We start from the raw sequence: 72,089 nt of genomic DNA on the forward strand, positions 1-72,089 counted from the left end.
GTGTCACACAGACAACATGTAGCTAGTGTCACACAGACAACATGTAGCTAGTGTCACACAGACAACATGTAGCTAGTGTCACACAGACAACATGTAGCTAGTGTCACACAGACAGCATGTAGCTAGTGTCACACAGACAACATGTAGCTAGTGTCACACAGACAACATGTAGCTAGTGTCACACAGACAACATGTAGCTAGTGTCACACAGACAACATGTAGCTAGTGTCACACAGACAACATGTAGCTAGTGTCACACACAGACAACATGTAGCTAGTGTCACACAGACAACATGTAGCTAGTGTCACACAGACAACATGTAGCTAGTGTCACACAGACAACATGTAGCTAGTGTCACACAGACAACATGTAGCTAGTGTCACACAGACAACATGTAGCTAGTGTCACACAGACAACATGTACAGACAACATGTATGTAGCTAGTGTCACACAGACAACATGTAGCTAGTGTCACACAGACAACATGTAGCTAGTGTCACACAGACAACATGTAGCTAGTGTCACACAGACAACATGTAGCTAGTGTCACACAGACAACATGTAGCTAGTGTCACACAGACAACATGTAGCTAGTGTGTCACACAGACAACATGTAGCTAGTGTCACACAGACAACATGTAGCTAGTGTCACACAGACAACATGTAGCTAGTGTCACACAGACAACATGTAGCTAGTGTCACACAGACAACATGTAGCTAGTGTCACACAGACAACATGTAGCTAGTGTCACACAGACAACAGACAGCTAGTGTGTAGACAACATGTAGCTGTCACACAGACAACATGTAGCTAGTGTCACACAGACAACATGTAGCTAGTGTCACACAGACAACATGTAGCTAGTGTCACACAGACAACATGTAGCTAGTGTCACACAGACAACATGTAGCTAGTGTCACACAGACAACATGTAGCTAGTGTCACACAGACAACATGTAGCTAGTGTCACACAGACAACATGTAGCTAGTGTCACACAGACAACATGTAGCTAGTGTCACACAGACAACATGTAGCTAGTGTCACACAGACAACATGTAGCTAGTGTCACACAGACAACATGTAGCTAGTGTCACACAGACAACATGTAGCTAGTGTCACACAGACAACATGTAGCTAGTGTCACACAGACAACATGTAGCTAGTGTCACACAGACAACATGTAGCTAGTGTCACACAGACAACATGTAGCTAGTGTCACACATAACACATGTAGCTAGTGTCACACAGACAACATGTAGCTAGTGTCACACAGACAACATGTAGCTAGTGTCACACAGACAACATGTAGCTAGTGTCACACAGACAACATGTAGCTAGTGTCACACAGACAACATGTAGCTAGTGTCACACAGACAACATGTAGCTAGTGTCACACAGACAACATGTAGCTAGTGTCACACAGACAACATGTAGCTAGTGTCACACAGACAACATGTAGCTAGTGTCACACAGACAACAGCTAGCTAGTGTCACACAGACAACATGTAGCTAGTGTCACACAGACAACATGTAGCTAGTGTCACACAGACAACATGTAGCTAGTGTCACACAGACAACATGTAGCTAGTGTCACACACAGACATGTAGCTAGTGTCACAGACAACATGTAGCTAGTGTCACACAGACAACATGTAGCTAGTGTCACACAGACAACATGTAGCTAGTGTCACACAGACAACATGTAGCTAGTGTCACACAGACAACATGTAGCTAGTGTCACACAGACAACATGTAGCTAGTGTCACACAGACAACATGTAGCTAGTGTCACACAGACAACAGTGCCACACAGCTATGTGCTCACACACAGACATGTAGCTAGTGTCACACAGACAACATGTAGCTAGTGTCACACAGACAACATGTAGCTAGTGTCACACAGACATGTAGCTAGTGTCACACAGACAACATGTAGCTAGTGTCACACAGACAACATGTAGCTAGTGTCACACAGACATGTAGCTAGTGTCACACAGACAACATGTAGCTAGTGCCACACAGACATGTAGCTAGTGTCACACAGACAACATGTAGCTAGTGTCACACAGACAACATGTAGCTAGTGTCACACAGACAACATGTAGCTAGTGTCACACAGACAACATGTAGCTAGTGTCACACACAGACATGTAGCTAGTGTCACACAGACAGACATGTAGCTAGTGTCACACAGACAACATGTAGCTAGTGCCACACAGACAACATGTAGCTAGTGTGTCACACACAGACATGTAGCTAGTGTCACACAGACAACATGTAGCTAGTGTCACACAGACAACATGTAGCTAGTGTCACACACAGACAACATGTAGCTAGTGTCACACACACAGACATGTAGCTAGTGTCACACAGACAACATGTAGCTAGTGTCACACAGACAACATGTAGCTAGTGTCACACAGACAACATGTAGCTAGTGTCACACAGACAACATGTAGCTAGTGTGTCACACAGACAACATGTAGCTAGTGTCACACAGACAACATGTAGCTAGTGTCACACAGACAACATGTAGCTAGTGTCACACAGACAACATGTAGCTAATGTCACACAGACAACATGTAGCTAGTGTCACACAGACAACATGTAGCTAGTGTCACACAGACAACATGTAGCTAGTGTCACACAGACAACATGTAGCTAGTGTCACACAGACAACATGTAGCTAGTGTCACACAGACAACATGTAGCTAGTGTCACACAGACAACATGTAGCTAGTGTCACACAGACAACATGTAGCTAGTGTGTCACACAGACAACATGTAGCTAGTGTCACACAGACAACATGTAGCTAGTGTCACACAGACAACATGTAGCTAGTGTCACACAGACAACATGTAGCTAATGTGTCACACAGACAACATGTAGCTAGTGTCACACAGACAACATGTAGCTAGTGTCACACAGACAACATGTAGCTAGTGTCACACAGACAACATGTAGCTAGTGTCACACAGACAACATGTAGCTAGTGTGTCACAAACAACATGTAGCTAATGTGTCACACGGATGACATGTAGCTAGTGTCACACAGACCACATGTAGCTAGTGTCACACAGACAACATGTAGCTAATGTGTCACACAGACAACATGTAGCTAGTGTGTCACACAGACAACATGTAGCTAGTGTCACACAGACAACATGTAGCTAGTGTCACAGACAACATGTAGCTAGTGTGTCACAAACAACATGTAGCTAATGTGTCACACGGATGACATGTAGCTAGTGTCACACAGACAGCATGTAGCTAGTGTCACACAGACAACATGTAGCTAGTGTCACACAGACAGCATGTAGCTAATGTGTCACAAACAACATGTAGCTAATGTGTCACACGGATGACATGTAGCTAGTGTCACACAGACAACATGTAGCTAATGTGTCACAAACAACATGTAGCTAATGTGTCACACGGATGACATGTAGCTAATGTGTCACACAGACAGCATGTAGCTAGTGTCACACAGACAGCATGTAGCTAGTGTCACACAGACAACATGAAGCTAGTGTCACACAGACATGTAGCTAGTGTCACAAACAACATGTAGCTAATGTGTCACACAGACAACATGTAGCAAATGTGTCACACGGATGACATGTAGCTAATGTGTCACACAGACAGCATGTAGCTAGTGTCACACAGACAGCATGTAGCTAGTGTCACACAGACAACATGAAGCTAATGTGTCACACAGACAACATGGAGCTAGTGTCACACAGACAATATGTAGCTAGTGTGTCACACAGACAACAGGTAGTGTGTCACACAGACAACATGAAGCTAATGTGTCACACAGACAACATGGAGCTAGTGTCACACAGACAATATGTAGCTAGTGTGTCACACAGACAACATGTAGCTAATGTGTCACACAGACAACATGTAGCTAGTGTCACACAGACAGCATGTAGCTAGTGTCACACAGACAACATGAAGCTTATGTGTCACACAGACAACATGTAGCTAGTGTCACACAGACAACATGTAGCTAGTGTGTCACACAGACAACATGTAGCTAATGTGTCACACAGACAATTTGTAGCTAATATGTCACACAAACAACATGTAGCTTATGTCTCACACAGACAACATGTAGCTAATGTGTCACACAGACATGTAGCTAATGTGTCACACAGATGACATGTAGCTAATGTGTCACACAGACAACATGTAGCTAGTGTCACACAGACAACATGTAGCTAATGTGTCACACAGACAATTTGTAGCTAATGTGTCACACAAACAACATGTAGCTTATGTCTCACACAGACAACATGTAGCTAATGTCACACAGACAACATGTAGCTAATGTGTCACACAGATGACATGTAGCTAATGTGTCACACAGACAACATGTAGCTAGTGTCACACAGACAACATGTAGCTAATGTGTCATACAGACAACATGTAGCTAGTGTCACAGAAAACGTTTAGCTAGTGTCACACAGACAACATGTAGCTAGTGTCACACAGACAACATGTAGCTAATGTCACACAGACAACATGTAGCTAGTGTCACACAGACAACATGTAGCTAGTGCCACACAGACATGTAGCTAGTGTCACACAGACAACATGTAGCTAATGTCACACAGACATGTAGCTAGTGTCACACAGACAACATGTAGCTAGTGTCACACAGACATGTAGCTAGTGTCACACAGACAACATGTAGCTAGTGTCACACAGACAACATGTAGCTAGTGCCACACAGACATGTAGCTAGTGCCACACAGACATGTAGCTAGTGTCACACAGACAACATGTAGCTAGTGCCACACAGACATGTAGCTAGTGTCACACAGACAACATGTAGCTAGTGCCACACAGACATGTAGCTAGTAGTGCCACACAGACATGTAGCTAGTGTCACACAGACAACATGTAGCTAGTGCCACACAGACACACAGACAACATGTAGCTAGTGTCACACAGACAACATGTAGCTAATGTGTCACACAGACAACATGTAGCTAGTGTCACACAGACAACATGTAGCTAGTGCCACACAGACATGTAGCTAGTGTCACACAGACAACATGTCACACAGCTATGTAGTCACACAGACAACATGTAGCTAGTGTCACACAGACAACATGTAGCTAGTGTCACACAGACAACATGTAGCTAGTGTCACACACAGACAACATGTAGCTAGTGTCACACAGACAACATGTAGCTAGTGTCACACAGACAACATGTAGCTAGTGTCACACAGACAACATGTAGCTAAGTGTCACACAAACAACATGTAGCTAATGTGTCACACAGACAACATGTAGCTAGTGTCACACAGACAACATGTAGCTAGTGTCACACAGACAACATGTAGCTAGTGTCACACAGACAACATGTAGCTAGTGTCACACAGACAACATGTAGCTAGTGTCACACAGACAACATGTAGCTAGTGTCACACAGACAACATGTAGCTAGTGTGTCACACAGACAACATGTAGCTAGTGTCACACAGACAACATGTAGCTAGTGTGTCACACAGACAACATGTAGCTAGTGTCACACAGACAACATGTAGCTAATGTGTCACACAGACAACATGTAGCTAGTGTCACACAGACAACATGTAGCTAGTGTCACACAGACAACATGTAGCTAGTGTCACACAGACAACATGTAGCTAGTGTCACACAGACAACATGTAGCTAGTGTGTCACACAGACAACATGTAGCTAATGTGTCACACAGACATGTAGCTAGTGTCACACAGACAACATGTAGCTAGTGTCACACAGACAACATGTAGCTAATGTGTCACACAGACAACATGTAGCTAGTGTCACACAGACAACATGTAGCTAGTGTCACACAGACAACATGTAGCTAGTGTCACACAGACAACATGTAGCTAGTGTCACACAAACAACATGTAGCTAATGTGTCACACGGATGACATGTAGCTAGTGTCACACAGACAGCATGTAGCTAGTGTCACACAGACAACATGTAGCTAGTGTCACACAGACAGCATGTAGCTAATGTGTCACAAACAACATGTAGCTAATGTGTCACACGGATGACATGTAGCTAGTGTCACACAGACAACATGTAGCTAATGTGTCACAAACAACATGTAGCTAATGTGTCACACGGATGACATGTAGCTAATGTGTCACACAGACAGCATGTAGCTAGTGTCACACAGACAGCATGTAGCTAGTGTCACACAGACAACATGAAGCTAGTGTCACACAGACAACATGTAGCTAGTGTCACACAAACAACATGTAGCTAATGTGTCACACAGACAACATGTAGCAAATGTGTCACACAGGATGACATGTAGCTAATGTGTCACACAGACAGCATGTAGCTAGTGTCACACAGACACATGTAGCTAGTGTCACACAGACAACATGAAGCTAATGTGTCACACAGACAACATGGAGCTAGTGTCACACAGACAATATGTAGCTAGTGTCACACACAGACATGTAGCTAGTGTGTCACACAGACAACATGTAGCTAATGTGTCACACAGACAACATGGAGCTAGTGTCACACAGACAATATGTAGCTAGTGTCACACAGACAACATGTAGCTAATGTGTCACACAGACAACATGTAGCTAGTGTCACACAGACAGCATGTAGCTAGTGTCACACAGACAACATGAAGCTTATGTGTCACACAGACAACATGTAGCTAGTGTCACACAGACAACATGTAGCTAGTGTGTCACACAGACAACATGTAGCTAATGTGTCACACAGACAATTTGTAGCTAATATGTCACACAAACAACATGTAGCTTATGTCTCACACAGACAACATGTAGCTAATGTGTCACACAGACATGTAGCTAATGTGTCACACAGATGACATGTAGCTAATGTGTCACACAGACAACATGTAGCTAGTGTCACACAGACAACATGTAGCTAATGTGTCACACAGACAATTTGTAGCTAATGTGTCACACAAACAACATGTAGCTTATGTCTCACACAGACAACATGTAGCTAATGTGTCACACAGACATGTAGCTAATGTGTCACACAGATGACATGTAGCTAATGTGTCACACAGACAACATGTAGCTAGTGTCACACAGACAACATGTAGCTAATGTGTCATACAGACAACATGTAGCTAGTGTCACAGAAAACGTTTAGCTAGTGTCACACAGACAACATGTAGCTAGTGTCACACAGACAACATGTAGCTAATGTCACACAGACAACATGTAGCTAGTGTCACACAGACAACATGTAGCTAGTGTCACACAGACAACATGTAGCTAGTGCCACACAGACAACATGTAGCTAGTGTCACACAGACAGCATGTAGCTAGTGTCACACAGACAACATGTAGCTAGTGTCACACAGACATGTAGCTAGTGTCACACAGACAACATGTAGCTAGTGCCACACAGACATGTAGCTAGTGTCACACAGACAACATGTAGCTAGTGTCACACACACATGTAGCTAGTGTCACACAGACAACATGTAGCTAGTGTCACACAGACATGTAGCTAGTGTCACACAGACAACATGTAGCTAGTGTCACACAGACAACATGTAGCTAGTGTCACACAGACAACATGTAGCTAGTGTCACACAGACAGCATGTAGCTAGTGTCACACAGACAACATGTAGCTAGTGTCACACAGACAACATGTAGCTAGTGTCACACAGACAACATGTAGCTAGTATGTCACACAGACAACTTATAGCTAGTGTCACACAGACAACATGTAGCTAGTGTCACACAGACAACATGTAGCTAGTGTCACACAGACAACATGTAGCTAGTGTCACACAGACAACATGTAGCTAGTGTCACACAGACAACATGTAGCTAGTGTCACACAGACAACATGTAGCTAGTGCCACACAGACATGTAGCTAGTGTCACACAGACATGTAGCTAGTGTCACACAGACATGTAGCTAGTGTCACACAGACAACATGTAGCTAGTGTCACACAGACATGTAGCTAGTGTCACACAGACATGTAGCTAGTATGTCACACAGACAACATGTAGCTAGTGTCACACAGACAACATGTAGCTAGTGCCACACAGACATGTAGCTAGTGCCACACAGACATGTAGCTAGTGTCACACAGACAACATGTAGCTTATGTCACACAGACATGTAGCTAGTGTCACACAGACAACATGTAGCTAGTGTCACACAGACATGTAGCTAGTGTCACACAGACATGTAGCTAGTGTCACACAGACAACATGTAGCTAGTGCCACACAGACATGTAGCTAGTGCCACACAGACATGTAGCTAGTGTCACGCAGACAACATGTAGCTAGTGCCACACAGACATGTAGCTAGTGTCACACAGACAACATGTAGCTAGTGCCACACAGACATGTAGCTAGTGCCACACAGACATGTAGCTAGTGTCACACAGACAACATGTAGCTAGTGCCACACAGACATGTAGCTAGTGCCACACAGACATGTAGCTAGTGTCACACAGACAACATGTAGCTAATGTCACACAGACAACATGTAGCTAGTGCCACACAGACAACATGTAGCTAGTGCCACACAGACATGTAGCTAGTGTCACACAGACAACATGTAGCTAATGTCACACAGACAACATGTAGCTAGTGTCACACAGACAACATGTAGCTAGTGTCACACAGACAACATGTAGCTAATGTGTCACAAACAACAAGTAGCTAATGTGTCACACAGACAACATGTAGCTAGTGTCACACAGACAACATGTAGCTAGTGTCACACAGACAACATGTAGCTAGTGTCACACAGACAACATGTAGCTAGTGTCACACAGACAACATGTAGCTAGTGTCACACAGACAACATGTAGCTAGTGTCACACAGACAACATGTAGCTAGTGTGTCACACAGACAACATGTAGCTAGTGTCACACAGACAACATGTAGCTAGTGTGTCACACAGACAACATGTAGCTAGTGTCACACAGACAACATGTAGCTAATGTGTCACACAGACAACATGTAGCTAGTGTCACACAGACAACATGTAGCTAGTGTCACACAGACAACATGTAGCTAGTGTCACACAGACAACATGTAGCTAGTGTCACACAGACAACATGTAGCTAGTGTGTCACAAACAACATGTAGCTAATGTGTCACACGGATGACATGTAGCTAGTGTCACACAGACCACATGTAGCTAGTGTCACACAGACAACATGTAGCTAATGTGTCACACAGACAACATGTAGCTAGTGTGTCACACAGACAACATGTAGCTAGTGTCACACAGACAACATGTAGCTAGTGTCACAGACAACATGTAGCTAGTGTGTCACAAACAACATGTAGCTAATGTGTCACACGGATGACATGTAGCTAGTGTCACACAGACAGCATGTAGCTAGTGTCACACAGACAACATGTAGCTAGTGTCACACAGACAGCATGTAGCTAATGTGTCACAAACAACATGTAGCTAATGTGTCACACGGATGACATGTAGCTAGTGTCACACAGACAACATGTAGCTAATGTGTCACAAACAACATGTAGCTAATGTGTCACACGGATGACATGTAGCTAATGTGTCACACAGACAGCATGTAGCTAGTGTCACACAGACAGCATGTAGCTAGTGTCACACAGACAACATGAAGCTAGTGTCACACAGACATGTAGCTAGTGTCACAAACAACATGTAGCTAATGTGTCACACAGACAACATGTAGCAAATGTGTCACACGGATGACATGTAACTAATGTGTCACACAGACAGCATGTAGCTAGTGTCACACAGACAGCATGTAGCTAGTGTCACACAGACAACATGAAGCTAATGTGTCACACAGACAACATGGAGCTAGTGTCACACAGACAATATGTAGCTAGTGTGTCACACAGACATGTAGCTAGTGTGTCACACAGACAACATGAAGCTAATGTGTCACACAGACAACATGGAGCTAGTGTCACACAGACAATATGTAGCTAGTGTGTCACACAGACAACATGTAGCTAATGTGTCACACAGACAACATGTAGCTAGTGTCACACAGACAGCATGTAGCTAGTGTCACACAGACAACATGAAGCTTATGTGTCACACAGACAACATGTAGCTAGTGTCACACAGACAGCATGTAGCTAGTGTGTCACACAGACAACATGTAGCTAATGTGTCACAGACAATTTGTAGCTAATGTGTCACACAAACAACATGTAGCTTATGTCTCACACAGACAACATGTAGCTAATGTGTCACACAGACATGTAGCTAATGTGTCACACAGATGACATGTAGCTAATGTGTCACACAGACAACATGTAGCTAGTGTCACACAGACAACATGTAGCTAATGTGTCATACAGACAACATGTAGCTAGTGTCACAGAAAACGTTTAGCTAGTGTCACACAGACAACATGTAGCTAGTGTGTCACAGACAACATGTAGCTAGTGTCACACAGACAACATGTAGCTAGTGTCACACAGACAACATGTAGCTAGTGTCACACAGACAACATGTAGCTAGTGTGTCACACAGACAGCTTGTAGCTAGTGTCACACAGACAACATGTAGCTAGTGTCACACAGACAACATGTAGCTAGTGTCACACAGACAACATGTAGCTAGTGTGTCACAGACAACATGTAGCTAGTGTCACACAGACAACTTGTAGATAGTGTCACACAGACAACATGTAGCTAGTGTCACATAGACAACATGTAGCTAGTGTCACACAGGCAACATGTAGCTAGTGTGTCACAGACAACATGTAGCTAGTGTCACACAGACAACATGTAGCTAGTGTGTCACAGACAACATGTAGCTAGTGTGTCACACAGACAACATGTAGCTAGTGTCACACAGACAACATGTAGCTAGTGTGTCAAACAGACAACATGTAGCTAATGTGTCATGGAGACAACATGTAGCTAATGTGTCACGCTGACAACATGTAGCTAATGTGTCACACAGTACATGAAGCTAATGTGTCACACAGACAACATGTAGCTAGTGTGTCACAGTTTGCATGTAGCTAATGTGTCACACAGACAACATGTAGCTAGTGTGTCACACTGTCAACATATAGCTAGTGTGTCACACAGACAACATGTAGCTAGTGTGTCACACGGACAACATGTAGCTAGTGTCACACAGACAGCATGTAGCTAATGTGTCACACAGACAGCATGTAGCTAATGTGTCACACAGACATGTAGCTAATGTGTCACACAGACAACATGTAGCTAATGTGTCACACGGATGACATGTAGCTAATGTGTCACACAGACAGCATGTAGCTAGTGTGTCACACAGACAACATGTAGCTAGTGTCACACAGACCACATGTAGCTAGTGTTTCAAACAGACAACATGCAGCTAATGTGTCACACAGACAACATGTAGCTAATGTGTCACACAGACAACATGTAGCTAGTGTCACAGACAACATGTAGCTAGTGTGTCACAAACAACATGTAGCTAATGTGTCACACGGATGACATGTAGCTAGTGTCACACAGACAGCATGTAGCTAGTGTCACACAGACAACATGTAGCTAGTGTCACACAGACAGCATGTAGCTAATGTGTCACAAACAACATGTAGCTAATGTGTCACACGGATGACATGTAGCTAGTGTCACACAGACAACATGTAGCTAATGTGTCACAAACAACATGTAGCTAATGTGTCACACGGATGACATGTAGCTAATGTGTCACACAGACAGCATGTAGCTAGTGTCACACAGACAGCATGTAGCTAGTGTCACACAGACAACATGAAGCTATTGTCACACAGACATGTAGCTAGTGTCACAAACAACATGTAGCTAATGTGTCACACAGACAACATGTAGCAAATGTGTCACACGGATGACATGTAGCTAATGTGTCACACAGACAGCATGTAGCTAGTGTCACACAGACAGCATGTAGCTAGTGTCACACAGACAACATGAAGCTAATGTGTCACACAGACAACATGGAGCTAGTGTCACACAGACAATATGTAGCTAGTGTGTCACACAGACATGTAGCTAGTGTGTCACACAGACAACATGAAGCTAATGTGTCACACAGACAACATGTAGCTAGTGTCACACAGACAATATGTAGCTAGTGTGTCACACAGACAACATGTAACTAATGTGTCACACAGACAACATGTAGCTAGTGTCACACAGACAGCATGTAGCTAGTGTCACACAGACAACATGAAGCTAATGTGTCACACAGACAACATGTAGCTAGTGTCACACAGACAGCATGTAGCTAGTGTGTCACACAGACAACATGTAGCTAATGTGTCACACAGACATGTAGCTAGTGTGTCACACAGACAACATGAAGCTAATGTGTCACACAGACAACATGTAGCTAGTGTCACACAGACAATATGTAGCTAGTGTGTCACACAGACAACATGTAACTAATGTGTCACACAGACAACATGTAGCTAGTGTCACACAGACAGCATGTAGCTAGTGTCACACAGACAACATGAAGCTAATGTGTCACTCAGACAACATGTAGCTAGTGTCACACAGACAGCATGTAGCTAGTGTCACACAGACAGCATGTAGCTAGTGTCACACAGACAACATGAAGCTATTGTCACACAGACATGTAGCTAGTGTCACAAACAACATGTAGCTAATGTGTCACACAGACAACATGTAGCAAATGTGTCACACGGATGACATGTAGCTAATGTGTCACACAGACAGCATGTAGCTAGTGTCACACAGACAGCATGTAGCTAGTGTCACACAGACAATATGTAGCTAGTGTGTCACACAGACATGTAGCTAGTGTGTCACACAGACAACATGAAGCTAATGTGTCACACAGACAACATGTAGCTAGTGTCACACAGACAATATGTAGCTAGTGTGTCACACAGACAACATGTAACTAATGTGTCACACAGACAACATGTAGCTAGTGTCACACAGACAGCATGTAGCTAGTGTCACACAGACAACATGAAGCTAATGTGTCACACAGACAACATGTAGCTAGTGTCACACAGACAACATGTAGCTAGTGTCACACAGACAGCATGTAGCTAGTGTGTCACACAGACAATTTGTAGCTAATGTGTCACACAGACAACATGTAGCTAATGTGTCACACAGACAACATGTAGCTAATGTGTCACACAAACAACATGTAGCTTATGTCTCACACAGACAACATGTAGCTAATGTGTCACACAGACATGTAGCTAATGTGTCACACAGATGACATGTAGCTAATGTGTCACACAGACAACATGTAGCTAGTGTCACACAGACAACATGTAGCTAATGTGTCATACAGACAACATGTAGCTAGTGTCACAGAAAACGTTTAGCTAGTGTCACACAGACAACATGTAGCTAGTGTGTCACAGACAACATGTAGCTAGTGTCACAGACAACATGTAGCTAGTGTCACAGATTGCGTGTAGCTAATGTGTCACACAGACAACATGTAGCTAGTGGGTCACACTGACAACATATAGCTAGTGTGTCACACAGACAACATGTAGCTAGTGTGTCACACAGACAACATGTAGCTAGTGTCACAGACAGCATGTAGCTAATGTGTCACACAGACAGCATGTAGCTAGTGTGTCACACAGACATGTAGCTAATGTGTCACACAGACAACATGTAGCTAATGTGTCACACGGATGACATGTAGCTAATGTGTCACACAGACAGCATGTAGCCAGTGTCACACAGACAGCATGTAGCTAGTGTCACACAGACAACATGAAGCTAATGTGTCACACAGACAACATGTAGCTAGTGTCACACAGACAACATGTAGCTAGTGTCACACAGACAACATGTAGCTAGTGTCACACAGACAACATGTAGCTAGTGTGTCACACAGACAGCTTGTAGCTAGTGTCACACAGACAACATGTAGCTAGTGTCACACAGACAACATGTAGCTAGTGTCACACAGACAACATGTAGCTAGTGTGTCACAGACAACATGTAGCTAGTGTCACACAGACAACTTGTAGATAGTGTCACACAGACAACATGTAGCTAGTGTCACATAGACAACATGTAGCTAGTGTCACACAGGCAACATGTAGCTAGTGTGTCACAGACAACATGTAGCTAGTGTCACACAGACAACATGTAGCTAGTGTGTCACACAGACAACATGTAGCTAGTGTCACACAGACAACATGTAGCTAGTGTGTCAAACAGACAACATGTAGCTAATGTGTCATGGAGACAACATGTAGCTAATGTGTCACGCTGACAACATGTAGCTAATGTGTCACACAGTACATGAAGCTAATGTGTCACACAGACAACATGTAGCTAGTGTGTCACAGATTGCATGTAGCTAATGTGTCACACAGACAACATGTAGCTAGTGTGTCACACTGACAACATATAGCTAGTGTGTCACACAGACAACATGTAGCTAGTGTGTCACACAGACAACATGTAGCTAGTGTCACACAGACAGCATGTAGCTAATGTGTCACACAGACAGCATGTAGCTAATGTGTCACACAGACATGTAGCTAATGTGTCACACAGACAACATGTAGCTAATGTGTCACACGGATGACATGTAGCTAATGTGTCACACAGACAGCATGTAGCTAGTGTGTCACACAGACAACATGTAGCTAGTGTCACACAGACCACATGTAGCTAGTGTTTCAAACAGACAACATGTAGCTAGTGTCACACAGACAACATGTAGCTAGTGTTTCAAACAGACAACATGCAGCTAATGTGTCACACAGACAACATGTAGCTAATGTGTCACACAGACAACATGTAGCTAGTGTCACACAGACCACATGTAGCTAGTGTGTCATGGAGACAACATGTAGCTAATGTGTTACGCTGACAACATGTAGCTAATGTGTCACACAGAGAACATGAAGCTAATGTGTCACACAGACAACATGTAGCTAGTGTGTCACACAGACAACATGTAGCTAGTGCCACACAGACAACATGTAGCTAGTGTCACACAGACAACATGTAGCTAGTGTCACACAGACAACATGTAGCTAATGTGTCATGGAGACAACATGTAGCTAATGTGTTACGCTGACAACATGTAGCTAGTGTGTCACAGATTGCATGAAGCTAATGTGTCACACAGACAACATGTAGCTAGTGTCACACAGACAACATGTAGCTAATGTGTCATGGAGACAACATGTAGCTAATGTGTTACGCTGACAACATGTAGCTAGTGTGTCACAGATTGCATGTAGCTAATGTGTCACACAGACAACATGTAGCTAGTGTGTCACACAGACAGCATGTAGCTAATGTGTCACACTGACAAGATATAGATAGTGTGTCACACAGACAACATGTAGCTAGTGTCACACAGACAGCATGTAGCTAATGTGTCACACTGACAAGATATAGATAGTGTGGCACACAGACAACATGTAGCTAGTGTCACACAGTCAGCATGTAGCTAATGTGTCACACAGATATGTAGCTAGTGTGTCACACAGAGAACATGTAGCTAGTGTGTCAAACAGACAAGATATAGCTAATGTGTCACACAGACAACATGTAGCTTATGTGTCAAACAGACAACATGTATCTAGTGTGTCACACAGACAGCATGTAGCTAATGTGTCAAACAGACAACATGTAGCTAATGTGTCACACAGACAGCATGTAACTAGTGTGTCAGAACAGGAGTGACCAATTTGAAGATCCAACACGGAACAGAGGTGACCATTTGGACAATCCCACACTGAACAGAGGAGATGAATTGGACGATCCAACATGGAACAGGGGAGACCAATTAGACGATAAAACACGCAAAAGGGGAGACCAATTGGCTCATCCAACACGGAACAGGGGTGACCAATGTTTACGATCCAAGGTTTGCTTCATTCTATCTGGCACAACACCAGTGCTTTTGCTGTTTTGTGTGATTATTATTCTTTTCTATTTTGATAAGCATTTATAGGTGTACAACACCCCGATACACACATGCAGTGAATGCTTTCTGGGATATTTTGTCAATCCGTCTGGTGGAAAGAAAATATAAAAATTGGTGGAAAACCGGTATATCACTTAGAATTATTTGAAAAAGGTATCATCTTTATAAATGATTTTATGGACGACGACAGAATCTATAATTTTAATGAATTTCAAGAAAAATTCGACATGACAATAGATTTCTTAAAATAACAGGGCTTGCGCTTATCAATTAATAATTTCATTAAAAACACAACCCGAAAAGATTGCAATGTCCTTTTCTTCCTTACAACTGTCTGAAACTTGGAGAGGAACAAGGCAGTAAGCATTGGCGGATCCAGATGGGGGCTCAGGGGGTTCAAACCCCCCCTTTTGAAAATGAGGTAAGACCACATTGAAGATTTTTTTTGCGTAGGCGGAGCCAAATTTGTGGTTCAGGGGGTTCGAACCCCGTGAACCACCCCCCACCCACCCCTTTCAAAATTCCTGGATCCGCCCATGCAGTAGTATTTTTATCATCTAGTGGAGGGTGTTATCAGTGCAATAAAGCAAGCTGATAAACTTGGTATCCAAAACTATGCAAATTACGTCAATCCACGAACTACTTTCTCAAAACTCCATACATGCCATGCGAATCCTAAACCGTTAACATTTCATTGATGACATCGTCGCGAGTTTACATTGCGTGGGCGAGTTTGTAAACAAACATGGCTGCCCCCATTATCAAAATTGGTGATTCTGTAAGAATTGATGACAGTTATTCTGGAGTCGTTACTGCAGTAATTGACTTTGGAAAACATGAAGGCACGGATTATGAGGCATGAGTGACAGGCTTTTGTCTAAGAAAGGTACCAACCAAGGATTTCGATCTATCGATCACATCAAAGAAGACGATGAATCGATTCAGTCAGGTATCAGAAACTGATAGTGGTGAGGGGATTACCCGCAGTGAAAATAGGAACACTATCAAGTAAACCCTGCCAGATTGTGTTGTTCTTGTTAGACAGAACGATCTTATTTTAAGCATGAGTTATGTTTGCACTGTATATGCGACTGGTCACAACCATATGCCGCCGTCGTGAACGACCTTCACCTTGGTGTACGTTTTAAGTATTCTTACGCGAAAGCTCGATACTCTTCATATATAAAATCACGTACGATTTGCTTCTATTTTAGAGTACTTTTAAGAATGACATTATATGATAAAGAGATTATTTACCGCGTGTGTTTCCGTATCATTAATATCACATATTAGGAATAAAAATTGAATTATGCGAGCCTTTGGCGAGATACGGAAACACACTCGGTTAATAATCTCTATATATCTATCAATCTTTATTGAACTCAAGTTTTTCCAAGTCTTCTGGTCAAGGCAAATGCGAAAAAGAGTTTGATAAAGAATATACAGAATCTGAACGTGATCTGATGTAGAAGAAGTAGGACACCCAAGTACGTATTGGTCAATAAATTACATGAAATAAATCCTTATATCGGTTACACTTACTTCGGTTGTCAGTCCAGATTTGAAGAGGTCATCATACGACGATGTCGTATTGGCCACACAAGATATACTCATGAGTACCTATTGAAAGGTGAGGATCCCCCGTTTTGTATCCCTTGTGATGAAAGAATCAGAGTCAAGCATGTCCTTCTTGACTGTGTTGAATATTCCATTGCAAGAGATAACTATACTGTATATTTCAAATCACGAACAATGAGGTATCGTTTTAAAAATATAAGTTCTCATTTAATTATTGCATTTTTAAAGGAATTAGATTTGTTAAATGATTTGTAAATAGATATATTTAACTTAATAACTCAGATTGCTAGTGGCTGTACCCTCAAGGGGGGTAAAAAGTACTGTAAAATTATTGTCCTCCTGAGAGGGTACGTAAGTCCCAAAACGTTTAAAGTACAATTAAACTTACGAACATTTTAAAGCGTAGTATTTTTGTGATTATAATTTTGGCTAAGGTTTCCTACAATTACCAGCATCTGAAGGGATGATGTAAATCCAACTAGGGTCCATGCAGGTAGCGAAGGTACTGTAAGTCCCCGTGGTCCCTGGTATGGTGATCAGCCTTCAGTTGGTGATCTATAGCCCGGTTATATATTGCATTGTTGTTTATAGTCATATATTTTTATGATAGCGTTCTAGTTTTAAATATGAGCTGTGATATTCTAGTAGTTTTACTGTCCTTCGATGACAGGTTTCTATTATCCCATTTATTTTTTATTGATATGAATTACATTGTTCTCGTCACGATATGGCGGAGATAATGCCGATCTGACGTTAAATCTTAACTCACTCACTCAACGTTGGCAGATGGGTGACGGACTGCTGGGTGTTCATTGAGGGTAGGTTTTACCTGTACAGTAACGATGGTGTTTACAGACTAGTAGGTGAACATCGAGGGTAGGTTTTACCTGTGCAGTAACGATGGTGTTTACAGACTAGTAGGTGAACATCGAGGGTAGGTTTTACCTGTGCAGTAACGATGGTGTTTACAGACTAGTAGGTGAACATCGAGGGTAGGTTTTACCTGTGCAGTAACGATGGTGTTTACAGACTAGTAGGTGAACATTGAGGGTAGGTTTTACCTGTGCAGTAACGATGGTGTTTACAGACTAGTAGGTGAACATTGAGGGTAGGTTTTACTTGTGCAGTAACGATGGTGTTTACAGACTAGTAGGTGAACATCGAGGGTAGGTTTTACCTGTGCAGTAACGATGGTGTTTACAGACTCGTAGGTGAACATCGAGGGTAGGTTTTACCTGTGCAGTAACGGTGGTGTTTACAGACTAGTAGGTGAACATTGAGGGTAGGTTTTACCTGTGCAGTAACGATGGTGTTTACAGACTAGTAGGTGAACATTGAGGGTAGGTTTTACCTGTGCAGTAACGATGGTGTTTACAGACTAGTAGGTGAACATTTAGCACGAATTGCGTTCAGCAACTCCGATCGTTTGCAGTCGGTACCGTGATGGTGATGGGTGGGATCTGTGGCGATCTCAAACCGAGACATGTGATTCTTCATGGCAACCTGAATGTTCTAAGATACAGGGATGAAGTTTTGCGACCAGTTCTGTTGCCATTTATCCAGCAACAACCACGTGGTATTGTCTACCAACACGACAACGCAAGGCCTCATACAGCAGGACTGACAAACGACTTTCTGCATAACCCTAACATCGTTGTCTTGCCGTTACCAGCATGTTCTGGCGAAACAAATCCGATAGACGCGTGTGGAACTACCTAGATTGACATATCAGAAGACTACCAGCGCCACCTGTCACCGCTCAATAACTGGAGTGAGTTAAGATTTTAGTGAGTGAGTGAGTGAGTTTAGTTTTACGCCACACTGAGCAATATTTCAGCTCTATGGCGGCGGTCTGTAAATAATCGAGTCTGGACCAGACAATCCAGTCATCAACAGCATGAGCATCGATCTGCGCAATTGGGAACCGATGACATGTGTCAACCAAGTCAGAGAAACTGACCACCCGATCCCGTTAGTCGCCTCTTACGACAAGCATAGTCGCCTTTTATGGCAAGCACATGGGTTGTTGAAGACCTTCACGGGTCAGTTAAGATTTTAAGCCACATGAGACAATATTTCATATTTTATCTCTGGGTATATGTGCATGCCCCCTGTGTGCTGTTGGACTGGCGTTGGTCTGATAAGTCCCTAACGTTCTTAGTAGTCAGAGCATGGGTCATCTTTATCACCGGGTATGTGTGCATGCCCCCTGTGTGTTGTTTGACTGGCGTTGGTCTGATAAGTCCCTAACGTTCTTAGAGTAGGGGTCACATGAGGGGCTTATGTATTTGATGACCAAATATGGTTATTTAAAGTAATATACCAACCGACCATATCATTTGTCACAGAAACAAATATTGATTGATGGACACTGTTTATTGATATGGTGATAAGATTTTAGTCTCTGTAATTTTCATGTCATGTGATGCCCTTATGCGTGTCATGAACTGATGAGGTTGAGGTAGGTCACCTGTCAAAAATACGCTAACCCCCAACCCCCAACCCCAACCCCACCCCTATACAACATTTATGTATACTTTTCTTTTCAAGTTTGGTCAAACATACTGTATTCTTTTTAATGAACACTGGCTTGTTTTTAATTGGTACAAATTCTACAGTCACATTAAGGCTGAACTATTGAAAACATGACTTCTATCTCTCTGAACTGACCGTCGAACAGACATTCTATTTACACATTGAGAGTCTTCGTTGAATCTTTATGCTAAATGATCTGTTGAATCCTTTTTTATTTTGCTGAATCCTTACATGGGATATGAAGAAGCGTAAAATTATTGTCCTCCTGAGAGGGTACTTGAGTCCCAAAACTTCAAAGTCAATTTAAACTTACCAGGATTTTTAAACGTAGTATTGTTGTTATTTAATTTTGGCTAACATTTTTTCCACTCGTCACCAGCTGAAGGGATGGTGTAAATCCAACTAGGGCCCATGCAGGTAGCAAAGGTACTGTAAGTCCCCATGGTCCTTGGTTTGGTGATCTACCTTCAGTTGTCGGCGATCTATAGCCAGTTTTTATATTGTATTGTCACGTTCTAATATACTCACTTTGTGTCCAGACATTGCGGCTTCTCAGTGAGGTGTGTTTTCTCCTGTAGCCCCAAGTTTGGAGTGGCTCTCTACGTCTACACCGTGCAAAAGCAGAAAGCCTCAGATATCTCATTCAAGCTGGAGAAGTTGGTTTTGCGATGGAAAACTCAACAACAATTCCTGGACTGTCGGATATGGGGAAACTTAGATGGAACCATGATGGTTCTTTGGCCATTGCTATGTATCCTCACCTAATCAGTTATTTGGATGATAAGGAACAAGTGGTGAATAAAGTCAACCATACGTGGAAGGGACCTAACTTCTTGCCTGTATGGACCAACACATCAATTATGATCTATGAGGCTACACGGAAGTGTAAAGTTGTGCGCATAAGGTTTCTGAAACTATAATAATATAGGTAGAACGCTTGATATATATTCACAATGTACACTGCTGTAATAAGAAAGCTTGACATTTATGATATTATTAATATACTCTTTTAACAAAAAGTGAAACTTGACATAGGAACAATGAGAATTTTAGGAGAATATTTGACACAAACCAACGCATGCTGAATCCCAACAACGGGGAAATGGTTGCCGACGACAAAACATTTAAACAATAAAGAGTAGAACAAAAACGTAACGTTACACTCACGTTGGTAGTGAATTGCTAAAACGCACCTTTCATTAAATGCACGTGCATCATGAAATTGTGTATCATCCGAGCTGTAATATATGATTGTATATGTTAAAAGGCCACATCAACGATACTCCAAATGCATTGCTTTAAGCCAATATAGCCCAGACAGACAGAGGATCAACGACACAACGCCATCGGCCGTTTACAAGGCGGTGGCAAGGCAAACAGATGGTCTCAAACCTATGGACCCAGTACAACAATACTGGGACTGTTAATGGCAGACACAAGTCAGGTCGAACAAAAGTTACCACCGCCGCCCAAGATCGCTACGTCCGGTTTAGACGTCTTCGTTCACTCACCACGGGCGCAACATCCACAACAACCCAAATCTCTGGACCGCGCCAAATCTCCAACCAGACAGCGCGCAATCGGTTACGGGAAGCCGGATGTTTTGCAACAAGATAAGTTCGACATAACGTCTTGCAACAGCTTCACTGGCCTGAACGTCTACGTTGGTGCAGGCAATGAGTGAGATGGCCGCGGGCAAGATGGAGGACAATTTTGTTCTGAGACTCGGTTTCGTCTCAGACGTGCTGATGGACGTTCACGTGTATACAGACGTCGGGACGAACGTAAAGCCGATTACTGTGTACAGCAGGTCGATAGCTTTGGTGGTGTCATGGTGTGGGCAGGTATCCATCATAATGGCCGGACAGCTCTTTGTGCACGTGGCAGGTGCATTGAATGGGATTCACTATAGAGAAGATTTTGCAACGTCACGTCGCTTCCTTCATCAACGTCAACGGTAGATCTTTCCAGCTTGACATTGCTCAACCTCACGTTGCACGCGTTTGCCAGGACTTCCTCCAGCAAAACAACGTGCAGGTGTTCCCATGGCCTTCTCGATCACCCGATTTGTCTCCATTTGAACATCTATGGGTCACACTTGATCGACGCTTGCGCGTACTCCACTACCTCTACAAGAACTGCACGCAGCACGTCAGCAAGAGTTTCAAAACATTCCTCAAGACAGCATTCGGCATCGCCTTTCTTCCATTGGCCACTGCTGCAAAGCTGTTATCGATGCTCATGGTGGTCACACCAGATACTGAGATTTCACTCTAACTTTAATAGTCCTCTGTGGTTTTGCCGAACACTTTCTGGATAATCATGTCTTAGAAATTTGTAAAGTGATGATTTTACTGTAATTGAGCAATGATGTCATGTTTGAAACAGTTATGCACTCAGTAAATAAACTCCAAAACAGCATATCAATTTTCTTTTTTTTAAAGAATATATTTCATCAACATTTTGCATATCAGTGGGCATATTTGTTTTGTAATAGCTTGTTTCTCAGTGACCTGAAATACTGCATAATAATGTACTTTGAAATCCTAACGGTACATGAATCAACATTTGTCAGTACATTCTTCACTGACAAGACCACAATTGTTATATAGTAATTTTTATGCTTGTGGTGTGAATGGTTTGGAGTGAAGACATTAGGTTGCCTACGTTGTAGGTGTCTGGTATGAGAGACCATTTGTTTATATTCATATGCATAAAGAAACAGACCCGCAACGAGGGGCGGAAGTGGTGCCCATGCCTACTTTTTGTCGAAATGTTTTACCCCAAAGTTTGACAAATCAATCAGAAAGTGCAGCACTTCACATATATGTCTCGGTAAACTTCAAATGACATTTGCTTTCGTTTTTTAGGTGACTGAGTGAGTAACATCGGTGGTATTTCAGCCATGTCGTAAATAAAACAAGTGATACATCTGTAATATGTAAAGTTAAATTATATTTTAAATTTTTTTCTAAAGGACAGTCAAAACAAGAAAGAACGAGACGTAAATTTAGTATGTCAAGTTGAAACACTTTTAGGAACTTCCTATAGATTGCCAACAACTGAATGTAGATCACCATATTAGGGACAAGTGGGACTTACAGTACATGTGCTAGGACCAGATGATGGTGTTGTGTGCATAATTGAGCTATACGATAAAAAACTTTTACACTACGATTCAAATCATGGACAATGAAAATACTGTAAATGAAAAGGGACTGACGTACCCTGTCCGGGGGACAATCATTTTACAGTACTTTTAACTCCCTTGGAAAGGTATATCTCTTCAGTCGTTAGCGATTGTATTCCAGTCTAACAACACATATTCTACGATTACAAACACGTAGTATAAAATAAATCCTTGGATGAAATAGAACTTATATACCTGCTCGGGGAAAAACCTTTTTACGCAACTTCAACACCTTTTGAAGTTATTGCCACGAACAGTCAAAGTTTTAAATTCATTCTATATTCCCCAAAAATATCTCTATTACCAAAAAACAATAATTACATGAACATGTACATTGTTAGAAAGATCATTCGTTGTTTTTACACTGAACTAGTGTGCGCCACATATGTCTGGTAAGCACAAATGTATTGGGACTTACGTACCCAAACAGGAGGACAGTAGTTTAACAATACCTCAAACCTTGAACACAACCGATAACAATCTCAGCTGTTCATTTAATCTAACAATTATAAACACCATCTATGTACAAACATTTGTCACAATAAGTCTATTTCTGTTTTAGAAAAAGGAATTCGTAAACGATAATTAACAAGGTTAAAAACACCCTGATCTGTGTTCACATTGAAATGAAATATTAAATTTGACCACTTTCTAAATGACATTGTGCATTCATAGCGTTAGGCCGTGGTAGCCGTGCCAAGTTACATTTACCAGAGGGGTGCACAAAGTCCGTAGCCTAGACTACGAGTTATCCGACTTCCATTTTTGTGGAAGCCACAGTGGTTGAGCCGGTTAGGTTCAATAAGCTCAATAGTAAATGATCTGACCCAATACAAGTTGTAAATGATAATAATCTGCACTGAATTTACAGAGACTGTCCAACACCTTGTCAGTGGATGCCCTTCCTTTGCATAAAGAGCATATCTTAAACGACATGATGGCATGGCTCGTTGCTTTTATTACCGACATGCCTGTGGCTTTGACTCCGAGGTCCATCCATGGTACGACCCTGAACATGTCCAGGGCGTCATGGAAAATGTCCTTTTTGATAAAGCCAATGGATTTATTTATATCATTGAATTTTCTGTCCCTTTTGTCAGCAACGTGATTGGCAAGATTCAGGAAAAGCATGATAAATATACGGACCTCGCCTTTGAAATATCTCGCTTGCATCCCAAGTACACTGTCGTCAGGTTCCTCTTTGTTCTCGGTGCGCCTGGTTTGGTACCTCCTGATCTCTTGGCGCAGATCAGGAGAGTGCCCGGGTTCTCCACCGGGAGTACAGCCCTTCTGACACTCTGGGTAATGCAGAAGGCTGCAATGTTGAGAACCTTCATATTCTCCGGAAAGTTCTTGGTGGGTTCGACTAGGCAACGTTTCCTTGGAGAAGTCCCTTCACTGGCTAGGCTGCGTGTAGAGGGGCAAGGGCCCTGAGCTGATGATGAGCCTTACCAGCCTGACTGTGCCAGGATCACCCGAACCCTCTCTGCTGCATTTCCATCTTTAATCTGAAAAACATAATAATAATGAGAGTATTTATATAGCTCTTCCACTTCCACCACACAAAGGCAATGCTCAAAGCGCTGACAAGTCACAGTTCATGTGTAAAAGACAAATACATGGATTTATGAAACATATTGTTGAATGATGTGTGTTTTTGACGAGTGGCAGAGTTGGTACTGGTTTTAGATCAAGAGGCAGAGAGTTCCAAAGGGTAGCAGCTGCATACTGAATGACTTGATTTGAGTTTACAAGTAGGCATGGACAGGAGAAACTGATCATAGGTAAGTTCTTGGGTATTGTTTTCGAGCAACACTTGAACTTTCGTCCACATATCAAATATGTCAAGAATAATTGCTTAAACCTGATTCCAACTTGAAGTTTCAAGTTTATATGTGGACGATGATTAGACAACTACGCCCTTATTCTGAATCGATATTTCTAAATGCGTCCTAAGTACACAGTGGGTCTCACACCACCCACACAGTACACAGTCTCACACCACCCACACAGTACACAGTCTCACACCACCCACACAGTACACAGTCTCACACCACCCACACAGTACACAGTGGTTCTCACACCACCCACACAGTACACAGTCTTACACCACCCACACAGTACACAGTGAGTCTCACACCACCCACACAGTACACAGTCTCACACCACCCACACAGTACACAGTCTCACACCACCCACACAGTACACAGTGGTTCTCACACCACCCACACAGTACACAGTCTTACACCACCCACACAGTACACAGTGAGTCTCACACCACCCACACAGTACACAGTGAGTCTCACACCACCCACACAGTACACAGTTAGTCTCACACCACCCACACAGTACACAGTGGTTCTCACACCACCGACACAGTACACAGTCTCACACCACCCACACAGTACACAGTCTCACACCACCCACACAGTACACAGTCTCACACCACCCACACAGTACACAGTGGTTCTCACACCACCCACACAGTACACAGTCTTACACCACCCACACAGTACACAGTGAGTCTCACACCACCCACACAGTACACAGTCTCACACCACCCACACAGTACACAGTCTCACACCACCCACACAGTACACAGTGGTTCTCACACCACCCACACAGTACACAGTCTTACACCACCCACACAGTACACAGTGAGTCTCACACCACCCACACAGTACACAGTGAGTCTCACACCACCCACACAGTACACAGTTAGTCTCACACCACCCACACAGTACACAGTGGTTCTCACACCACCGACACAGTACACAGTCTTACACCACCCACACAGTACACAGTGAGTCTCACACCACCCACACAGTACAAAGTAAGTCTCACGTACCCCATACAGTACACAGTCTCACACAACCCACACAGTACACAGTCTCACCTATTATATCGATCGAAGTTCATGTTGTCAATCACAGGATGTCAAACTGTAAAAGCTAAATTTAGGAAGGGTTACTTTTTTCCTGCATAGACACGCGGTCTCGATGAAGAGTTATCTAAATCAAATTGAACCATGTATATTTAATACTTCTTCCATAAAATATGTATTTGGAATTAAATCATACATAATATTGAATGGCAAAACATATGTCGAAAGGCGAAAACTGAAGCTAGTAGTTATATAGTTTTGTGAACAACATATTCCCTGTTTCAGCCTCGACTGACCCGAGCCCGAGCACCACGGTTCCACCAACGCCAGTGACGACACAAGACTCTGATCTACCAGCAGGCAGCCTTATATCTTATTGCCCTAATAAATACCAAACAACATTTGTACTGACATTATCAACTTGTAAAGTTCAACAAACATCATCACTCTCCACACGTACACAACTATTGCTACAACTTCTGGTTCTAACAGAAAGTTCTGTATTAAACACACCATCCATAATTCCAGAAACCACAAGTTGACATTCCCGCCATGTTGTATTGTTGTCAGCCATGATGGAATTGTTTAAATGATGTAGCAATGTCCGAGTCACGTATCAACATGATGAAGACATTGTAGATGTGTGACAAAGATGTCTGATGTACACAGTTTACTTTGTGTTGCAGCGACTCCATCACCAGCCACAGACCGCGACCTCTACTCCGCCAGCGAGGACGGTGACCTGGAGAGAGTGAAGCGGATCCTGGCAGCGGGTCACGTGGGCATCAACACGAGAGGAGGAGGATACAGCAGCTATACACCGGTGATGGCGGCAGCACTGAGGGGACACAGAGATGTGGTGTAGCTCCTGGTGGGTAGAGGGGCTGATATGTCACTAATGGACAGGCGCGGTAGGAACGTCCTTCACTGGGCCTGTTTGGGTGGAGACCTGGAGATCGTGAAGCTGATCCTGTCCCTGAACGTGGTGGACATCAACGCCAGGGGCAACAGCGGCCGACTACGCGAGACGCTTTGGACATCAGCGAGTGGTGGATCTCCTGGTGTCACGTGGTGGACACTGAAGTCGGTGTCGGTGTGGACAGCGACGGAGCACGTGCCGTTACTGACACTGACGAGGTGTGTGCCGTCCACGTTGTCGTGTGTCACAATTTACGTGATTTCCTTTTACTTTGTGAATATAAATAAAACTTGTTGAAAGTATTTTCAGACATTTTGTCATTCGTTGTGTTTGGAACCTCGCGTGATCAGGTAAGAATATTGTGAAGTGAGTGTAAACATAAACGGTGAGTGATTGGACGTACACGTCGCCCGTCTTTAGATTATTCTGTGTTAATTTTGTTCCGAGAATATCGCGAATTGTTAAACAGACAACAACAAACTGTTTGTTTACATGTCGCTGCACTCTGTGACCTCAGACTGAGCCGAGATTCACCCAGATGACGTAAATAGAGGAAACATCTCTAGCACCACGAACTGCTCAAACTGAAAAGTAGCATGCCATAACGACGTCATCCAACCTCAAATCACAAAAGCCTCACACCCGTCTGGGAGGTCATCAAATCACATAAGTGTTGTGTACCGAATGAAATAAACGGAACAGTCACTGGAAGATTGATGATACGGTTAAACCTGATTGTGCAAGGTGGATGTTCACCATTGATGTTAGTGACTGTTTCAGTATTGGACAGTTCTGTAAATATGAACTGAGAGGTGCCTATTTCACAGACTGTTCTACCACCAGTGGTTACATCACTGAATTGGCTCGATTGTTTACAAACTGCCGCCATATTGCTTGAATATTGCAGAATGCGGCGTTAAGCAACATCCAAACAACATACTACTTACCATCTTAAATTGTGGCTCTACTAGATTCGATCCCATATATTCCACAAATGTGGCGAACCCCTCATTGAGCCATAAGTCGTCCCACCATTTCGGTGTCACCAGGTTCCCGAACCACTGAAAGAGAGTGAATACAGTTATACGCAACCTTTAGCAATATTCCAGCAATTTCAGGCAGGTGCTCCCTTCAATGCTCCTTGTGATGGTCCATGGACCACTACCACCACCTGCAGGTGGACCAGTGTTACTGTCCTCCTTATGATGGTCCATGGTCCACTACCACCACCTGCAGGTGGACCAGTGTTACTTTCACAGAACTTCAACACTCCAACATTAAAGGTGTTAGAAGAACTCCCAACCTGCCTAGTTGTTCTTACCAAGTTCAAACCAGTTATGTTCTACCCACACAAATCACTCCTGGTGTATGCAAACGTGTGGAATCCATATTTATTATGCCTATTCATTTTATATGTCAGCAAACTCCGTCAAGTAATTCCTGTGTGCCTACGTGAGGTTTGCTTTATCAAGCTTATGATCCAATTAAGTTGTGTGTTACATTAATGACAAGAGGCAAGGAAATGGTAACATCACTTCAACACGAAGCATAACCGGAATATAATGATTCATTGAATCTTCCGTGTACTGCCGCAGTCAGCCCAGCGACACCAGGTTGGTCTATCGGTATTCTTATGTTGGGCCTTGTAAACCAGAGGCTAATACCACGGACTACATTCGACATTGGCCAACTTTTGATGTTACATTAATGTCAAGGCAATTGCATAACTAAAATCAAAAGAAAATGTTCTCATTTGAGGAGCACTGTACACAGCCCACCCGTTAAACTGGCACATCGGGAATGGAAACACGGCCAATTGTATCTTGTTGTCATATGACTACTGACATGACTGTATCGTGTTCTCATGTGAATACTGACATGACTGCATCGTGTTGTCATGTGACTACTGACATGACTGTGTTGAGTTGTCATATGACTACTGACATGACTGTGTTGAGTTGTCATGTGACTACTATTGTTGTTTTAATGAATTCCTCCTCTACAAGGTGCACTGTGTGACAGCGTCATGGAGACACGTATCTGACGCTTGTAGAGTCAGTCATGCTTGACAACGGATCAAGACTGTGTATCCCACTACATGTTACCCTCCTGCTTGACAACGGTTCAAGACTGTGTATCCCACTACATGTTACCCTCCTGCTTGACAATGGTTCAAGACTGTGTAGACCACTACATGTTACCTGCTTGACAACGGTTCAAGACTGTGTATCCCACTACATGTTACCCTCCTGCTTGACAACGGTTCAAGACTGTGTAGACCACTACATGTTACCTGCTTGACAACGGTTCAAGACTGTGTATCCCACTACATGTTACCCTCCTGCTTGACAACGGTTCAAGACTGTGTATACCACTACATGTTACCCTCCTGCTTGACAATGGTTCAAGACTGTGTATACCACTACATGTTACCCTCCTGCTTGACAACGGTTCAAGACTGTGTGTCCCACTACATGTTACCCTCCTGCTTGACAACGGTTCAAGACCGTGTATACCACTACATGTTACCCTCCTGCTTGACAACGGATCAAGACTGTGTATCCCACTACATGTTACCCTCCTGCTTGACAACGGTTCAAGACTGTGTATCCCACTACATGTTACCCTCCTGCTTGACAACGGTTCAAGACCGTGTATACCACTACATGTTACCCTCCTGCTTGACAACGGATCAAGACTGTGTATCCCACTACATGTTACCCTCCTGCTTGACAACGGTTCAAGACTGTGTGTCCCACTACATGTTACCCTCCTGCTTGACAATGGTTCAAGACTGTGTAGACCACTACATGTTACCTGCTTGACAACGGTTCAAGACTGTGTATCCCACTACATGTTACCCTCCTGCTTGACAACGGATCAAGACTGTGTATCCCACTACATGTTACCCTCCTGCTTGACAACGGTTCAAGACTGTGTATCCCACTACATGTTACCCTCCTGCTTGACAACGGTTCAAGACTGTGTGTCCCACTACATGTTACCCTCCTGCTTGACAACGGTTCAAGACTGTGTATCCCACTACATGTTACCCTCCTGCTTGACAACGGTTCAAGACTGTGTGTCCCACTACATGTTACCCTCCTGCTTGACAATGGTTCAAGACTGTGTAGACCACTACATGTTACCTGCTTGACAACGGTTCAAGACTGTGTATCCCACTACATGTTACCCTCCTGCTTGACAACGGTTCAAGACTGTGTATCCCACTACATGTTACCCTCCTGCTTGACAACGGTTCAAGACTGTGTATCCCACTACATGTTACCCTCCTGCTTGACAACGGTTCAAGACTGTGTATACCACTACATGTTACCTGCTTGACAACGGTTCAAGACTGTGTGTCCCACTACATGTTACCTGCTTGACAACGGTTCAAGACTGTGTGTCCCACTACATGTTACCTGCTTGACAGCGGTTCAAGACTGTGTGTCCCACTACATGTTACCTGCTTGACAACGGTTCGAGACTGTGTGTCCCACTACATGTTACCTGCTTGACAGCGGTTCAAGACTGTGTGTCCCACTACATGTTACCTGCTTGACAGCGGTTCAAGACTGTGTGTCCCACTACATGTTACCTGCTTGACAGCGGTTCAAGACTGTGTGTCCCACTACATGTTACCTGCTTGACAACGGTTCGAGACTGTGTGTCCCACTACATGTTACCTGCTTGACAGCGGTTCAAGACTGTGTGTCCCACTACATGTTACCTGCTTGACAGCGGTTCAAGACTGTGTGTCCCACTACATGTTACCTGCTTGACAATGGTTCAAGACTGTGTGTCCCACTACATGTTACCTGCTTGACAGCGGTTCAAGACTGTGTGTCCCACTACATGTTACCTGCTTGACAACGGTTCGAGACTGTGTATACCACTACATGTTACCCTCCTGCTTGACAACGGATCAAGACTGTGTGTCCCACCACATGTTACCCTCCTGCTTGACAACGGTTCAAGACTGTGTGTCCCACCACATGTTACCCTCCTGCTTGACAACGGATCAAGACTGTGTATACCACTACATGTTACCTGCTTGACAATGGTTCAAGACTGTGTGTCCCACTACATGTTACCCTCCTGCTTGACAACGGTTCAAGACTGTGTAGACCACTACATGTTACCCTCCTGCTTGACAACGGTTCAAGACTGTGTATCCCACTACATGTTACCCTCCTGCTTGACAATGGTTCAAGACTGTGTAGACCACTACATGTTACCTGCTTGACAGCGGTTCAAGACTGTGTGTCCCACTACATGTTACCTGCTTGACAACGGTTCGAGACTGTGTATACCACTACATGTTACCCTCCTGCTTGACAACGGATCAAGACTGTGTGTCCCACCACATGTTACCCTCCTGCTTGACAACGGTTCAAGACTGTGTGTCCCACCACATGTTACCCTCCTGCTTGACAACGGTTCAAGACTGTGTATCCCACTACATGTTACCCTCCTGCTTGACAACGGTTCAAAACTGTATACCACCACATGTTACCCTCCTGCTTGACAACGGTTCAAGACTGTGCATTCCACTACATGTTACCCTCCTGCTTGACAACGGTTCAAGACTGTGCATTCCACTACATGTTACCCTTCTGCTTGACAACAGTTCAAGACTGTGTATACCACTACATATTACCTGCTTGACAACGGTTCAAGACCGTGTATACCACTACATGTTACCTGCTTGATAACGGTTCAAGAATGTGTATACCACTACATGTTACCTGCTTGACAACGGTTCAAGACTGTGTATACCACTACATGTTACCTGCTTGACAACGGTTCAAGACTGTGTATACCACTACATGTTACCTGCTTGACAGCGGTTCAAGACTGTGTATACCACTACATGTTACCTGCTTGACAGCGGTTCAAGACTGTGTATACCACTACATGTTACCCTCCTGCTTGACAACGGTTCAAGACCGTGTATACCACTACATGTTACACTCCTGCTTGATAACGGTTCAAGACTGTGTATACCACTACATGTTACCTGCTTGACAACGGTTCAAGACTGTGTATACCACTACATGTTACACTCCTGCTTGATAACGGTTCAAGACTGTGTATACCACTACATGTTACCTGCTTGACAACGGTTCAAGACTGTGTATCCCACTACATGTTACCCTCCTGCTTGACAACGGTTCAAAACTGTATACCACCACATGTTACCCTCCTGCTTGACAACGGTTCAAGACTGTGCATTCCACTACATGTTACCCTCCTGCTTGACAACGGTTCAAGACTGTGCATTCCACTACATGTTACCCTTCTGCTTGACAACAGTTCAAGACTGTGTATACCACTACATATTACCTGCTTGACAACGGTTCAAGACCGTGTATACCACTACATGTTACCTGCTTGATAACGGTTCAAGAATGTGTATACCACTACATGTTACCTGCTTGACAACGGTTCAAGACTGTGTATACCACTACATGTTACCTGCTTGACAACGGTTCAAGACTGTGTATACCACTACATGTTACCTGCTTGACAGCGGTTCAAGACTGTGTATACCACTACATGTTACCTGCTTGACAGCGGTTCAAGACTGTGTATACCACTACATGTTACCCTCCTGCTTGACAACGGTTCAAGACCGTGTATACCACTACATGTTACACTCCTGCTTGATAACGGTTCAAGACTGTGTATACCACTACATGTTACCTGCTTGACAACGGTTCAAGACTGTGTATACCACTACATGTTACACTCCTGCTTGATAACGGTTCAAGACTGTGTATACCACTACATGTTACCTGCTTGACAACGGTTCAAGACTGTGTATCCCACTACATGTTACACTCCTGCTTGATAACGGTTCAAGACTGTGTATACCACTACATGTTACCTGCTTGACAACGGTTCAAGACTGTGTATACCACTACATGTTACCTGCTTGACAATGGTTCAAGACTGTGTATCCCACTACATGTTACACTCCTGCTTGATAACGGTTCAAGACTGTGTATACCACTACATGTTACCTGCTTGACAACGGTTCAAGACTGTGTATACCACTACATGTTACTCTCCTGCTTGACAACGGTTCAAGACTGTGTATACCACTACATGTTACCTGCTTGACAACGGTTCAAGACTGTGTATACCACTACATGTTACCTGCTTGACAGCGGTTCAAGACTGTGTATACCACTACATGTTACCTGCTTGACAGCGGTTCAAGACTGTGTATACCACTACATGTTACCTGCTTGACAACGGTTCAAGACTGTGTATACCACTACATGTTACCTGCTTGACAACGGTTCAAGACTGTGTATACCACTACATGTTACCCTCCTGCTTGACAAGGAATCACACATAACCCTAATCTAAACAGGTATGATACAACCCCCCTATCTAAACAAGTCATCACATATCCTATGTGCCTAAACAATTCATCATATATTCCACTGAACCTAAACAATTAATCGTATATTCCCCAGAACGTAAACAATTCATCATATATTCCCCTGTAATTAAACAAATCATCATATGCTCCCCTGTAAGTAAACAATTCATCATATATTTCCCTTTACCTAAATAATTCATCAAATATTCCCCTGTACCTAAATAATTCATCCTATATCCCATGTACCTAAATAATTCATCATATATTCCCATGTACCTAAACAATTCATCCTATATTCCTCTGTACCTAAACAATTCATCATATATTCCCCTGTACCTAAATAATTCATCAATTTTTGCATCAGTTCAGAAGAAGGTACTGTATGTACAACCAAGTCGATACTTTTAGATAAAGGAGACGCTGAGCGCGATGGTGACCACGTAGCATGGTCCCGACGTCGGATCTCCTGGCTCTCAGTCCAATCTCTCTCAACCTGTTCCGTACATTTTGACCGGATATCCTCTTAAGTCCAGGCACCCTGGCTGCTGTGCTCTCACCCGTGGCAGTACGATCAGCTTTTGTCTATGGTGAAATGGGCGTACTGCCATTGATTACTATTAGATTGGTACGCATTGTGAAATATTGGATTAAGATTATCACCAGTGACGGAAACCGATATATAAACATTATATATAGGGCTCTAGTCGACAATGCTCGACAGAATCCAGCATATACGACATGGGTTACTCTCATTAGAGATTTGTTGTTTCACTATGGATATAGTTTTATCTGGTTACAACAGAAATTGACTGAAGTTGAAGTATTAACCTTCAACTTAGCCAAATTTGTTTATCATATATTTCAGGTAAAGCAAAACTATAATCTGAATTATCCATGAATGTTTATTTCCTTCCTAGTGCTTTTTTCTGTCACGAAGGTCTTTGCAAGTGGGTTGGGTTGGGTTGGGGGAGGGGGGAGGCAAATGTTGGCAATCGCTTTTGAAAGTATGTGTGATGTATTTGTCATGTTGGCCGTTGGCCTATCAAAGAAATAAACAAACAAACATATGTAGTACCCGGATGTACCGATCTGTACGAGGACGGTCATTTGTTATACCCGTTTGGTTGTAACGAGCTGCAAGCCGTAATATCGTGCTCAGACTAACATTCAGACGCCTGGAAACAGAAGATTAGTAATCTCCAGCGCGGATTCTTTCAATGGCGATGTTCCGTGTCGCAGCGTCAAGACGTAGCGTATGTACAATATAGAACAAGTTTTATGGATAACAACTTCTTTATTTCGTGAGTGCGACGTTTCGGTACAGATTCCTGTACCGTTGTCAAGCAAGAGTGATGACAACGGTACAAGAATCTGTCGCACTCACGAAATAAAGAAGTTGTTATCCATAAAACTTGTTCTATATTGTACGTCTCAACTTCTAAAATGCCACTCAAACAAGTAGCGTATGTAGTCATTTGATCTTGAAACTCCTTCAAAACGAATGCCAATTTCCGAAAGTAATCTGAATTTTTATGGCCAGACAGTGCATGCTCTTTGCTGCACAATTTCAACTGGAAGGTGATTTCTGTTGCGTTGTGACGATGCCTTTTTAATCCTTGTAGGAATTCTCATCAAAATCAACATTTTCAGGTCACGTCGATTTTTAACTTTTGCAATTGTGTAAAATCATGTTATCAACACTTTTGTTTCATATTTTGACGATTGTTTGACCACAATAGGTAATTAATAGATATTAGAAAATACAAATCGCCTATTGTTTCTTTTTTGGGATAGTATATATTCCTAAACCTAAACATCACATATCCCCCTGAAACGTTTTTGAAAGGACTGAAACAATAGCCAGGAATGGTGCAAGGTCTCTGGTTCATGTTGTTGTGTTGAAGCTAGATCACAGACGATGGACAGTTTGCCTTGATGCGTGTTCCAGACATGATCGCGATCCCCGACTTTGCAATGGGCGCCATGGAAAACTGGGGGATGATCACGTACCGTGAAAGTCTGCTGCTGTACAAGGAGGCTGTCACCAACAACTATGCTAAACAACAGGTCTTGGTGGCAATTGCCCATGAACTGGCACATCAGGTATAGAAGATGTCGCCAGGTGAACACTTGATTACTTACTGTTCATTTTGTTCCAGGTAAACACTTGATTACTTACTGTTAATTTTGTCCCAGGTAAAACTCTGCTGTTGATTTATATATATCTGTCTAAATGTTGCAAGTGGTTTGGCCAGGTATAAACTCAGGTTGATGATGCTCATTTAGATGTGGGTGTCAGTCGTCTAACACTGGTCCACCTGCAAGTGGTGGTAGTGGTCCATGGACCATCACAAGGAGGACAGTAACACTGGTCCACCTGCAGGTGGTGGTAGTGGACCATTGACCATCACAAGGAGGACAGTAACACTGGTCCACCTGCAGGTGGTGGTAGTGGTCCATTGACCATCACAAGGAGCATTGAAGGGAGCACCTGCCTGAAATTGCTGGAATATTGCTAAAGGTTGCGTATAACTGTATTCACTCTCTTTCAGTGGTTCGGGAACCTGGTGACACCGAAATGGTGGGACGACTTATGGCTCAATGAGGGGTTCGCCACATTTGTGGAATATATGGGATCGGATCTAGTAGAGCCTCAATTTAAGATGGTAAGTAGTATGTTGTTTGGATGTTGCTTAACGCCGCATTCTGCAATATTCAAGCAATATGGCGGCAGTTTGTAAACAATCGAGCCAATTCAGTGATGTAACCACTGGTGGTAGAACAGTCTGTGACATAGGCACCTCTCAGTTCATATTTACAGAACTGTCCAATACTAACATCAATGGTGAACATCCACCTTGCACAATCAGGTTTAACCGTATCATCAATCTTCCAGTGACTGTTCCGTTTATTTCATTCGGTACACAACACTTATGTGATTTGATGACCTCCCAGACGGGTGTGAGGCTTTTGTGGTTTGAGGTTGGATGACGTCATTATGGCATGCTACTTTTCAGTTTGAGCAGTTCGTGGTGCAAGAGATGTTTCCTCTATTTACGTCATCTGGGTGAATCTCGGCTCAGTCTGAGGTCACAGAGTGCAGCGACATGTAAACAAACAGTTTGTTGTTGTCTGTTTAACAATTCGCGATATTCTCGGAACAAAATTAACACAGAATAATCTAAAGACGGGCGGCGTGTACGTCCAATCACTCACCGTTTATGATTACACTCACTTCACAATATTCTTACCTGATCACGCGAGGTTCCAAACACAACAAATGACAAAATGTCTGAAAATACTTTCAACAAGTTTTATTTATATTCACAAAGTAAAAGGAAATCACGTAAATTGTGACACACGACAACGTGGACGGCACACACCTCGTCAGTGTCAGTAACGGCACGTGCTCCGTCGCTGTCCACACCGACACCGACTTCAGTGTCCACCACGTGACACCAGGAGATCCACCACTCGCTGATGTCCAAAGCGTCTCGCGTAATCGGCCGCTGTTGCCCCTGGCGTTGATGTCCACCACGTTCAGGGACAGGATCAGCTTCACGATCTCCAGGTCTCCACCCAAACAGGCCCAGTGAAGGACGTTCCTACCGCGCCTGTCCATTAGTGACATATCAGCCCCTCTACCCACCAGGAGCTACACCACATCTCTGTGTCCCCTCAGTGCTGCCGCCATCACCGGTGTATAGCTGCTGTATCCTCCTCCTCTCGTGTTGATGTCCACGTGACCCGCTGCCAGGATCCGCTTCACTCTCTCCAGGTCACCGTCCTCGCTGGCGGAGTAGAGGTCGCGGTCTGTGGCTGGTGATGGAGTCGCTGCAACACAAAGTAAACTGTGTACATCAGACATCTTTGTCACACATCTACAATGTCTTCATCATGTTGATACGTGACTCGGACATTGCTACATCATTTAAACAATTCCATCATGGCTGACAACAATACAACATGGCGGGAATGTCAACTTGTGGTTTCTGGAATTATGGATGGTGTGTTTAATACAGAACTTTCTGTTAGAACCAGAAGTTGTAGCAATAGTTGTGTAGGTGTGGAGAGTGATGATGTTTGTTGAACTTTACAAGTTGATAATGTCAGTACAAATGTTGTTTGGTATTTATTAGGGCAATAAGATATAAGGCTGCCTGCTGGTAGATCAGAGTCTTGTGTCGTCACTGGCGTTGGTGGAACCGTGGTGCTCGGGCTCGGGTCAGTCGAGGCTGAAACAGGGAATATGTTGTTCACAAAACTATATAACTACTAGCTTCAGTTTTCGCCTTTCGACATATGTTTTGCCATTCAATATTATGTATGATTTAATTCCAAATACATATTTTATGGAAGAAGTATTAAATATATATGGTTCAATTTGATTTAGATAACTCCTCATCGAGACCGTGTGTCTATGCAGGAAAAAAGTAACCCTTCCTAAATTTAGCTTTTACAGTTTGAAATCCTGTGATTGACAACATGAACGTCGATCGATATAATAGGTGAGACTGTGTACTGTGTGGGTTGTGTGAGACTGTACTGTGTGGGTGGTGTGAGACTATGTACTGTTTAGTGTACGTGAGACTGTGTACTGTGTGGGGTACGTGAGATCCACTGTGTACTGTGTGGGTGGTGAGAGACTGTGTACTGTGCGGGATATGTGAGACTGTACTGTGTAGGTGGTGCGAGACTGTGTACTGTATGGGGTACGTGAGATCCACTGTGTACTGTGTGGGTGGTGAAAGACAGTGTACTGTGTGGGATATGTGAGACTGTACTGTGTAGGTGGTGTGAGACTGTGTACTGTATGGGGTACGTGAGATCCACTGTGTACTGTGTGGGTGGTGAAAGACAGTGTACTGTGTGGGATATGTGAGACTGTACTGTGTAGGTGGTGTGAGACTGTGTACTGTATGGGGTACGTGAGATCCACTGTGTACTGTGTGGGTGGTGAAAGACAGTGTACTGTGTGGGATATGTGAGACTGTACTGTGTAGGTGGTGTGAGACTGTGTACTGTATGGGGTACGTGAGATCCACTGTGTACTGTGTGGGTGGTGAAAGACAGTGTACTGTGTGGGATATGTGAGACTGTACTGTGTAGGTGGTGTGAGACTGTGTACTGTTTAGTGTACGTGAGACTGTGTACTGTGTGGGTGGTGAAAGACTAAACTGTGTAGGTGGTGTGAGACTGTGTACTGTATGGGGTACGTGAGATCCACTGTGTACTGTGTGGGTGGTGAGAGACTGTGTACTGTATGGGGTACGTGAGACCCACTGTGTACTGTGTGGGTGGTGTGAGACTGTGTACTGTATGGGGTACGTGAGACCCACTGTGTACTGTGCGGGTGATGTGAGACTGTGTACTGTATGGGGTACGTGAGACTTACTTTGTACTGTCTGGGATATGTGAGACTCACCACTGTGTGTACTGAGTGTGTACTGTGTGGTGTGAGACTCACTGTGTACTGTGTGGGTGGTGTGAGACCCACTGTGTGGGTGTGTGTGAGAACCACTGTGTGTGTGGGTGGTGTGAGACTGTGTACTGTATGGGGTACGTGAGACTTACTTTGTACTGTGTGGGTGGTGTGAGACTGTGTACTGTGTGGGTGGTGTGAGACTTTGTACTGTGTGGGTGGTGTGAGACTCACTGTGTACTGTGTGGGGTACGTGAGACTTACTTTGTACTGTGTGGGTGGTGTGAGTGGTGTGAGACTGTGTACTGTATGGGGTACGTGAGACTTACTTTGTACTGTGTGGGTGGTGTGAGAACCACTGTGTGGGTGGTGTGAGACTGTGTACTGTGTGGGTGGTGTGAGACTGTGTACTGTGTGGGTGGTGTGAGACTGTGTACTGTGTGGGTGGTGTGAGACTTTGTACTGTGTGGGTGGTGTGAGACTCACTGTGTACTGTGTGGGGTACGTGAGACTTACTTTGTACTGTGTGGGTGGTGTGAGTGGTGTGAGACTGTGTACTGTATGGGGTACGTGAGACTTACTTTGTACTGTGTGGGTGGTGTGAGAACCACTGTGTGGGTGGTGTGAGACTGTGTACTGTGTGGGTGGTGTGAGACTGTGTACTGTGTGGGTGGTGTGAGACTGTGTACTGTGTGGGTGGTGTGAGACTGTGTACTGTGTGGGTGGTGTGAGACCCACTGTGTACTTAGGACGCATTTAGAAATATCGATTCAGAATAAGGGCGTAGTTGTCTAATCATCGTCCACATATAAACTTGAAACTTCAAGTTGGAATCAGGTTTAAGTATCTTTTATTCTTGACATATTTGATATGTGGACGAAAGTTCAAGTGTTGCTCGAAAACAATACCCAAGAACTTACCTATGATCAGTTTCTCCTGTCCATGCCTACTTGTAAACTCAAATCAAGTCATTCAGTATGCAGCTGCTACCCTTTGGAACTCTCTGCCTCTTGATCTAAAACCAGTACCAACTCTGCCACTCGTCAAAAACACACATCATTCAACAATATGTTTCATAAATCCATGTATTTGTCTTTTACACATGAACTGTGACTTGTCAGCGCTTTGAGCATTGCCTTTGTGTGGTGGAAGTGGAAGAGCTATATAAATACTCTCATTATTATTATGTTTTTCAGATTAAAGATGGAAATGCAACAGAGAGGGTTCGGGTGATCCTGGCACAGTCAGGCTGGTACGGCTCATCATCAGCTCAGGGCCCTTGCCCCCTCTACACGCAGCCTAGCCAGTGAAGAGGACTTCTCCAAGGAAACGTTGCCTAGTCGAACCCACCAAGAACTTTCCGGAGAATATGAAGGCTCCCAAACATTGCAGCCTTCTGCATTACCCAGAGTGTCAGAAGGGCTGTACTCCCGGTGGAGAACCCGGGCACTCTCCTGATCTGCGCCAAGAGATCAGGAGGTACCAAACCAGGCGCACCGAGAACAAAGAGGAACCTGACGACAGTGTACTTGGGATGCAAGCGAGATATTTCAAAGGCGAGGTCCGTATATTTATCATGCTTTTCCTGAATCTTGCCAATCACGTTGCTGTCAAAAGGGACAGAAAATTCAATGATATAAATAAATCCATTGGCTTTATCAAAAAGGACATTTTCCATGACGCCCTGGACATGTTCAGGGTCGTACCATGGATGGACCTCGGAGTCAAAGCCACAGGCATGTCGGAGACATAGTAGTAAAAGCAACGAGCCATGCCATCATGTCGTTTAAGATATGCTGTTTATGCAAAGGAAGGGCATCCACTGACAAGGTGTTGGACAGTCTCTGTAAATTCAGTGCAGATTTACAACTTGTATTGGGTCAGATCATTTACTATTGAGCTTATTGAACCTAACCGGCTCAACCACTGTGGCTTCCACAAAAATGGAAGTCGGATAACTCGTAGTCTAGGCTACGGACTTTGTGCACCCCTCTGGTAAATGTAACTTGGCACGGCTACCACGGCCTAACGCTATGAATGCACAATGTCATTTAGAAAGTGGTCAAATTTAATATTTCATTTCAATGTGAACACAGATCAGGATGTTTTTAACCTTGTTAATTATCGTTTACGAATTCCTTTTTCTAAAACAGAAATAGACTTATTGCGACAAATGTTTGTACATAGATGGTGTTTATAATTGTTAGATTAAATGAACAGCTGAGATTGTTATCGGCTGTGTTCAAGGTTTGAGGTATTGTAAAACTACTGTCCTCCTGTTTGGGTACGTAAGTCCCAATACATTTGTGCTTACCAGACATATGTGGCGCACACTAGTTCAGTGTAAAAACAACGAATGATCTTTTTAACAATGTACATGTTCATGTAATTATTGTTTTTTGGTAATAGAGATATTTTTGGGGAATATAGAATGAATTTAAAACTTTGACTGTTCGTGGCAATAACTTCAAAAGGTGTTGAAGTTGCGTAAAAAGGTTTTTCCCCGAGCAGGTATATAAGTTCTATTTCATCCAAGGATTTATTTTATACTACGTGTTTGTAATCGTAGAATATGTGTTGTTAGACTGGAATACAATCGCTAACGACTGAAGAGATATACCTTTCCAAGGGAGTTAAAAGTACTGTAAAATGATTGTCCCCCGGACAGGGTACGTCAGTCCCTTTTCATTTACAGTATTTTTCATTGTCCATGATTTGAATCGTAGTGTAAAAGTTTTTTTATCGTATAGCTCAATTATGCACACAACACCATCATCTGGTCCTAGCACATGTACTGTAAGTCCCACTTGTCCCTAATATGGTGATCTACATTCAGTTGTTGGCAATCTATAGGAAGTTCCTAAAAGTGTTTCAACTTGACATACTAAATTTACGTCTCGTTCTTTCTTGTTTTGACTGTCCTTTAGAAAAAAATTTAAAATATAATTTAACTTTACATATTACAGATGTATCACTTGTTTTATTTACGACATGGCTGAAATACCACCGATGTTACTCACTCAGTCACCTAAAAAACGAAAGCAAATGTCATTTGAAGTTAACCGAGACATATATGTGAAGTGCTGCACTTTCTGATTGATTTGTCAAACTTTGGGGTAAAACATTTCGACAAAAAGTAGGCATGGGCACCACTTCCGCTCCCCTCGTTGCGGGTCTGTTTCTTTATGCATATGAATATAAACAAATGGTCTCTCATACCAGACACCTACAACGTAGGCAACCTAATGTCTTCACTCCAAACCATTCACACCACAAGCATAAAAATTACTATATAACAATTGTGGTCTTGTCAGTGAAGAATGTACTGACAAATGTTGATTCATGTACCGTTAGGATTTCAAAGTACATTATTATGCAGTATTTCAGGTCACTGAGAAACAAGCTATTACAAACCAAATATGCCCACTGATATGCAAAATGTTGATGAAATATATTCTTTAAAAAAAAGAAATTGATATGCTGTTTTGGAGTTTATTTACTGAGTGCATAACTGTTTCAAACATGACATCATTGCTCAATTACAGTAAAATCATCACTTTACAAATTTCTAAGACATGATTATCCAGAAAGTGTTCGGTAAAACCACAGAGGACTATTAAAGTTAGAGTGAAATGTTAGTATCTGGTGTGACCACCATGAGCATCGATAACAGCTTTGCAGCAGTGGCCAATGGAAGAAAGGCGATGCCGAATGCTGTCTTGAGGAATGTTTTGAAACTCTTGCTGACGTGCTGCGTGCAGTTCTTGTAGAGGTAGTGGAGTACGCGCAAGCGTCGATCAAGTGTGACCCATAGATGTTCAAATGGAGACAAATCGGGTGATCGAGAAGGCCATGGGAACACCTGCACGTTGTTTTGCTGGAGGAAGTCCTGGCAAACACGTGCAACGTGAGGTTGAGCAATGTCAAGCTGGAAAGATCTACCGTTGACGTTGATGAAGGAAGCGACGTGACGTTGCAAAATCTTCTCTATAGTGAATCCCATTCAATGCACCTGCCACGTGCACAAAGAGCTGTCCGGCCATTATGATGGATACCTGCCCACACCATGACACCACCAAAGCTATCGACCTGCTGTACACAGTAATCGGCTTTACGTTCGTCCCGACGTCTGTATACACGTGAACGTCCATCAGCACGTCTGAGACGAAACCGAGTCTCAGAACAAAATTGTCCTCCATCTTGCCCGCAGCCATCTCACTCATTGCCTGCACCAATGTAGACGTTCAGGCCAGTGAAGCTGTTGCAAGACGTTATGTCGAACTTATCTTGTTGCAAAACATCCGGCTTCCCGTTTCCGATTGCGTGCTGTCTGGTTGGAGATTTGGCGCGGTCCAGGGATTTGGGTTGTTGTGGATGTTGCGCCCGTGGTGAGTGAACGAAGACGTCTAAACCGGACGTAGCGATCTTGGGCGGCGGTGGTAACTTTTGTTCGACCTGACTTGTGTCTGCCATTAACAGTCCCAGTATTGTTGTACTGGGTCCATAGGTTTGAGACCATCTGTTTGCCTTGCCACCGCCTTGTAAACGGCCGATGGCGTTGTGTCGTTGATCCTCTGTCTGTCTGGGCTATATTGGCTTAAAGCAATGCATTTGGAGTATCGTTGATGTGGCCTTTTAACATCTACAATCATATATTACAGCTAGGATGATACACAATTTCATGATGCACGTGCATTTCATGAAAGGTGCGTTTTAGCAATTCACTACCAACGTGAGTGTAACGTTACGTTTTTGTTCTACTCTTTATTGTTTAAACGTTTTGTCGTCGGCAACCATTTCCCCGTTGTTGGGATTCAGCATGCGTTGGTTTGTGTCAAATATTCTCCTAAAATTCTCATTGTTCCTATGTCAAGTTTCACTTTTTGTTAAAAGAGTATATTAATAATATCATAAATGTCAAGCTTTCTTATTACAGCAGTGTACATTGTGAATATATATCAAGCGTTCTACCTATATTATTATAGTTTCAGAAACCTTATGCGCACAACTTTACACTTCCGTGTAGCCTCATAGATCATAATTGATGTGTTGGTCCATACAGGCAAGAAGTTAGGTCCCTTCCACGTATGGTTGACTTTATTCACCACTTGTTCCTTATCATCCAAATAACTGATTAGGTGAGGATACATAGCAATGGCCAAAGAACCATCATGATTCCATCGAAGTTTCCCCATATACGACAATCCAGGAATTGTTGTTGAGTTTTCCATCGCAAAACCAACTTCTCCAGCTTGAATGAGATATCTGAGGCTTTCTGCTTTTGCACGGTGTAGACGTAGAGAGCCACTCCAAACTTGGGGCTACAGGAGAAAACACACCTCACTGAGAAGCCGCAATGTCTGGACACAAAGTGAGTATATTAGAACGTGACAATACAATATAAAAACTGGCTATAGATCGCCGACAACTGAAGGTAGATCACCAAACCAAGGACCATGGGGACTTACAGTACCTTTGCTACCTGCATGGGCCCTAGTTGGATTTACACCATCCCTTCAGCTGGTGACGAGTGGAAAAAATGTTAGCCAAAATTAAATAACAACAATACTACGCTTTAAAAATCCTGGTAAGTTTGAATTGACTTTGAAGTTTTGGGACTTTAGTACCCTCTCAGGAGGACAATAATTTTACGCTACTTCATATCCCATGTAAGGATTCAGCAAAATAAAAAAGGATTCAACAGATCATTTAGCATAAAGATTCAACGAAGACTCTCAATGTGTAAATAGAATGTCTGTTCGACGGTCAGTTCAGAGAGATAGAAGTCATGTTTTCAATAGTTCAGCCTTAATGTGACTGTAGAATTTGTACCAATTAAAAACAAGCCAGTGTTCATTAAAAAGAATACAGTATGTTTGACCAAACTTGAAAAGAAAAGTATACATAAATGTTGTATAGGGGTGGGGTTAGGGTTGGGGGTTAGCGTATTTTTGACAGGTGACCTACCTCAACCTCATCAGTTCATGACACGCATAAGGGCATCACATGACATGAAAATTACAGAGACTAAAATCTTATCACCATATCAATAAACAGTGTCCATCAATCAATATTTGTTTCTGTGACAAATGATATGGTCGGTTGGTATATTACTTTAAATAACCATATTTGGTCATCAAATACATAAGCCCCTCATGTGACCCCTACTCTAAGAACGTTAGGGACTTATCAGACCAACGCCAGTCAAACAACACACAGGGGGCATGCACACATACCCGGTGATAAAGATGACCCATGCTCTGACTACTAAGAACGTTAGGGACTTATCAGACCAACGCCAGTCCAACAACACACAGGGGGCATGCACATATACCCAGAGATAAAATATGAAATATTGTCTCATGTGGCTTAAAATCTTAACTGACCCGTGAAGGTCTTCAACAACCCATGTGCTTGCCATAAAAGGCGACTATGCTTGTCGTAAGAGGCGACTAACGGGATCGGGTGGTCAGTTTCTCTGACTTGGTTGACACATGTCATCGGTTCCCAATTGCGCAGATCGATGCTCATGCTGTTGATGACTGGATTGTCTGGTCCAGACTCGATTATTTACAGACAGCCGCCATATAGCTGAAATATTGCTCAGTGTGGCGTAAAACTAAACTCACTCACTCACTCACTAAAATCTTAACTCACTCCAGTTATTGAGCGGTGACAGGTGGCGCTGGTAGTCTTCTGATATGTCCATCTAGGTAGTTCCACACGCGTCTATCGGATTTGTTTCGCCAGAACATGCTGGTCACGGCAAGACAACGATGTTAGGGTTATGCAGAAAGTCGTTTGTCAGTCTTGCTGTATGAGGCCTTGCGTTGTCGTGTTGGTAGACAATACCACGTGGTTGTTGCTGGATAAATGGCAACAGAACTGGTCGTAAAACTTCATCCCTGTATCTTAAAACATTCAGGTTGCCATGAAGAATCACATGTCTCGGTTTGAGATCGCCACAGATCCCACCCATCACCATCACGGTACCGGCTGCAAACGATCGGAGTTGCTGAACGCAATTCGTGCTAAATGTTCACCTACTAGTCTGTAAACACCATCGTTACTGCACAGGTAAAACCTACCCTCAATGTTCACCTACTAGTCTGTAAACACCATCGTTACTGCACAGGTAAAACCTACCCTCGATGTTCACCTACTAGTCTGTAAACACCATCGTTACTGCACAAGTAAAACCCACCCTCAATGTTCACCTACTAGTCTGTAAACACCATCGTTACTGCACAGGTAAAACCTACCCTCGATGTTCACCTACTAGTCTGTAAACACCATCGTTACTGCACAGATAAAACCTACCCTCGATGTTCACCTACTAGTCTGTAAACACCATCGTTACTGCACAGGTAAAACCTACCCTCAATGTTCACCTACTAGTCTGTAAACACCATCGTTACTGCACAGGTAAAACCTACCTCGATGTTCACCTACTAGTCTGTAAACACCATCGTTACTGCACAGGTAAAACTACCCTCGATGTTCACCTACTACTAGTCTGTAAACACCATCGTTACTGCACAGGTAAAACCTACCCTCGATGTTCACCTACTAGTCTGTAAACACCATCGTTACTGCACAGGTAAAACCTACCCTCGATGTTCACCTACTAGTCTGTAAACACCATCGTTACTGCACAGGTAAAACCTACCCTCAATGTTCACCTACTAGTCTGTAAACACCATCGTTACTGCACAGGTAAAACCTACCCTCAATGTTCACCTACTAGTCTGTAAACACCATCGTTACTGCACAGTTACTGCACAAAACCTACCCTCAATGTTCACCTACTAGTCTGTAAACACCATCGTTACTGCACAGGTAAAACCTACCCTCAATGTTCACCTACTAGTCTGTAAACACCATCGTTACTGCACAGGTAAAACCTACCCTCGATGTTCACCTACTAGTCTGTAAACACCATCGTTACTGCACAGGTAAAACCTACCCTCAATGTTCACCTAATAGTCTGTAAACACCATCGTTACTGCACAGGTAAAACCTACCCTCAATGAACACCCAGCAGTCCGTCACCCATCTGCCAACGTTGAGTGAGTGAGTTAAGATTTAACGTCAGATCTGCATTATCTCCACCATATCGTGACGAGAACAATGTAATTCATATCAATGAAAAATAAATGGGATAATAGAAACCTGTCATCGAAGGACAGTAAAACTACTAGAATATCACAGCTCATATTTAAAACTAGAACGCTATCATAAAAATATATGACTATAGACAACAATGCAATATATAACCGGGCTATAGATCACCAACTAAAGGCTGATCACCATACCAGGGAGCATGGGGACTTACAGTACCTTCGCTACCTGCATGGACCCTAGTTGGATTTACATCATCCCTTCAGATGCTGGTAATTGTAGGAAACCTTAGCCAAAATTAAAATCACAAAAATACTACGCTTTAAAATGTTCGTAAGTTTAATTGTACTTTGAAAGTTTTGGGACTTACGTACCCTCTCAGGAGGACAATAATTTTACAGTACTTTAACCCCCCTTGAGGGTACAGCCACTAGCAATCTGAGTTATTAAGTTAAACTTCTAATCATAAAATTTATCTATTTACAAATCATTTAACAAATCTAATTCCTTTAAAAATGCAATAATTAAATGAGAACTTATATTATTAAAAAGATCCCTCATTGTTCGTGATTTGAAATATACAGTTAGTTATCTGTTGTATACAGGCCGGAATAGGCCAAAAATGACGTCATCATCGAACACCTGGCTGACCTCATTTCACAGGGGTGTCCATGACCTTGTACTGAGCTGACCTTGGGATAAACCACTTTCCCAGGGGTATTTTTAGACTCAAGTGGGCAATATAAGGCCCCCGAACAGTCCCCATGTCATTCAGACTTCAGTCGCCAGAGAGAACACACACATGCTTTTGACTCTATTGGTTCTGGTAGCCGTTTACCTCGAAGATAGAAAATGGAAGCCGCTCACCGTGATATCCTGAGGAGGAATCGTTGTGGTCTAGTGCAAGCTATACAGTGTGTAGAAGAGGTGGTGGACAAACTGGTACAGTTTGAAGTCCTTACCATCCTCATGAAGGCAGAGATTATCGAAAAACCACGGATGTCCTTCGATCGGGTCAGAGAATTGTTAGATATGTTACCTAGACGGGGACCCCAAGCTTACTCTCTCTTCTGCAAAGCGTTGATGGAGTGTAGGGAGACACAAGCCATGGCATTGTTGGGGCTAGAGACTGACAAGCAGATGACAGAACTACGGGATCCCCGTTGTCATTTACATCTGGGGGACAACATCTTTGTGACGGCCAAGACATGGGATGGTGTACTGAACATTCATGTGAGGAAGTACGAAGTGTACCCGAGTGGCAAGGCCTACCCAACCAAGCGAGGCATCGTGCTTACCTTGAAACACTGGTTAGAAATACCAAGTGTATTCATACAGTTGATGGAAGCTGTCGGGGAAGGAAGAAATCAAGCCTATGTTCACATAGGGGTTAACGTGTATGCCAGTTTGGATCCAAATGGTAGCGTGGATCTACGACAGTGGGAGAAAAATGAACAACTGGGAGTGGTACCTACGGCTAAGGGTATCATGTTGTCCCCAGACCAGTGGAAGAAATTGAGAGACTGTTATGATGTAATGCCAGACTTTGTGCCAGAACTAAAGGACATGGTTCCCTGTATGGCACAAGAAGATCACCAGAATCAAATGGGGTACCTCCAGTGTTCCTTCTGCAACCCTAATGACTATGAATGTTGGAGTAACTGACTATTCTTCTATGGTTACAAGTCACCATTCAGCAACTTTTATCCAGCTGTGTTTACTTTGGATGGTGTTACATTTAATTGTATGGAACAGTGTTACATGTACTCTAAAGCATTGTACTTTGGAGATTTGGACAGGGCAACATGTATTTTCTAAGAGACTTTGCCAGCAAAGCAAAAGCATCTTGGGAGATGTGTGAAAGGCTTCACCCAGAAAGCGTGGGACACTGTCTGTCTTAATGTGATGACTAAGGCTGTAATGGCTAAATTTTCCCAGAACAATGATTTGAAACACGTATTGATTCAATCCTACCCTAAGCCGTTAGCTGAAGCTAGCCCCTTTGATAAAAGATGGGGAATAGGAATTGATGTATCCCATCCTGATATTGACAAACCCTGGAAATGGCCGGGGGAAAACAAGTTGGGAAAAACGTTAATGCACGTCCGTGAAAAGTTGATGTTTTGAATATTGTCTTTTGTGAATAAAATATTGCATTGTACTTTTGTCTTGGGTTTTGCTTAAATAGCATGATGCATGTGAGTCATGTACAGTTGTGTTTAAGATGGCACCTTGGGAAGACTATTTGAATAGGATCTATTATGATCCAGAACATCCTGGTAGTTATGCTGGACCCAAGAAATTGTACGATGCCGTGAAAGCAGAGGGTCAGTTTAAAATTGGTTTACATCGAATCAAGAAATGGCTCAAAGGTCAGGAGAACTATACTATGACTCATCAAGTCAGAAGAACGTTTCCAAGAGGGCACTATGTGGTAGAAGGTTTAGACAGTCATTGGCAGTCCGATCTCATGGACATGGTTTCACTAGCAAAGTACAATGATGGGGTCAAATACCTCTTAGTCATCATAGATCTATTTTCACGTTATTTGTGGGTACTTCCACTCATGTCTACAAAGGGTCAAGAAGTAGTGAAAGCATTGACCAACTTATGGAAAACCAACACCCGAAAACCTAAACTTTTTCAATCTGACATGGGTTCAGAATTTAAGAATCGGTGGGTAAAAGCCTTTTGAAAAACACAAGATAACCCAACTATTTACACTGAATGAAACCAAGGCTCCTTATGCTGAGAGAGTGATTAAAACCATTAAAATGAGACTGTACCGATACATGTTGAAACACTTTAAATACAGATATGTGGATATCTTACCAGATGTAGTCAAGAGTTACAACCATACCAAACACAGAATGTTAGGACAGTCTCCTGCGAGTGTGACTGAGAAAAATGAAAATGAAGTGAGACTCTCTCAGTATTTGATTAAACCCCCAAAAATGAAACAGAGTAAAAAAGAAGTTCACCTTCAAGGTGGGTGATAAAGTCAGAGTGAGTCACCTAAAGAGAACGTTTGACAGAGAGTATCAAGAGAAATGGTCTGGCGAAATCTTTACAGTAAGAAGAAGATACTGGTCACAAGACAATGACATGTACAAGCTGAAAGATTGGGGTGGCGATCCCATCGAAGGTGCTTTTTATTCATCAGAGCTACAAGCAGTGGTTGAAGACCCTGATCATGAGTATAGTCTTTTTCTCTCAAATCATCATTATTTACATTGTAGTCATTACGTGTATTGTCAATTTGTCCTTAGACCGGGGAAACTCCAATCTCTGGACCGCACTTCTCAGTTCGAGTTTGGGATATCTCCTTCCCAACCCCAAGATTAAATCTAAACATGGATAAGTATTTGACAGTACGAAGTACGGATAGTAAGGAGACCTTTTATCCTGATAATAAACCCTATCAGTTTAATGTCAACTTGAATAAACCCCTTCACTTGGACAACCATTGGCTCGTAGGACTGACTGACATTACCTTATGTAACTGGACTGCTAAAGAGAAATCAGAATATTAGGATATCTACATCTGTTCATCACTCTGTGACACCTCCCATGTGGGTGATTCGGAGTTACCTGTGTTGAGACATGTTTGTTTGATTGGAAACAAAAGAGAACTGACATTCGTTTTTCCTCAGTGCCATTATGTACCCGTCAAATGAAAGATGTACAGAATGTAGACCTCTATATAAAGGACAGGAACGGTGATTTAGCTTCATTTATCACGGGACCAGTGATAGTGACACTTCATCTGAAACCACTGTGTTAGAGTCAGTATTCATTCTGAATAAGAAAATGAACAGAAGATACTGGAGACCCTATTTGGACGATCCTAAGAAATGGACCGAAATATTACTATTTGAACGCTAAAGGATATCCCAATCCCTTTAATAACGTGGATGATTATGTGATCTATTATGAGAAACAAGGGGTTAAGATAGACCTACCCCCCTTCTACAGACAAGTTTGCTCTCACGTCTCCCACCCAGCAAGTGGTTCAACAGTCTAAGGCACGTATGAAGAAAACACATCAACAAGGTATAGGGGTCACAAGGAAAACAAAGAAGAAAAACACGAAAACCAAACAGAAGAAGATGAGGAGAAAAAAACCAAATAATAATAAAAATAATAGATGTCCAGATAACCTGGACAAACTGACGAAAAGAAGAAAATAAACTCATCCATATATAAGTGGTACTCTAACACAAAATCTGCCAGTCTAGCAGAAGCTGTTGTACAGTGCACACGCTTTTCTACCAGGCTCCATTTTGTGATCATCATCATGTCTTGCAATAACCTATCAGCCCCTTTTAAATCGAGCTCTATCAGTGAGCTGGATGTGTTTACCTGACCTTCCTTCATGACTGGGATAGATAAAATGTATAATTTTGGAAATGAGACCGACTTCTCAAATCACCACCGATAGCAGCCCTGTTGAATTCAACATTAGTGGTCAGAATATGGATTATACAGACTTGAAACGAACCACCCTGCATGTCACAGCGAAAAATTATGCACACAGATGGCACATCTCTGGTACAGAAGGAACATGTTGCTCCAGCGAACCTATGGCTACAATCCTTGTGGTCTCAAGTAGACATCACCCTAAATGGAAAACTGGTGACCTCAGCCACCCATCTCTATCCATATAAAAGCTATTTGAAACTTCTTATGAGAACAGGCACCACAGGGGAAGAAGCTTACTGTACCAGTCAACTTTTCTACAGGGACGTTGAGGATGTCAACAGTACTGATTCATATAGTGGGACCAATGGAGGACTGCTTTCAAGAGGTTCTCATACAGAGCTCAGCAAGTCAGTTGACATGTGTGGACCTCTCTACGAAGATGTCATGGAATGTGACAAGTTTCTCATCAATGGAGTCAATATGCAAATTAAACTCTATCCGAGTAAACCTGAGTTTACTATCATCAGTGGTGTGAGCAATAAGAAATTCAAGATTATACTGGAAGATGTCTATCTCCGACTTTGTAAGATACGACCCACCGCTTCTATCATCACAGGACATGCTCACATCTTGGCCACAGAAAATGAAGTGTACCCCTACATCAAAACAGATCTCCGAGTAGCCTCCATCCCTCAAGGACAACTCAGTTTTACTTGGGACCAAATATTTCAGAACTGTTGTCCAAACAAAGTGGTGATATGTCTCCTATCCTCAAAGGCACTGAATGGTGACTATGAGCAGAACCCCTTCTTCTTTCAACTTTTTGACCTAACCACTGTAGGACTGTATGTCAATGGAGAATCTCTTCCAGCACAACCTCTTAAAATCACAGATGGACACATTGTACCGGCCTTCCAAGGTCTCTTTGACCCCAGACACCCTTCTTCAACCCCCAACATGACGAGAGATATGTTCAATAAAGGGTATGCCCTGTTCCAGTTCACCCTGGAACCCTACTATGGACGAGAATTTCTGGATCAGATAAAATGTGGGAACATATGTCTACAAATTCAGTTCAGTAAACCCCTTCCTGAAACAGTGAGCTGTCTCGTGTATGCTGAAGAACCACAGCTGTTGAAGGTGGATCAGGCCCGCAACATTCTGATAGAATCATCATCATGAATATTCACACTAAATGTAGAGAATATATATAGCTGTATGTCCATCACTATATGTTTCCCCTTAAGGGATCTCGATGTAACCTGTTACCTGTCCAGTTATTAGCATGGTGATATTGTACTTTAAAAATAAACATAAAAAACACTGAAATTGCGCTAGCCCACAGAAGTCCCCTATCGGAGAAGGACGGTTGGGAGGTATGGCACTGTGTTCTGTTATGAAAACAACAAGATATACAATTTCATTTGTTTAATAGCTCCGTTCATATTAGTAGAACTATAGGTTAGGAGCAAACCATAGTCCACTTTACAAACACACATACATAAATTCATAAAGAAATACATTTAAATGTCTGTTTAGGCTTCTTGTTTTTCCTCTGTTGAACTGGTATTCCCGGAGGTTTAGACCTCAGTGTCATTTCTGGTGCTTTGGAAATCATGTCCCCTTCCAGCCGTTGTCTGTTGCCAATTAGTCCTTGAGGCACACTGATGTCTTTTAAGGCCTGATAGAATTCAGTCAGTCCCTTGGGTTGAAAACGTTTATACAGATACTGGGAGTCCTTGAGTAAGTCTGCAATATGACTCCCTTGAATGACTTGACCCTGGTAGATGAGTACACCTTTCCGATTCCAAGACAGTCTTTGGTCGGGATCATTTTGTATGTGTCTCAATAAAGCAGCACCTCTCTGTCTGTAAGGTTTAGGGAGCACGCTCAGAATCAAGTCTGCATCCATGGGTTCTGATTCATCATCAATGGTGGTAGGATGATTCAAATGACTGTCATTGACATCTGATGACGTATCCATTTTCCCACCACTCAGTGGACTCGCATGATTTTTCAAGAGTCGTTTGTATTTATCCATTGGAACGAGTACCTGTTTTTGTATATGCTCCATTACAAAGTCTTCAATAAAGGCCCAACAACCTTCAACACTAAACTAATGACAGCTACACTGTTTGACAGTAATTGTTTTTTCTGTACTTTAGATCCTGTTTTATTACCAAGGAAACGTAACACTTTTCTGTGTTTTCTCAGTGCGTTCAAATTATGCTTTGACAGAGGAACATCTGAATGTAACAGATTATAAATAATCTCTGTCAATGTTTTTAACTGTTCATCAGTGACACTTTGCAACAGCAACTTCTTTTGAACAGGGGATGTACTCTCATGCAAAAAGCGCAAGAAATATCCGTTCTGTCTGACTGTCTTTGACATAATGGTGTTTCTTTCAATGTTCACCACAATTTATACACAACAGTCTTGATCACTGGTGACTCACTGAATGAACATAGCAAACAAAGTCTGCGGTATTTATACTTTTGGTACATACACAATGGGATCTTCCCCTGGAAAAATTCTGGTTCTGAGTCTCAGTTTATCTTCTGCACGTGGAGACATATCCAACACCAGATAGCCATAAGGCTGCTTCATAGCATCTGTGTATGCTTCCACGAGAACCCCTGCACGTGCAGGAAATAACTGTTTTCCAAGGGTCATCATCTGTGAGATATCGCGCACATTCTTGAACAACACCAAGTACCACGTGTTCAGGGCTATAGTTCGTGCTGACTTGCCTTGACCATACAAGTTCTGAGTAATAAATATAACACTAAGGCATCTATGATGACAACCTTGTGTAAATAACAGTTCCATGTCTTTAGAACTTAACACTTGATGTAAAAGATCGTCCAGGATAATGAGTCCATGTTGACCATCAGAGGAAAACTGTTCAATGTCTGATTCTGTGGGTAATCCCTGTTGAAACACGAGGTTTGGCACTGTTCTTTCCATGTCGTCAAACAGGGATTGGTAGACACCATAACAGTACAAGATTTTCTTGGGTGGGTCCTTCACATACATACCCTTGATGTTCTTTAAAATGTATACACCCAATGAGTCTTTCCTGCCCCTGTTGGTCCAGATACGCAAATACTGGAGCAGGGTTCGAAGGGTGTTAAACTTTGTGTTTCCCACCAAGGTTTAGTCGGATCAACCACACTTTCTGGACTCCATGTAATAGCTGACTTGGGTGTAGTGGTTTGAACTTCAGTCATGTGCTCTCTCTTCTTCTTTAGCCAGTGCCTCTTCCCTGGAGTATCTAATTTGTGAACTTTGGATAGATGTAAGGGAAGTCTTAGTAAATGTCGAGCAGAACAACCAGGTACGGGACAGTCTTTCCTTAACCTACCCATCTTACTGAATGCATTTCACGTATGAAACTATTCCTATTTATAGTGTGATTCCCTATGGCTCCCTATGGCTGCCTGTGGCTCCCTATGGCTCCCAAATGGCTCCCAAATGGCTCCCTATGGCTCCCAAATGGCTTCCTGTGGCTCCCAAATGGCTCCCTGTGGCTCCCAAATGGCTCCCTGTGGCTGCCAAGTGGCTCCCTATGGCTCCCAAATGGCTCCCTGTGGCTGCCAAGTGGCTCCCTATGGCTCCGTATGGCTGCCTATGTGGCTGCCTGTGGCTCCCTATGGCTCCCAAATGGCTCCCTACGTGGCTGCCTGTGACTCCCAAATGGCTCCCTGTGGCTGCCAAGTGGCTCCCTATGGCTCCCAAATGGCTCCCTGTGGCTGCCAAGTTGCTCCCAAATGGCTCCCTGTGGCTGCCTATGTGGCTGCCTGTGGCTCTCTATGTGGCTCCCTGTGTGACTAGATATACATGGCCTCATGCGGCCATGACTAAACAGGAATGAGTTACTCTGACCTCAAAACCCATAAGGACAGTATCCCAGGCTGAATGGCTCCCTGTGGCTATGTGGCTGCAAGTGGCTGCCTATGGCTCCCAAATGGCTCCCTGTGGCTCCCTATGGCTCCCAAATGGCTCCCAAATGGCTCCCCTGTGGCTGCCAAGTGGCTCCCAAATGGCTCCCTGTGGCTGCCTGTGGCTGCCTATGTGGCTGCCTGTGGCTCTCTATGTGGCTCCCTGTGTGACTAGATATACATGGCCTTCATGCGGCCATGACTAAACAGGAATGAGTTACTCAGCTGACCTCAAAACCCATAAGGTACAGTATCTAAATTAGGCTGAATGTGGCTCCCTGTGGCTCCCTATGTGGCTGCCTGTGGCTCCCTACGTGGCTGCCTGTGGCTCCCTATGGCTCCCAAATGGCTCCCTGTGGCTGCCAAGTGGCTCCCTATGGCTCCCAAATGGCTCCCTATGGCTCCCTGTGGCTGCCAAGTGGCTCCCTATGGCTCCCTATGTGGCTGCCTGTGGCTGCCTATGTGGCTGCCTGTGGCTCTCTATGTGGCTCCCTGTGTGACTAGATATACATGGCCTTCATGCGGCCATGACTAAACAGGAATGAGTTACTCAGCTGACCTCAAAACCCATAAGGTACAGTATCTAAATTAGGCTGAATGACCCGTTTTGTGTATACCATTCTATACGTTTTGGTTTCTTTTCTGTTGTATATCTTTGCCGAATATTTGTCTCTGGTAATTTTCGAAGGGTTGGTAATGTCCACAGATTGATTTCTGTTGTGAGAACGCACCATGGCTTTGACAGAATCAAAGTTGATTAATTGTGAGTTGGTATAATTTAGTGTAAACCCTCTGACTTTGCAACATTCTTTGCCAGATTGTGTTTTGTAGGCATAATTTTTGGGTCCCCCTGAACAAAACATCACAATGGGGTCTCCTTCCAATTCATCGGTGAGTTCCCCCAAATAATCCCCCAAGGGTGGATTGACATCACCAGGCCTAGAGACAAAGAGGACAGAGTCAGTGTCATAATACAAGACACGTTCTTGTAGCATGTCCAACACACTGTACAGTTTAAGTCTTGCATAACAGGTGGTAAAAGTGGCAATGAAGATGTTAGTAGTCTCACTCTGAGGGATAAATTCAGTGTCATGGGTCCACTGAAATTGGGCTACATTGTCATTGAGAATATGAAAATCGTGTAGGGTCTTTTTTTTTGGGATCTGTCAAAATTGATAAAATTCCTCCAGTTTAGATGCAAATACAAATTTTGTCTGTCTCATATTGGGTCTTTGAGCATATTTACCCCAGAATGAATTCAACATTAGTTTTGACAAGGCTCTCAAACCAGGATTTTTCTCAATGTTGTCATAGTCTAACTGAATGCCTTCATTCTCCAAATATTTGTGAATGTATTGTTGTTTATCTGCTTCTGACTGACACCATGCAGGCCAACCTGAAGATTCTTGCTTGATTTTCAGGAAGGTGTTGATGTAACTGGCAAACAAACCACCCGATTGGGTCGTTTTGTCATACTGGGTGGTTTCTGCCCAGTGATAAACTTCATACACCTTTTGAACTTCATAGCCTTTCTCCAGAGCTTTGATTAACTCTGGAATGCACCACGTTCCACTGAAACCACGTTCTACATCAGTGTGCTGACATGGTGTTTGTTGCTCTGAACTGGCACAAATTTGACACAATGCAAATTTGAGTTTCCCATTCAATCTAAAGGGCAAGACTGGATGATACAGTCCACGTGGGGGTAAGATCTTGACTTTGGCAATTCCAAAGTACTGCTCTAGAGATTTGAAATCTCTGGTAATGATTTGAGGGTGCCCAACGGGATACTGACCATACTTGTTGACCTGTGGATACAAGGATGTAAAATCCATGTACAAAATGTTTTCCTTCTCTTCAGTTTCATAAAACAACTTGGAAGCATTAGTCCGACCACCGAAAAATGAATCTCTGGGATCTTATCGTTCCTGGAGATCTATGGTGGCCACATAGGTTTTCAATTCAGGTTTGGTTTTCAGTTGTTGCCTGAACTCATGTTCCCAGAGGGTCACTAACTCGTAACCCTTCTGCCTGATGGTTGCATTTCTCTTCATGGTCAAAGCATACAACTCACTGACAGACTGCTTGGTGTGAGGCAGTACTGTTTTGTCCCGGTCATGAGGATAGCATGTAGGACAACCATGATAGAGACACCCGTCAAACTGGTAGATAATGTTGCTGTCACGACAGTACCCATCCACCTTATACTTGGTCCCTGGGATCCGATATTCACCTTCATTCAACGCGTGTTGAATGTGTTTGTGTTGGGAGTGAATCAACCATTCCAGCCAATGTATGGAGATCAGACTGTATTGGTCTTTGGTGTATCCATCTCTGGGGACCTTGGCAATGGGACTGGGAAGGGTCTCTTTCTCATGAATGACAACCCCTGCTTCTTGTATTGCTTGAAGGGTTAGCCAGGACCCGGGTTTGACTTCCACCCAGTGTTGATTTTTATGCTCTTTGATGGGAGCCATGGAGTGACTGTTCCTTGCCAAAGAAGTTTGACATGAGAGTATGCTGTCAAGAACTTGTGTTTGAATACCCCATGACACACACTGGCAATGGTAATGTAATCTGTCGGATCGATGCCAGGTTCTTTCTTTTGAGCGATTTGCTGAGTTTTAGGGTCCTTGACAAGATATGTCTTTGTTGTAACAGACAATAATAATTGTCGGAAAGTCATGAGAGCTTCCCTCAAGATTTGGACGTCTGACCGACAATACTCCTCCATTTCTTGAGTAAAGTGAAAGATTTGTCCTTTTGTTTGGCATACCAAGTTAGGAAATGACTTCTGTCTTGTGTAGACATGTTGTTGATCCCATAGAATGAAGCATCAGGATAAGGCCCTACATACTGTTGGTTGACAGAGGTGTTGAAATAATGAGGCAAATAACCACAAGGATTTTATAAAATCCATACACGTCACGGGCACACAGGATTTTGTGAGGACCCTTCCCTTGAATCAGGGATCGTTTGTGCATAAATTTATATGTGCTTTAAGAAATCATAATGATTCTGACTAGCTGCGTATTGTTATATGTTTTTATCGTTGTCATTGTAAGTAAGAGAAGAAGCCAGAAATGCCGATAATTACCGTTGTTGTTTTGTGTGATTTTGCATCAGTCATGACGTCACGCTGCACAGAAACTTTGACAATTTCGTTTATAAACATATCACATTACTGTATTGTATTTATTATCAATTTGCTATTTCTTGCTACAAGGCCCTTTCCATGCATATTTTTAAAGTATTGAGCATATGCATGGTACGAACAGACGAATGGAAGTTTGAAAATTTGAGAAAATGCTAAACAGTGTAAAGTCTGAATTTTTCTTTGGTTACATTTCAAACAAATGCTGTCATTCGAACACAGTTCACCCAGGATCTTTCCTTTCATTTCATCTCGACAGTTATTATTGATGACAAAGATCAGTTGTAATTTGATTCTAAAATGTATAAAGAGTACAGTAATGCATTTGTCGCAGCTGAGTTTGAAATATACATGATGCAATAGGAGTCTCACTACCGCCTTCGCGAAACGTCATTTTGTAGACACATTCCAATATGGCGTTCATGTTGGTGTATTTTCGAAAACATCCCAACCAATTCTAAGTTCATTAGCAATGTTTCAGAATTATCATTAGTGATTTCATGAAAAAATGGTACCAGAGATCATAAATATGCTATTTTTGAAATTTAACACTTAGAGTAATTATCCGACTTTTACATTTCAATACATGCACCAAATAAGGCTGTGAATAGCCATTTCGTAATAAGTAAAAAATGGCAACATTATTTTCTTATGAACCCTATTTGGAGAGGCCATGTTCCGTATACCTAGTTTTGTTTAAGATAACAGTTGATGGTATCACGAAACAGGCAATGTCCCGCAAAATTCGAAACTGTGAAGTGTATTTGAATGCCTGATATATTTGGAATTTTATTGCACTTCAAAGTGAGGGTTGAACCCGTACGGTTTTACCTTATAAGATCTTATAAGATTCTTATAAGAATCTTATAAGATTCTTATAAGAAGATGAATTCTTATAAGATTCTTATAAGAAATAATTAGGAATAAGAAACTTATAAGAAATTATAATGGTGTTTCTTATACGAATCTTATATATTTCTTAGTGACAAAAATTTCTTATAAGAACTTTTCATCTTTTTCTTATTTTGTATGAGAAACTTATAAGAAGTTAAAATGTTCATTTTTTTACAAAATTTATTCTCTGATATGAGTGATATCTACAATAAACATAACATACATGAAACATAACATCATTGATAAAATTTGTTCTTCCAAATCTACATATTTTCTACAATTTTCAAGGGTTTGGCAGTTACATTCAAAATACATACTTTACAAATTATTTCAATCACAAATAGAGTTTATTGCCATAAAAAAACAAAAAATGGAATTTATGGAGTATTGAAAATAAAAGACACAGTTTTTCCATTGTACAACTAAAAAAAAGAGAGGTTTACTATGCTGAAATTACAAAATATTTTGGAAGATATTTTAAACAAATTGTTAAAGGTCTCATGCAATGCAAAACACAACTTTGCAGATTCTGATACCTTTTGGTATGGACTTACAGTTACCAATCATCAAAAATGCAAATTCAACTTATAAAGTTGAAAAAAAATGTGATGAAAAATACCCCGCAAAATCGGAGTTCAAACGATTCACTAATTTCACCCCAGCGCTGGGGTAAAAAGTGGTTTCAATAGCTATGCTGCGCTGCGTGCAAAGTGATTAGATTTGCATGGCTTGAACCAGGATGCCTGGAACATTGGTTTATTCACTAGATGGTCACTCAGCAAGTAATGCTTTCAAGGATTATCACTCTAGTCAAAGTTAGAGAACAAAAGATGTTTCTTGTGATTACAAGCATCTTGGATCTGCAGTAATAAAAATACACTGGTTCCATACTTTTTCACATCATGCTTTTGGGGGGTTGGTTGGCAGATTTACAAACCATTAGTTTTCAAGAAAGTAAAGTATTAGAAATACTAGTATCATCGTTAAAAAATGCTCAGCTTCAAAACTGCAATGTTTCAATTCATGTACTAGTATATGGAAACATAGAAAACAACATGTTGATTGTGATAAGCAGCATCTGTCACAGACAAAACTCAATGTCTGCTAATGACAATATGCACTTATCAGGTTATACACCATAAATGTTCTGTCTCTGTCACATTATGTAATTACAAGGACAGGCAGATGTGATACTTGTACACGACATGTTATGATGTTTGCTGATTGCAAACAAACTGCATCCATTTGTCTCGGATGAACAGATCGGACGGAAACCGGTGCAAACTCAGATTATCAGTTTCAAGTCCTACTTTGTACTTGGACAAACGTTACAGTTTCCAGCAACGCAATAGTCACCATCTCAGTTTTTGTTGATTGAATCAAATGCAAATGCAGAAAAAATCAGCATGTATTTAAAGAACCCAACATTTCTATATACACACACCTGCACGTATCGGCAAATGAACCAGCTAATGAAAATCTCTGTTACACCTGGGGGCGAGCCCATCTGTATCCCAGTTGCTTCGTTTCGATGGTACTCTATTGGTAGTAAACCCAACTACCAAATATTGTTGCACTTTTGATTTGCGATTATATGCTTATAATTTTGTTTATTCAGAAATGTATAATAAGTCATGAATAAATGATAATTGTGATTTAATTATATTTGCTTTTTTGGCTGCATGTAACCTTTAAAAATATTCTAAAAACAGGAAAAATACATTTACATCTCAAAGTACAACAAAATGATTCTAACTGATCGTAACAACAACCTCAATCTTTTTCCAAAACATTTGGTACATTACAGAGAAAAACAGCATCAGAATCGTGAACTTTGATAAAGACACACTTCCGTTTCAAAGCATTCAGATCCACAGCAGTTATTTTCTTGTCATTAGTGGACCTCACTTCCCTAATGTATTTGACTTCCATGAAGTTATCACTCACTTCCAAGCACCTAATCATGGCAAAGTTTCTTGTCACACAGACACAACTGCTGAATTCCTGACACTGACACACGGGAGAAACTTGCAGGAAAGTTTCTATTATGCCATACATATGTGATGAATCACTTGCATATAGCACAGTACAACTATTTCTTAAAAGTACACGCTTGTATGCCTCTGAGAAGTAAACATCTCCATCGACTTTGACCCTTTTAAAAGTCACTAGCTTTTCAAAAGGACCAGAAACTCTTTCCTTCACAGCATGATCATACTCTGGTGACAACTGGTTTAGGAATTTTGTTGCTCCAATGAGATAAACCCCAGCATCCAACATAGTACCTTTGTATTTTGATTTGTTTTTCAACCTACAGTAGAGATCATATGCCACACTGTTCTTTTCTATGGCAGGAATCAACTCAGGCATTTTCTGCATGACTGCAACAGCATGAGCTATCTGTTTATCAATATGCTGAGTTCCATTAAATAGCTTCAATAAAAAACCATTTGCATCTTCAAAGGGAAAGCATGAAAAGCACCACAGAGGACCTAAATTCAGAACATTATCAGGCAAGTGCAGAAGCTGGTGTACATTAAGAGTCATTACTGATTCCCCATACATCACTGGAAACATTGCAACAAATCTAGCTAACAGTATCTCGCTGTGGCGGATATCTGAAGGTTTGATGGAATCCTGCAATAGTAAGAAAATACTTTCTGATAAAAACCAAAAATGTCTGTAGTACTCTGGCATAAGAATATCATGCATGACTGTTGGAGCATAATATAACATCCAGTATTTCCATTCGGATGCCTTCCAGTAATCAGAGTCCATCAAAGATCTTGGCAATCTTGACATGTAGTTGGGAGGTTTTATTTGGAGCAGTCGTCGGTTAACTTTATCAATCAAACCAGCAACACTAAATACTTGAGCATTATGCTTACTTGCAAACCACAGTGAATGCATAAGTTTAGAGACGCCAAGAAGTACACCGTGCATATAATCAATGCCAGTTCCATGTACAAAACTGAAAAATGTGAGGTAAGAAAACCATGAGGGCCCTTTGATGCCATTTACTGGCACCTTCAATCGGACAGCATCAAGAGCATCCCTAGTCACTGAGTTGTCTGATCTAGCTGGTCCATCCAAACATTCCATGTTTGGAGGGAAGACTCTTGTATGGCCTTTTCCTACTTTCACAACCTTTCCTGTTTGAAGACACTTCACACATGACGACTGTCCATTGTACTGATTCATGGCACAAACACATGCTCTAGCAGGAAGATCACAGGTACTTGCTATCAATATAGCTTTACACTCCACTGCTCCATCTGGTGTGCTAGCCACAAATCCTTTTTCCAAATCTTTTAATGTTTTCATAAAAGGTGTTAGAAATCCTGTCATAGATGGTTTTTTAGCTCCATACCAAATCCCAGCTAAAACCATATTTTCCGGCATTCTCCTCTCTGCATAAGGTAGTCCATTTATCATTAGGTAAATTGGCCATAAGCTGGTTTTGGAACTTCTAAACGGTTTAGCACCATCTGTATTAAAAGTCAATGTCAAATCATACACTGACTTCAGGATCCCGTCGGCAACTAATTTCTTGTATTGTAAACCATCACAGATATCTTCAACTGCCTCTTCATTCCTCTTGCTACTTCTTGATTTATGTAATAAACTGGTGATGAACCTGGCGCTTGAACATTGATTGTAGTTGAGATTCTATCGGAATTTCAATGAAGCCAGACACACTTCCTTCTTCATTTAGTTTCTTCAACATAGTGGATTCTGGCAGGTGTCCATTTCTTTGGATGTTTCAATACCAAGCAAACAAAATGAACAGTACTTGTGGTAAATCAGTGGATGGTCAACATTGTGAAAATATTTCTTAAAAGCATATAGCGTAGTTGGCAGACAGTGTCCTGCTGTACAGTGCAAAGCAAGCAGATGCAACAACTCAGTTATCCCATCCGATGTAAGAGAATGCCGCGGTTGCAAAGGCCAGAATCAGTAGTATGCTGACAGATAAGGTTATCTGTGAACCCTTGTAAATATAGCTATTGAAATCAGACTCTATATTAAAATCCTCATCTTCACTGTTTTGGCAATCCTCTTCTGACAGTTCATCATCAACGAAACCAAATTCATCGCTTGAACATGTTGAATGAAAGTCATCCTCCAGAATAATGATTTCTTGCATGTCATCATCATCACTGAAAAAACAAAGATCAGGATATAAAAGAGACTTTCAATTGAAACTATGATATTTGTAATAGCTGTAATATATTGAGGATTTTTGTGTCTTCAGTGTATATCTCTTTTTCTCATCAATTGATGGCATAGGGACGACATGTTTATCAGTGGCGCAGGCTTTAGCCCATCACAAAAGGAGAGGTAAGATAGTTCACTCAAAAAACCCAAAGTATTCTTCTTATAAAATGTTTCAGTGTTGGAAATTGTGGTGTTTTCAAATCGGTCCACTTCATCAATTTCTTGCAACATCATTATTGTTGCTGCATCACCTAGCAATGACCGACGAGGATAGTGATGTCATACCATTGTAAAGATGACATCATAATTCTTTTGATATTTTTAACAGTGAACAGAGTGAATATTAAATCTGTTATTGCATAAATAGGAAACTGAAGTGCCCCAATAAATCCCATTTTTTAGTGAGCAAGTATACCCAGAGGTACAGATAAGCCGCGATTCGTAAATTAAGCAAACATTAATGTGAAAACCCAATTCCTATTAAGTCTATTGCATACAAGCACGCTTGAAGTTTTATAAATACTCAATAAATGTGATCTTACATGCGTACACACAAAATGTTCAATCGTGAGCTTTGCGCATCGGTGGATAGATAAAATAACTGAAGTATACGGAGAGGTTCTATTGTAGGACATGAACTTGACAACTTGCAGTCTTTCTTATCGTTTCTCATATTACACATCAAAGGTTAATCACAAACACTAACATTTAAACTATATTATATTTTAAAAATTAATGGAAAATGGCAAAATACCCAAATGAGTTTGAGTGAGGTGAGTACACTACAAGTTATTTGGTTACTCAAAGGAAAATTAGGATACCCAACTGAGATGAACACAAGGGAGTACATAACTCAATGACCCAAAAGTTATCTGTAGCTCTGTATGCCTTTAAGAAATACCAACTTATCTAGACTGAATAAGGACTGAAATAAAAGATCTAATTAAGAAATTATTTTTTTTCAAAATAAGTTGACTACTTCAACTTAGTACTTCCCTTTTTTCTCAATATCAGATTTCTCGAATTTCTTTGGACAAGTTGAAGATTGAAATAAAGTTTGAATTCAGACCTGCTGTACTTCATTTCCTGAAAATCCTGAATCTTGCTTGCAATTTCATCTAGCACATGTGACTGTTGTCCTGATGTTGAATCATGCTGCAACGGAGTTGCTCCTCCAATACCACCTTCACCTTCACTTGTTGCATGGTAGCTAGGCCGATTCATATCATCATCTGCAGACTGATACTGAGATGACTCTCCCTCATCTTCAAATAACACTGATTCAGTCCCTGTTTGCTGGCTCTTTGTGTTATCAACAACATCAGAAGAGCTAGGCAAATGAGAAATAACCTTGTTGTAACTTTCCATGAATGCTCTTTTAGAACTTGGTGGGACACCCTCTTTTCCAGTGTGCTCCTTGATATATCTTTTGTAAGATGTACTGACTCTTTTTCTTGGTAGGTCTGCCATCTCAAGTGATGTTTCTGAAACTATCAATATAATTCAACCTTTGAGAATAATCTGCAGCATACATTAAATGATATGTTAGAAGAATAAACTGTAAATCAACAATATTCTTTTCAATTTGATTTTGATGGTTTTTTCCATAATTATTTTTATCACTATCAGACATTACCTGAAGGAGTGATGCAAGAAATTACTGCTTTGTGCCAATATGCATGCTAGATTTTATCTAAGTGTTGAGAAAACAAACTGATTTAATCAATTCTGAAAGTTGTTAGTGAAATGATTTTGGATTTTCGTTATGTTTCATGTTTGTTGTCACCAGGTATTGAACCCTAATCAGTAATTAATCATTTATGACAAACAAAATTGCGTGTGAACTCGCGTGTGTAAATGACATCACGAATTTAGGGTACTATCTAACTGTGGGTACTAATATATTACTATGAGAACGAACTTTACGAAAGTTGTAATATTCAAAGTGAAAATCAAATCAGAATGTAGAAATTAAGTACTGTGATCTTGTTTCCATACCATTACTAAATCGTAAAGTAAACATGTACGATAATAAACCGTTAATGGACGATTTAGATCTATCTGACTGGTCTTTTTTTCATTTAAAAATTGCATGTCCGTCGTGATGTTTTCGCTAAAATGACATCAATATATATATTATAATGAATAAACGTTTAAAACGGATTATTGCTGCAATAAAATAAGTTATTTCCACAGCCTCTTACCTTTTAAGGGCTATTTTTCTCTTGAAATCCCAAGTTGACCATTTACCAACTTGAATCGGTCCCTTTCAGCTCCATTGGTGTGCTTCCGCTTTCACACGCATGCTAAAATGGGAATTCCAAAATGGTTTCGAATCGAATGCAACAGTTGATTTCTAAATTTAATCGCATAAAACGGGTTCGGAAATACTAAATTAAATATCGATTTTTAAAAATGAAATAATTATGAAAAAGATAAATGAATAATGAAACAATCCATCATTGCAGCTTGGTATAAAAAACATGAACCATAAGGCTTACTGGTTCCGATTCCTGAACATTACCGATTCTATATGTGGAAGTAACCAATGCTTCCAGTTGGCGGCAATTTTCATTTCTCCATTGTCAACGACTCAGCGATTTTGTCACAGCATTTACCATTCTTGATTCCTGTAATTTTCATTTCTCCTTTGTCAACGACTCAGCGATTTTGTTACTTCATTTACCATTCTTGATTCCTGATTTGGGGCAGCAATTTGAAGTGAAAATGGCAAAGAAGTTCGATCGTCGTGCTGTTAGAACCTACCACTTCGATGAAAGTAAGTATCGAGGATAAAACATCTGGAGGTTTGTTAGAATTAATGACCAAAGACGTATCTTTGATATGACGAAAGTACTTTATGAAGACGATTCTGAGTATCTGTTCCGTGACGTCAACTAACTAATATGTAACACTTATGGTCGAAATTTAAAATCTAACAATTTAGTAGGTGGCGATGATTCACTTAACGTTTTACCCTGCCGTCTCGGCACTGCAGTCCTGGGTATTTTAAATATATCCAGGACGATTTCATTGACATAATTGTTTAAAACCTTTATAAAATTAGACTTACAGCGACTGTGAGTCTTGATTCACCGGCCCCACCGTAAAATGCCAATCCACGAGTCTCGGCGATTTCACATTAGTCACTGAGAAGTTCATCTTCAAACAATTGTTAAATCTGTCTAATGAATTGTTTTTGAATTAATATTTCTCAACACAGTTATTTAAGGTGGATCACTGTGTTTAGTATAATCAGTGTTACTCAGATTTGATATTTGTGATTGACTTAATCACATTATAAGACACTCACTGTAATTTATTACAAACACTATTATAATACTATAGTGATAACATATTGGACTTAATTAAATTATATATATATTTGACAGACATTATAGTAGTATTTCTACTGTTATTACAGTAATGTCATTGGATTTTACTTGTTTAGATGTGTCAGTAACATATAATATTACTACTGATTTTTTAAATAAAACCTGTTATTTCAATTCATTAAAGTCAAGTGGGCTGTTGTGAGATACTTCGATGGCCAGTTGAGTGGAGTTCTCAAGGGAACAGAGGTGGAGGATGAAGAGACAGGGTTGACTCTTCAAGAGGGCTACCTACAGGAAGGAGACCATTGCATGGCCAAGTGGTTGGACAAGAAAATGTACAAGGCCAAGATTCTCTTTCTAGGATGTAAGTATAAAAAAAAAACCTTAATGATTTAAGTGAGAGTCAGTTCGTAACCCTGACTTAAGCATTTAGAGTATTTCCATTTTGAGGTTTGATTACTGAAATTTGATTGTAATGGTAGTAATTTAGGATCAGCTTTTCCTGGGTCTCATTTCAATCGGCGGCTGTGGTAGGTTTATAAATTAGATGCATTGTGTTTGGACTAAGTGAAAATGTAACGTCTCGCTAAAAAAAGATTGGATCGCTGATACAGATTTTCAACGATGTGTTACATATCATGGTATCTTGGAATGATACAATAAATAGTAGCTTCTAAGCGGACAGCTGTGTTACCATATCATTACTATTCAACAAGTTAACGATTAGGTAACATTTAACGAGTGAAAGCAAGTTTGATACTAAATTGTTCACATTAGTATACTAAAAATGGTATTTCATGAAAGTGTCAATTTAGTATCCTGTTTATTACGTGTCAAAGAGAATCAAGTGAATTCACTGACAGCTTGTTGACGCTAAGATTTTTATAACTCAACCTATGATAAAGTATCAAGGCATTCTAATGGCAGTACTAACATTGTGACGTCACAGCTGTGAAACCTTTTGACATCATATGTGCAGTGGTATTACCATAGTGCAATATTTCCCTATAAATGTTTAACACAGCAGTATCTTCATTTAGTAATAAGATTGAATGCATAACACAATTTCACCAATTATAATTTACCAACGTTTATGTGTTGCAATAGTATGTAGCATTGTAGTTTATAATTAATCCTTGATTAGTTGTAAAACTTTACAATTTTTTGGAGAAAACTGTAAATCACAGTAGTGAAAATAATTATTGATCATTTTTTGTAAGATACAGTATTATGATTATCATTGTTTCAGTATGTAATCAAAAATTACATCTCGTGATACAAACCATAGCAATAAGGCTGGGTCTAGTCTTAGCCTAGGCCGTGCCCAGTAGAAGATGAGTTCATTCAAGTCCAAGTGTTTATATCAATTGAAATTTGTTTTCTATGACATCGTACCTGCATTGGAGTTTGTTTTGTCCTTTCAGCTGACAAGGAAGAAGCTGCAAAGCAGGCAACTCTACTGAAAGTAGCCTATCCTGATAAGAAGCAGGAAAAGAAAGCTGATGCTGAATCAGAACCCAAAAAAAGGAAACTGGCCAACCCTGACAAAGCTACAGAACCTACAAAGGTATGCAATACTTTAAAAGGACACAATTCTCAAAAGATGAAGGATAAAGGATTTGTTAATTGTAGATTTCAATTTAGTTCAAACATACCATTACTAAGACATGTTACTTTACACGTCTGTCATATGCAGTGAAGGTCTCATCTTGCCGGTGTCTAGCATGCTCAGAAATAACCCAATGCCAACATTGCAGGCTTGGCTTTTGGGAGGGATAGATTAAGATAATATTGGCTGGTAACAAAGTATATGAAAAATCAGCTTGACAAAACCCAAATAGGTATCTCACTTCATGAAGTCTAATTTGGATCTATGGGACTAGACATTAAAGATTTTAACTAGAGTGTGTGCATATAAAACCAAAGTAACTACAAGCAAAAACTTGATATATTACAATCAATATTGATTAATTCTACTCAAAAACTACTTATGTCAACTTTCCCTTGGGCAATTAACCAGTGATTGTGAATCTTTATGATGTTTACAAATATTACGTTACATATATATGTTAGAAATTAATGTAATTTACTGACAATTACTTAAAAGTTCTTTATGGGCAAGTGTATAAAAATCTATCAGGGCCTGTGGCAAGTAAACATTGAAAACAAAGTAATTTGAATCCTTGTCATAAAACAAATTAAAACTGTTTTTACTCATCACAAATATAATTGACTGCAAGACCGTTTCAAAGTAAAGAAGTTTTGATGATATGAAGAGATATTGTGATGTTTGTATGAAATAATTCAAGTATTTTTTATTGTTAAAATTATATTGACTTTATTAGCTTTTAAAGATATACTGAAATTTTTAAAATCATATTTCAGAAAGAACCCAAGACTACAAAGGCAGCTGAGAAGAAGGCCCAGATTAGAGCCCAGGAGAAGATGGTGGAGGAGCTCCTGGCGGTGCAGTACGGCCATGGAGACAGTGATGAGGTGGAGGAGCTGAAGCGGAGCCTTGAGGAGAAAGATAATGTCATCAAGGAGAAGGAAGAAATCATAAAGGAGAAGGAGCTGTTACTAAAGGAAAAGGAGCAGTTACTAAAGGACAAGGATGAAGAACTCTTTGCCATGAAAGCCAACCTTGCCAGACTTGAACAGCCAAAGACAATTCCATGCCCATGCAATGGTGCTATGGCATCCTCTCTGAGGTCAGAAGGTGTTCAAAACTTTATTAGTCAACTGGCAGAATTATGTCCAGTCATAGAAGCCGCAGAAACACTGCCGCAGCCAACCAAATCATTATATATTCCTCGACCTTCTGCTTTCTCCCCTCCACCGAAATCCAGGCTTATGAGTCCACCAGCCCCACCACCGCCTTCCCCATCACTGTCACCTGTGTCACCCCAGGCAACCACTCCGTCATCACTATCATGTGGCGCTGACCTTGTTGACCTTGGCGGAGGGGTAATGGTGAAGAAAATAGTCCTAGACGCCTGCCTTTCTTCTGCCAAGGGATCGACCTCCAAGCTGGTCAGAAATTTGCTCCATGCATTTTTTTCTGACCAGGAGCTTGGGGAATCATCGGCAGAAGGGAAGGGGACGAAGGCTGCTTTGCCAACAATGATAGTGGCAGCAATAAAGGGTAATTCTATGAAAGACCTTGCAAAATTTAGCCCAAAAAAGTGTAAAACCATATGGAAATATAGAATTGAACATCTCTATAATAATTATAATCAGTTAATCAAAGAGCCCGAAGACAACAGAGAGAGAGTTGGTTCAAATCATCAACTGCCAGTGTGCGGACTCACGGAAAAAGAACAGGAACCGTGTGATCACTACTGACCTCTGACTGATACAGGTTGCAGGGCACCAGATAAAGGCCGTAAAACTATATCTGTGTAAAGCATTAGCTCAAAGAACGTAATGCATTGAAATCTCATGTTTGAAATGTTTCACAATAAATACACTTGTTTGTTGTGATCTAATTAAAGATGAATAATATGTCTAATGCCTGTATGTTGAATTTTGTTTGTTGAATCAATATTGCTCTTGCTCACATGGCCAACTGAAGAGAGCTTTTTGTTTCTAATAATATTGTGTGACATCACGAGTAGTTATAATAATGAAAATGATCATTTACAGATGGATTTACAATAATAACTTTGACTTCCAGAACCTGTCAGACATTTTATTGAACATTTGAGGTGAGGTAAACCTCATTTGGTGTTTAATGCCGCTTTCAAGTGTTATTGCAGGAGAAAGCCTGCAATGCCAGTGTAGCTTTATGCTGCTGTGAAACGGTCATCAGCTGTAACTATGGTTGGTACTGGTTGAATATAGAATCTTATAAGAATCTTATAAGTTTCTTATAAGATTCTTATAAGTATCTTCTAAGTTTCTTATAACATTCATATAAGAATCTTATAAGAAACATATAAGAAACATATAAGAATCTTATAAGAAACATATAAGAATCTTATAAGAATCTTATAAGTTCTTATCTAATTTGCATACAAAATTCTTATAAGTTTCTTATAAGAAACTTATAAGAATCTTATAAGAAACTTATAAGAATCTTATAAGAAACTTATAAGAATCTTATAAGAAACTTATAAGAATCTTATAAGAATCTTATAAGAAACTTATAAGAATATTTCGTATGGGAAAAGAGAGGACATATATGTCCCTGTGGCATTCGGGTTAAACATTATGGTATTATTTGCATACTGTCAGTTTAATACAGAATTAATTGTCTTATTGTATTTTTCACTTCACAGTCTGAAAACAGCTTTTCAGTCTTGAAGAAACATTACAAATCAGTATAAGCACTTTGTCAAACTTGCTGTGTTTTCCAGTAATTCTTGGCGAGGACGGATGGACAAGAATCAATTTCAAAATATAAACTAAACAATAAGATTCTTGCCAATGCCCTTCAACAATACACCGTCTGCCAAAGTGCTTCTATTTATACACCTCGCCTAAGCAACACCTCACAGCTGGCTGCAAGTAGCAGGACAAGAGAAAGTAGCTACAATCATCACACATTGTATTAACTTGTGTATTACCATAACTGGCAGGAGACAGGTTAAATCTATTTCAATATAACAACATTCAATAATGTAATTTGATCAATGTAAACTTAATTCTCGCTATTGCGGACCTTGTATATTTAGGGAAAAATGCAAAGCTGTCTAACCAATCCACATATCCAGTTACAAATATATTGGCATAATGTTAGACCTTAATGACCCAGTTTGTTTCATTACAATATTGAAATACCAGCAGAAACATTCAAACGACGCTTTGATGTATGGAATGCAATATAACAATTTATGAAAGAATGTTAATCAGTAAATCAGAAGGTTTATCAGACTCAATCACCAAGCAAGCTGTACCTCTTTCCTCAAGTATATTGAAGTCAATAAGTCAATAAATAGAGAATTACTTGCCATTATATGGAAAAGTAAATCAGGAAAAATATCAAAAAATCTTTTATCACGAAGCTATGAAAATAGGGGTATTAAAGCAAATAGATTTCCATATCTTTATAAAGCACTAAACTGTATGGCTTACAACATACTTTTAAAAGGCAGCTTTTGGACATACACACATTGGAGCTCTATTTGTCTCAGTTGG

General features: G+C 41.5%; 2 protein-coding genes and 1 long non-coding RNA gene across 3 annotated transcripts; 1 reads left to right on the forward strand and 2 right to left on the reverse strand.

Annotated features, from left to right (window-relative positions):
* Positions 1-27,022: 27,022 nt before the first annotated feature.
* LOC124273229 (aminopeptidase N-like) lies at positions 27,023-36,511 on the forward strand. The gene is made up of 4 exons (XM_046708444.1): positions 27,023-27,217; positions 35,349-35,543; positions 35,993-36,106; positions 36,458-36,511. Exons 1-4 carry the CDS (start codon positions 27,023-27,025, stop codon positions 36,509-36,511), a joined length of 558 nt encoding a protein of 185 aa, XP_046564400.1.
* A 228-nt stretch (positions 36,512-36,739) lies between these two features.
* On the reverse strand, positions 36,740-57,844 carry LOC124273228. The gene is made up of 3 exons (XR_006897581.1): positions 57,835-57,844; positions 41,633-41,638; positions 36,740-36,958 (listed from the first exon to the last, which is right to left on the reverse strand). It is a non-coding gene; the product is annotated as an uncharacterized LOC124273228 (long non-coding RNA).
* Positions 57,845-63,301: 5,457 nt separating this feature from the next.
* Positions 63,302-65,158, reverse strand: LOC124273230. Its single transcript, XM_046708445.1, has 2 exons — positions 64,685-65,158; positions 63,302-63,557 (listed from the first exon to the last, which is right to left on the reverse strand). Exons 1-2 carry the CDS (start codon positions 65,083-65,085, stop codon positions 63,302-63,304), a joined length of 657 nt encoding a protein of 218 aa, XP_046564401.1. The 5' UTR covers positions 65,086-65,158.
* Between the last annotated feature and the right edge of the window lie 6,931 nt (positions 65,159-72,089).

This window comes from Haliotis rubra, unplaced genomic scaffold, assembly GCF_003918875.1.
Source record: "Haliotis rubra isolate DU_JTF1 unplaced genomic scaffold, ASM391887v1 Scf1780, whole genome shotgun sequence".
NCBI classification, from domain to species: domain Eukaryota; kingdom Metazoa; phylum Mollusca; class Gastropoda; order Lepetellida; family Haliotidae; genus Haliotis; species Haliotis rubra.

Coding starts and splice junctions, on each gene's coding strand:
- LOC124273229 (XM_046708444.1), top strand. CDS start 27,023: ATGGACAGGCGCGGTAGGAACGTCCTTCACTGGGCCTGTTTGGGTGGA. Junction 27,218..35,348: donor GGACACTGAAGTCGGTGTCG/GTGTGGACAGCG, acceptor TGTTGAAGCTAG/ATCACAGACGATGGACAGTT. Junction 36,107..36,457: donor TAGAGCCTCAATTTAAGATG/GTAAGTAGTATG, acceptor GCTACTTTTCAG/TTTGAGCAGTTCGTGGTGCA.
- LOC124273230 (XM_046708445.1), bottom strand. CDS start 65,085: ATGGCAGACCTACCAAGAAAAAGAGTCAGTACATCTTACAAAAGATAT. Junction 63,558..64,684: donor CAGGAAATGAAGTACAGCAG/GTCTGAATTCAA, acceptor TTGTTTTTTCAG/TGATGATGATGACATGCAAG.